This window comes from Peromyscus maniculatus, chromosome X (genome assembly GCF_049852395.1).
Source record: "Peromyscus maniculatus bairdii isolate BWxNUB_F1_BW_parent chromosome X, HU_Pman_BW_mat_3.1, whole genome shotgun sequence".
Taxonomy (NCBI): domain Eukaryota; kingdom Metazoa; phylum Chordata; class Mammalia; order Rodentia; family Cricetidae; genus Peromyscus; species Peromyscus maniculatus.
Genome location: NC_134875.1, coordinates 18,028,700 through 18,100,788, shown reverse-complemented (window position 1 = coordinate 18,100,788; position 72,089 = coordinate 18,028,700). Strand labels below are relative to the sequence as shown.

At 42.9% G+C, this 72,089-nt stretch overlaps 1 protein-coding gene and 1 pseudogene across 2 annotated transcripts; one reads left to right on the top strand and one right to left on the bottom strand.

The window, feature by feature from the left end:
* Positions 1-12,680: 12,680 nt before the first annotated feature.
* LOC121825806 (large ribosomal subunit protein uL14 pseudogene) lies at positions 12,681-13,097 on the bottom strand (annotated as a pseudogene).
* Positions 13,098-47,661: 34,564 nt separating this feature from the next.
* Positions 47,662-58,589, top strand: Zic3 (Zic family zinc finger 3). 2 transcript variants are annotated; one of them, XM_006991966.4, is made up of 3 exons: positions 47,662-49,272; positions 50,383-50,546; positions 58,365-58,589. In XM_006991966.4, the coding sequence occupies exons 1-3, from the start codon at positions 48,216-48,218 to the stop codon at positions 58,512-58,514; spliced, it is 1,371 nt and encodes a 456-aa protein (XP_006992028.1). In that variant the 5' UTR covers positions 47,662-48,215; the 3' UTR covers positions 58,515-58,589. The 2 variants fall into 2 exon arrangements, with proteins under 2 accessions (XP_006992028.1, XP_006992027.1); XM_006991965.4 differs by lacking the exon at positions 58,365-58,589 and adding an exon at positions 51,365-52,263.
* Positions 58,590-72,089: the final 13,500 nt, after the last annotated feature.

The following is a 72,089-nucleotide window of genomic DNA, read 5'->3' as shown; positions in this document are numbered from 1 at the left end:
ATTGTTGCTGGAAGAAGAAGGAAGTTGCTGTTCAAACAGTGAAGCAGGAATGAGGCTGCTCAACAGCCATGGGTTTGAAATGGGGCTTCATCAATAATTAGCCCGATGGGGGCTGGAGAAACGGCTCATGGGTTAGCGTTGTTCTTGCAGAGGACTCAGGGTTGATTCCCAGAACCCACACAGTGCCTCACAACCATTCATAACTCCAGTTCCAGGGGATCAGATACCCTCTCTGGCCTCCACAGGCGCTTGACAAGCACATGGTGCACAAATGTATATGGAGGCAAAATAGTCATACACATAAAATAAAATAAACCTAAAATTCATTTTCAATAGATATCTGTGTGAACCAGGTCAAGCTAACTTTTGTGAAATGTGAGTTATAACAGTACCCTCCTCCAAGAGCTGATACTTGCAGTAAAAAAACTTAGAAAAGTACCTCATATAAAAATTTAATTCTAGCACTCTCGGGAAGAGAGGCAGGCAGATCTCTGTGAGTTTGAGGCCAGCCTGGTCTACAGAGCAAGATCCAGCACAAGCACTAAAACTACACAGAGAAACTTTGTCTCAAAAAAAAATAAATAAAAATAAATAAATCTTCATTTACCTAGTAGATATAAGGCCTTGAATTCAATCCTCAGCACCAAAAGTAAATAAATGAACACTATTTTTTACCTCCCAAAATTTGACAGTAAGACCCTAATACAGAAGCCATCACTTGTGTGAGTCATAGAATACAGAGATCCCGAGCTGATACTCAGTGGGATCCTAGTTCCAACTGGCTAGCTTTCATCATGCTGGAAGATACTAGGCACACTACCAAAGAAGAAAAGTAATTATCAGCCTTATTCAGCTGTGAACCTTGTGAGCTACAGTAACATTTGGCCTTGTGAGATATGCCCACTGGCGCGATGGTGGAATGAACAAAATGGGAGTAACCAGCCACTATCTGATTGGTTTTAAGGCCTGATTCACAAGATGAAATGCTCACCTGACACCATTGTCAAACCAAGAAGCTGAGGCTAGATAGGTCATAAACCCTAAGTTAGAACCTATTATTTTCTGCTAAAGCATGCACCTTTGAAGCCTCATCAAAGAAGCTTCTATTTGCAGTTAATGATGATTAATACAGAGACCCACAACTGTGTCAGAGAGCACAGAATAAGAGACTGTGGAATGCCTCTCCCTACACTGGACATCAATATCACACTCCCTCCTTCCAAGCTTCAGAGATCATTGCAAAGGAGGGACTAGAAAGACTATAGAAGGCAGGCATGTGGACATGAGGTCCCACCCCTGGTTGAGAAGCTATTGGCAATTGAAAGGTTCTGGGAAATGGAGAGTCAGCTTCCTTTAAGAGAGTGACCCCTAATGAATAAACAAAGCTCCAGTGGAAGGCCACACACATTCAAAAATATTTGGGGAGCACAAACTGTACTTGTTGGGTTAAAAAATGGCACAGATTTGGTTGGGTAGGGAAGGGGTGTGGATCTTCGAGGAGTTGAGGGAAGGGTGAAAATGATCAAAACATGTTGTATGAAATTTTCAAAAACTAATATTTTTTAAAAAATTAAACAAAGGAGTAAATAAAACATAAATCTCTAGCAAATACTAGTTATTGTAATTATTACTAATAATAATGCTTCTTGGGTATATTTAAGCTTCACTAATTCTGAATAAGATGCTACTGAATAATAGCTGAAAATTGGACATCTATTAAAAGTCATCATGGTATTTCAATTATATTTATTTGGGGTTTAATATGCATTCAAGTACTATATGTATTTTAACTTAATTTCTAAGACAATCCTATGAAATACACACCTTCATTACCACCCCGTTTTAGAGAGGTGATAAGATTCCACAGTTCTCAAGTGACACTGTTGGAGTGTGATCCCAAGTCCTGTGGCACTCAAACCTGCATGTTGAACTCCACTGCTCTGCTGCTCTCACAGAATTAACTGTAGAGTATGTGAATGGAAATACACTTTCATCATCTCAAACCTGGTTGTTGTGACCCTTCCAATCACATACTCTCAAATAACAAATGGCCAGTAATTAGTTGTAATTAGCACATTATTCATGAGAAATAGTTGGAGGCAAATTGGTACCATGAGACGTAGAAACTAGGAAGAAATGTACTTGTTTTCCTCGAGAAAGCAAACATTTCTTCGTGTGTGTGTGTGTGTGTGTGTGTGTGTGTGTGTGTGTGTGTGTGTGTGTGTGTGTGTATGCATGTGCGCACATGCGAAGGCATGTGTTTATGCTGGGGAGGAAACACAGAGCTTCCTGTGTGTGAAACAGGGGTTCTATCACTGTGTCACACCCTAACCCCTTTTCTGTTTTAATTCCATGTAATTTGTCTTACTCACCTTCATTCCCATTTGAGGTAGGCTCAAGACACACAATATTAATGTTTTTTTGGTTTTTTATCTGATTTTATTTTCTTAATCAAAAAGAAGTATATTTGTGTTAAATTTAGAATATTTAACTTTCCATTGATCTCTCAAATACTTGCCAGATAGATACTAACAGTGCTCAGAACTGTGAAAGCTAACATCCAATACCATATTTTCTAAGAAATCTCTCAAGGCATCGGTGATTTTAATTTAAAAATAAAAAAGAATTTTAATTAGCATTGGAAATCTAAATGACAATGGGTTTCAAGAGCTAAATATCAGATCTTTTAAAAAACAGATTTTTTTTAAAAAATTTTGAAGGACTCAAACCTGACACCTCCAATAGAATACAGTGTATCCCAACTCCCAAATTATTAAATTCATTATTTCACCTTAGAATAGGAAAACTATTAAATGGAATTTCTAAATTATTACATATATAAATACATCATTTTTAACAGTCATGTTTGCTAGCAGAATTATGAAATAAAAACAAATTCTACATTCAAGGTACAAATGATACTGCTCTTTCACTGTTTTATTTAGGACTCCACTCTATTCTTCCCTGTTTTCTATCCCTATATTTAAAATCATGCTCAAAGCCAAGAGTCGATCACTTTTCTGCACTCAATAGTCATTTTACCAGTCCTGTATACAGTAGGTGTCCTGCAATGGGCCCAGGACTCCCAAGACTGGGGTACTGATGACATGATTTAGGAAAGCTTAGAAATTCCAAAGTGACTCTGAGTCATGCACCCAACACTGAAATATTAATGTTTTTATGAAAAGGAATTCTTATCTCGTGCTTAAGGTATGCTCACGAACGTATTTGCAAAATATTGTGAAGTCATTTCTACATCTTTCTCACCCACCTCCCCTCAAATGCAATCCCAAATGTCTGTGCCATTCCTTTGGAGAGAAAGAAATCAAAGGAGGCTCCATTTTTGATTCATGGTGTGATTACAACATTCTAGGTGCCAGTCTAACATTATGGAAGGGGTGTGTTTGAGTGTTGTGGGTTTTCTTTCTCATTTTCTAAAATTATGCTTTTGTGTGTGTGTGTGTGTGTGTGTGTGTGTGTGTGTGTGTGTGTGTGTGTGTATAAATCATGGCCCATTTGTAGCATGTTATCTGTGTTTTGTAGAATAGTTTTAAAAGTAGAAATTTGAAAATTGTTTCTGGAAACAACACAAATATAGAGTGGGCCTCTGTCCTGGGTTCTGCGTTTTTGAGGTCTTCCATCTGGCCTCCCTCTAACAGGGCAAGAAGAGACTCTGAATGTCTACCCAGAACCTGGGTCCACCCCACGCTGCTCCTAGACCAGACAAAATAGAGATGTTTGGGTTTGTTGTTTGTTTTTTCTCCATAGGAGTCCAAACCCTCTTCAAGGACCTGATTGTCATTCTCCTTTATTTCTTCTCAAAATAACCAATGATGCTGCTAGTGGAAGTCCACCTAGGGTTGACCTGTAATCTAAGTGGGGCAGTTTGTGCAGTTTTGATGAATTTTCCATTTGAGGGCTGAGTCATCTACCTGAATGTACATGAAGCCCACTGTGGTAAGGAATGAAACCAAGGATAGAGAAAGGATAGGCTATAGGTTCAGGACTCTTACCTTACAGCCTGGTTCCATCCCAGAATTCCAAAGAGTACAAAAACTGAAATTCCAATTTGGCTTCTCAATTATCATGGGTATACATTTATCAAGTTGGGAAGGTAGGACCTATTTTATTTACCAAAATGCTAGTTTTTCTAGTCAAAGCCTTTTCCTAGCCTCACAAAATTTATGTGTGTGCTTGCTGTGTTAGTCAGGGTTCTCTAAAGGAATAGAACTGACAGAATGAATACATATGCATTGTTGCTGGAGTATTCCTGTGTCCATCTGGCTCCTGTAGCCACTCAGACCCAACCAAGTAAACACACAGAAACTTATATTACTTATAAACTGTATGGCTGTGGCAGGCTTCTTGCTATCTTGTTCTTATATCTTAAATTAACCCATTTCTATTAATCTATAAATTGCCCCGTGGCTCGTAGCTTATCGGTATCTTACATCATGCTTCTCCTTGTGGCGGCTGGCAGCGTCTCCTTACTCCGCCTTCTTACACCGAGACTTCTCCTCTCTCCTTGTCCCACCTACACTATCCTTCCTGCCTGGCTACTGGCCAATCAGCATTTTATTTATCAATCAATCATAGTAACATATATTCACAGCATACAGGACATCCCACAGCAATGCATAGACTTATTAGAGTGGCTTACAGACTGTGGTCCAGACAATGCCTGTGTCTCCATGGAAGGGCTACAAGTCTAGTAGTTGTCCAGTCCACATGGCTCAATATCTCAGCTGGTCTGTAATCTGAATTGGAATCCTGAAGAAATGCTTCAGCAGCAGGATAGATGAACTCAGAGTGAGGGCAAGCAGGCAAAAAGCAAAATCTTCCTTCTTCCACATGCATTTTAGGCTGCTAGCAAAAGGTGATGCCCAAGTTTAGGGTGGTTCTTCCTATCTCAAATGATTCAATCAAGAAAAGAATCCCCAGACATGCCCAGCTGCTTGGGTTTTAGTTGATTCCAAATGTAGTCAAGTTGACAACCAAGATTAGCCACCACATTTGCCTCCCCTATAGCCACCTAACACGGTTGCTTCCTTGGGGGAGCAGTTCAAATCCTGCTCCCAGTTACTCCTTTCAAATACCAACCAGATTGGTTTTCTTCTCACTTTCTCTCATGGTACTTCTCCTCCCACCTCCTCTGGCCATGCCTGTCTGTGTGCAGCCAGTCTTCTTCAGGTGACTGTGACTGAAGAACGGGGTTCATCCATCTGCCTGCCTCTCAGTGTCCTGCCCAAACCCCATAGCTAGGAATCCTTGTTGAGAGCTTTCTATGAGAAAAGAGAAATGAGAGATGGTTATTTTCATTATTATTGTCATTGTTCTTCTTTAATGGAAATTTTCCAACACACGAAAACAGAGAACAGTATAATAAATTTTCAAAGGCACCTGTCCTGGCAGCAGCAATAATGAGCTCATAGCAATATTGGGTCAACCTGTGGGTCGTGACCCCTTTAGGATCGTATATCAGATATTTACATTAGGATTCATAACTGTACCAAAATTACAGTTATGAAGTAGCAACGAAATAATTTTATGAGTAGGGGTCACCATAACATGAGGAACTGTATTAAAGGATCGCAGCATTAGGAAGGTTGAGAACCACTGGTCTGTATCTTACTCTCCCAGACACAAGCCCCCAACGATCATATCATTTCGCCCCTAAGTACTGAAGTATGAAAGACAAGAGTTTGTGTATCGTGGAGCTGATACTATCACGCCCAGCTGAGCTACTGCTAGAAAGTGACAAGGCCTGAGAAGAATTAATTCTGGCAGCTGCAAAGGCTTGCGGGACAGGGGCTCATGCAAGCTGGTAGCCTCTGTGTGAGCAGGGAAGGCAGTCTCTCTCCTTCCCACTGTGATCCCCAGTGGCAAGGAGCTGGGGCAGCGTGGGGCCCATGGCTGTGGCTTCTTACTAAGCTGGTCATCTTTCTTTGCTCGCTTCAAACCCTGTACTTAGTGGTTTTAGACACCTTTGTGCACATCCATACTGACTTGTCTTAATTCTGTCAAAGCCTTCTCCCTCTCCCCTGGAGCTGTCTGGGAATTCTGGTTCATTGTTGCTGGCCGTTTTTTACTTCCTTTGTGCTTAACTTGTTGAAATACGAAAGGGGTTGGACAGTGTCAGACAATATGGCCCCCGTCACGCCGCATTTTACATTGAAATCATCTTTAAGGGCTTTGCTCCTTGACACAGATGGTCTCCATATCCTAGGAGATGGTCTTTTGGCACGAAAATGAAAAAGCTGTGCCCCCTGGGAATCAAGAAACTTGGCGAGTTTATTCTCGCTCAAGTCAAACGGACACATCATTGTCCTAGGGCCTGGCTTCTTAGTTTTACCTCCTCTAGCAAGCATTTTTGACTCTTCGTGTTAAATACGTGTCTGAATCTCATTCTTATTCTTAGTTAGTGGTGAGCCCTTATTCGTACTAAAGCCTCTCCCTTGTCCTAGGACCCAAAATGGTCTTTACCTTTAATGCCGCCCCCTTCAGACTCACCTTGCTGAATCCTCTCTCAGCTTCCCCAAGGCCTATCCTGGATGGGTGTGAGTACCCATCTTTTCACAGGCTGCTGCTGCAAGTTGCTGTACTCCTGCCCAGACTACTCTGAGGCTGCCACCTCTTAGAAGCCTCACTTCCTAATTCTTTTTTTTTTTTCTGGAAAGTAAGGCTGAGGCTCCGATCACCTTTTTCCTTGGGGCTTCTTCAGCAATTACTATGTCTCCGAGTAGGGAAAGTAACCAAATGTACCATCACTCCTCCAGTGTCTTTTTCTGACTTGTTTTATACTCCGATGGTTCTGGTTGGGCTTAAACAGCACCTCACTGTGTCCATTCCGTTTCCTTTTACTTAAGTCCCAGTAACTCTTGATTTTCTATCTTCCTTATGGATTTCTCCACCCACTGGGCCAGACTGACATCAGGTGTTTGATTTTCCTGGAAAACTCTTTTTCCACCTTATGGATGCATTCCATACTTCTCCTTCATGGCACATATTAAATCTACATCTAGTCTCTGATTGCAGACTTAAATGTGAAATGATTATTCTAGTCTTTCCCACTGCGATTCAAAGAGGAATACCAAACAGTGAACAAATATTTGAAACCTTGGTATCTCTCTGCATTGGTCTCTGTGTGTTCCTCCATGTCTGGCAACATAGCTCAGTACTAGAGTACTTAGCTGCACAAGGCTCAGGGTTTCTATCCCCACCAACATGAAAGAAACATGTTTGCCACAACCCTGTTAGAAAAGAACTATAGCCACCATGCCCATCAATAAAAGGATGGCTAAACAAATTGTAGCATATTTGTACAATGGAAAACTTCATGGCAATGATTAGGAGTGAACTAAAGCTACATGCCACACCAGAATGTATCTCAAAAACCTAACATTGGGCTGGGAAGATGGCTCAGTAAGGTGCATGCTGCATAAGCATAAGGGCCTTAGTTCAGATGCCAGACTTGGTACCATGTGCCTGTATAATTCCAGTGTAGGATGGAGAAAGTAGAGATGGGCGATTCCTGGAATGTGGATCTAGCCTTAGATTTTTATCAACTGGTTAAAGGATAATGAAATTGTGATGCATATATACACTGGAATTTTGTGCAGTTGTAAAGGAAAATGAAATTATGAAATCTATACATAAATGGGTGGAACTGGAAAAAGTCATACCAACTGAGGAGCCCAGACCCAGAAAGACAAATGTCACATGTTCTTTCTCATATGTGAGTCCTAACTTCAAGTCCTTAGAACTGTGTGATTAGCTTGGAGTACCTGTAGGAGCCAGGAAACTTGAGAGGGACCACTGCCCCAGGGAAGAGGTTTTAAAGTAGGGAGGCTAGCAGAACACTGGTGATACAAAGAGGGAAAGAGGTTAATCAGAGGCATAGGTGTAAGTAGGCACAGGATGGGAGACTAGGGAAGAGAAGGGAGGAGAGGAAGGATAATTAACACTAAAGACACTTGAAAAGCCACTAGGAAACCTACTATTTTAGAAGTTTCCACATACCAAAGAGCTTAAGCGTAATTATCCTATCCTCTATGGAGGGAAATATGTTGGCACCATATGTTATCAAATAAAAAGCCCAGTTTAAGTGTGAGATACCACCCTTTCAGTTGGTGGTGGTGATGCCTAAACCCCTTTAAAAAGGGAGTATTGTCACTTATCAAAGTTTACTTTCTACTGCTGTAATAAAACACTATGACCAAAAGCAACTAGGGGAGGAAAAGGTTATTTCAGCTTACGGCTTACAATCTACCATGAAATGAAGTCAGAGCAGGAAGTCAAGGCAGGAACTAATGCAGAAGCCATAGAGGAAAGCTGCTTACCGGCTTGTTTCCCATGGTTCACTTAGCGTGCTTTGTCATTTAGCCCAGGACCACTTACCCAGGTGCAGCACTGCCCACAATGAGCTGGGCCCTCCCATGCCAAACATTAATCAAGAAAATGCTCCCACAAACTTGCTTATGGGCCAGTCTTTATGGAGGCATTTTCTCAATTGATGCTCCCTCTTCGCCAATAATCCTAGCTCATATCAAGTTGATTAAAACAAAATTAACCAGTATACTACTGTTCCTTGTTGCCCACCAGAACTTGATGGTAAGATCCTATTGCGGAACACATTACCCACTCAACTCAGGACATAGAGAAATTAAGCTGATACTGAATTGGACATTTCTTTCATACTAACTAGATTTCATAGTGCTGGAAAATATTATACAGGCTCTTGAGGAAGAAAAGTTATCAAAAAGTATTACCCAGCTGTGAACCATTTGAGCTACAGTAATGAATAACCTGGCAAGATCTGCCCATTGGTGCAATAGTGGCATGAATGGGGTAACCAACTACTTCTGACTATGTTAAAGGTTCACTTCACAGGACAGAATCCATTCCTGGTACTGGAAACTTGGCCAAGAAAACTCCATGGCTGAGGAGATCATAGGACCTAGCGAAGAACATATTACTATTACATTGCTAAATCGACACAGGGTCTAACTGCTTTCTAACTGTTTGTCCATATACCCACAGATTAGTGCAGCTCTCAACTGTCATCAGAGATACTCCTTTCTGCAGTAGTTAGTGATTGATACTGGTACTCACAGCTGGTCAGAGTACAGAGAATGAGTAACTGTGGAGTGCTCAGACCTAAACTGGACATCTATGTCACATTCCCTCCCCCACAAGCTTCAGGGAACTTTGCAGAACATGGAACAAAGAGATTGTCAGAGCTAGAGGTTGGGAAAGACTGCTACAGAACACTATTAGGGACATGGCACCTGTGAATTCACAGTGGCTGTGGTTAGCTACACAAGGTCAAGACAATCAAAATTCTAGCACAGGTGGAGGGGGGCTCCTTAAGCTCTACCCCTAGCTGAGGAGCTTTGGCAGTTGAAGGCTGCAGGGTAGGGGCATCCCATTTTCTTTGGGGAAGTGGCCCTAGTAGGTTGCCTATGCTTCAGTGTATAACTCCATACCCATCTATGTATGGACAATACTGAATGACCCTGGTGGGTTATGAAAAGACATAAATTTGGAAGAAGACTATGGAATTGGGGTCTGAGAGGAGTTGGAGGGCTAGAAGTAAATATGATGAAAATACATATGTACACATATGAAATTCTCCAGTAACTGAATGTAAAATATTTCTAAAGTAAGAAGCTATTCTAGATTAAGAAATCCTGTCCTCCCGGTATTGTTTGGGGAGGGTTTCAATGCCCTAGTTCTGAGTAAAAATCTACCCTAACACTTAGTAGCTTCCAACTGCTATCACTGGATTCACTTGAGGCTTTTCACTAGAGTTCGGCTTCATCTGGGTGCGTCTTCTCCAGGCCTGGTGAGTGGTCCTCTGTGAGGCTGCACAGTGGGAGTTAGAGCAGGTAGCAGCACCAGGTATGGCTCAAATGTTGGCACAACTGGACTGTCTCTCTCAAGTAGTCTCAGATGTTTCCTCATCCCTGTAGACTCCACATGTCTCCTGCAGCATGTCCCACATGATGCCTCAAAGTTCCTAAGAGCAGTGAAACAAAAGCAGGTTGTTTGAAGGAAGAAAAAAAAGAGGCCCCAGTGAGAATGAATTCCTTCCTATCACAGCCCAGTCTGTTGCCTGGACCCAATAGAAGGTTTCCTTCCCCACCACCTCAGACACAGGTACTCTTCTATTCTTGTCCCCCTCACTCTAAACAGAGGTGCCCCTCTTTTGTAGTCCCTTCCATCCAAGCATAGATTCCCTTCTATTCCAGCCCCACACTCAAAACAGGGGTACCCCTCTATTGTAGTTCCCTAACACCCAACAGAGGTGCCTTTCTTTTTTATTATTATTACATTTTTTCTTTTTATTTTATATACCAACCACAGCTTCCCCTCCCTCCTCTCCTCCCACTCCCTCCACCCTTCCATACCCCCATCAACTCCTGAGAAAGGACGAGGCCTCCCATGAGAGCCAACAAAACATGGCATATCAAGTTGAGGCAGGACCAAGCTCTTCCCCACTGCATCAAGGCTGAGTGAGACATCCCACCACAGGGAATAGGTTCCAAAAAGCCAGCTCATTCACCAGGGACAGATCCCAGTCCCACTGCTAGGGGCCCCACAAACAGACCAAGCTACACAACTGTCACCCACATGAAGAAGACCTAGGTTGGTCCCATGCAGGCTCCTTATCTGTCAGTACGGCGTCCATGAGCTCCCACAAGCTTGGGTCAGCTATCTCTGTGGCTTTCCCTGTCATAATCTTGATGCCCCTTGCTCATAGAATCCCTCTTTCCTCTCTTTAGCTGGACTTCCAGAGCTCGACCTGGTGCTTGGCTGTGGATCTCTGCATCTGCTTCCATAGTTACCGGATGAAGGTTCTATGATGACAGTTAGGGTAGTCACCAATCTGATTACAGGAGAAGGCCAGTTTGGACACCCTCTCCACTATGGCTAGGAGTCTTAGCTGGGGTTGTCCTTGTGGATTCCTGGTATATTTCCTGGCACCAGATTTCTCCCTAACCCCATAATGCCCCCCTCTATCAAGATATCGCTTTCATTGCTTACCCTCAAAGGTGCCTTTCTAGTCTAGCCCCACCACCATGAACACAGGTGCTTTCTATTTTAGTTCCCCAGACCAAAACAGAGATGCCTTTCTTTTCCAGTCTCCCCCTGCAAATAGAGGTTCCCTTCTACTCTAGTCCCCCAGTTCCAAACAGAGGTTGTCTTCTTTTATAGTTCCCCCAACCAAAAACAGAGGCGTCCTTCTATTCTCGTGCACTGTGTCACTTAGCAGAGGCTTAGACACCACACACAGGCCACTCCACTCCAGGTACTCTCTCTTCTCCACACCTGGGCTCATTTATAAACCTCTCTTGCAAACCTTTCAATCCCATATGCATGTATGATATGACTATTTGGGTATGGGGCACTGCGCTGTTTTTTTTTTTTTTTTGGAAGCTTCTGAATGAATCACAATTATTTGGATCCTTGAAGAGTTAATAGTGCATCTAGCAATGAAGGTTAGAATCCATGTTATTTCCAGATATTAAACAAGTGAGTTCAGTGTGACATCAAGGCTAAGTGGTTGTCCGAGAGCCATTGACCTAACAGGCTGAATACTTGGGCAGAAAGAGGAAAGGCATAATTTTTGTAAGAATTTAAAGTTGTTACCACACTGTGGCTTTTTATTGTGATAGTTAATATTGTCAGCTTGACAGGATTTAGCATTACCATGAAAATAAACCTCTAAACATGTCTATGAGAAAAATTTTAGACTAGGTTAATTGAAGACCGAAGAGCCACCCAAATGTAGGTGTCACTATTCAATCATCTAGGAGTTAGGGCTGAATAAAAAAGAGAATGTGAGCTGATTAGCATTCATCTCTCTCAACTTCGGACTACAGATGAAATGTGACCCACTGTTTCATGCTCCTCCCTCATGACTTCCCCGCCATGATGGACCGTACTTTGGAACCGTGAAGCCTAAAATAAACCCTTCCTTCCTAAGGTTACTTTCTTGGGTATCTTGTCACAGCAACACAAAAAGTAACTAATAAAATTATTTAGATACATTCTTAGGGTTGTATTTACATTGTTATATATTTAGTGTTTAAATTTATGTATAAGACCTTTGCCCTGTAAGACCTGGAACCACTTGCTTTGTTCATAATAATCACCAATGGCATGTTCACTTATTTTTTGAGCAAAGGTTCTTTAATTAGATTTTGCAAATACACTGGAGAATCATGTGATGTTGCCTGCATCGGATGCAATGTTGTGGGATATTCACCAAAGGAGACTACTTGAACATGGGTTTAAGCCAACAGAAAATCTTTATTAGCTGGCTGAGGACTATACTGAGTGCTCCGGATCCCAGTGTAGCCCTGAGCCTTTCTTAGGATGAACTTTCAAGCACACACACAAACACACACACACACACACACACACACACACACACACACACACACACACACACACACAATGTTCTGGGTTAACACACTTCAGTTAACAAGAACAGTTAGCCAGAAGCAGAACTACAGAAGCCAAAAAGCAAGGTTAGTACATTTAGAGACTTTCCCAGAACTATGAACATTGATGGATTAGGTTTTTGCTTTTTTTGTTTTTTTGTTTTTGTTTTTTGTTTGGGGGGGGTGGCAGTTGGTGATGTCTATGTGCTGAGTTTTACAGCCTGAATGGCACTACCATTCAGTTGTGCTAAGGTCTGGGGCTCTATTACACAATTCTGCACACTACTTTGTAACTGGACCTGTGGCGGCAGAACCTCTCTCTCATCTTGCCTTTATTGATAACTGTGACCCCTGCATTGTCTTCAAAATAAAGACACACACTGTCCTTTCTTCAATATTCATTGTTGAATTGCCCCTGCAGGATGTACCTTTTTTTTTTCTTACCTCTTGCATGTCTTTCTTAACTGTGGCCATCACCGATCACCCACACCAGCACTGGAAAGTTTGTTCAGTTGTGCCTTGATTTCCTTTGCAGACACAAAATACAAAGTTTTGGCTCCTATATTATCAGCATGGTTGATCACAACTCCTACCAGAAGACCCAGGGAAATTCACTCAAGAAGATGCCCCAAGTCCTTGCTTAGACATCTTGAGCACTCAGAAAGTAAAGGCATTTCGTTTTTTGGATTTTTGATAGTACTGGGATTAAACTCAGGGCCTTGAGCATGTTAGGTAAGCACTCTACCACTGTGCTCCTTCACTTCCCAGTTCACTTTTCAGCTTAAACTATCCTGTGGTTGCTGAATGTCTAGGAAATGCTACTTTACTGTACATGACACATACAACACTTAAAAAAATACTCAGAAAAGCCACACCTGTATTCTCAGTACTCAAGGCAGAGACAGGAGGATTCCCATGAGGCAACACGAAAAAAAATTTTTACATAGCTTATTTTAATTGAGGTTTGAAATCCATGCCACAGCTTGCAAAGATATTCTTCTCAGTATGGCTGCTACTGAATGAATGAACTTCTACTCATGACAAACAGTTACAGGAGGAGCAGGGCATGTAACTAAGTGGTGGAACACTGGCCTAATATGAGGAAGTTGTTGGGTTCACACCCCGGAAACATACACATACACATACACACACACACACACACACACACACACACACACACACACACACACACACACCTCACACAACACACATACCTGCTAAATTCTTATATAAAAGATCTCACATAATAACACAGAGCTACGGGACTGGAGAGACGGCTCAGCTGTTAAGAGCAGTGACTGTTCTTCTAGAGGACCTGGGTTCAATGCTCAGCACCCACATGGCATCAGGATTTAGCTCCAGGATTTAACACCCTCACACAAACATACATGCAGGCAAAATACCAATGCACACACACAAAAAAATTATTTTTAAAAAATACCACAGAGCTAACTAGTCTTTTCCTGCCATCATCATCACAAAGTGTTACTGTTAACTACACCAGGTTTTCTCATGGGCCTAAGAAAGTGACTTCTGTCCTTGCAGTAAGAACTTAGTTGTTTAATCATGGCATGGGGGAATCAAACCTAGGGCCCCAAATGCTGAACCCATACTCTATCACTAAGTGCCAACCATAACTCCTAGGACTTCCCATTAAATAGAATCTTACTAAATCTGATATGCTGAAACTGTGGGCAGAACTGTTATTACCTCTCAGGTAAACGGGAGTTGGGATACATCTACCTTTTTTTTTTTTTTTCAAAGCCCTGAGTTTTCGTAATGGGCTATATGGCTTGCCTGACATCATTAAGTCCCTTTGTCTGGTTTTAATCTGTAGTTTGGACACTGGATAGTGTTAAGCTATTTTCTGTCTTTAAAATGACACAGCTTGGTTAATGGAAGGAAGAAGATGAACCCCTGAGGCTCCCTAACTAAAAGCATTACTTATAGGAGAAATCAGTCTTCTATTTGGGGTGGAGAAAATCAGCTGAAGAGGGGTGCTGAGTGGCCAGGAAATGGCAAGGAATCTGAAGAAAGGAAAATGGGGAAAGAATGAGTCAAAGCCATCTCCATGGTCTTCACCATTCTTCTTCACAATGGGATCCTTTCTTTTTTCCAAGCTCCTTCTTTCATGCACAGAGCCTGAGAGCCTAAAATTGCAGGCAGAAGAGTAGTGGTACCATTAACAGCTAAAGGGGAAAAAACTGCCCATGCCTGCCCCAGATCAGCCAAGTACTATGTCTGTCAGCATAAAACTTGAAAAATAAGGGCATGCATAGAGCAGAAAAAATAGCTTTACTTAGAAAGTATCGAAAAAGGGGGAGGGCAAATTACAATTTTAAACTTACTGTGAAAGTGTGTTTTATTCATTCCATTTTCCTGTCTTGATGCATCTACATGGATTTATGCTATACTGTTACTATTTCTGTTACAATTCTTGAATGAAATTCATAAAGAAGGATTCAATCCTAACTTCCTTGAATACTTTCATTGTTGTTTAATTCCACTGGATCTAGGATTCATTAATCACCTGTCATGTTTTGATATGTGGATCAGGAATTGATCAATAGCTGGCAAAATTTAATAAAAGGAACTCATTTCTGGAGAAATGAGTTCGTTGCCATGCCAACTATCGATCTTCTCAGATGGAGGCTCGGCAGCCAGTTGCAAAATGGGTCCTGTTAGGCAGGCCCTACGATCTGCCCATAGGAAATCACCAGGTCGCTTATTAAATGATTTGCCAAAAATGGCTTCAGGAGAGAACTGGGCTGTGCCGGCTTGTGCAAAGACTGTGTGTTGTGATCGTTCCATTGAACACCCGAGAATCTTGTCGCATAGCAGCACTAGTTCAGGAGCTTGTGCAGCCTGCTTTCCACTTGTGCATTCCTTAACATCTTAAAGCCACAGAGAAAGAATGAGCAGTTTAATCTATTACCACGTTATGTTTATGAAGTGTAAATTCAGAAAAAAAATCTGTTTACTCTGTGTCATTATGTACGCGCTTCCTAGGTGTGAGCAAGATTAATAGCAGCTTTATCAAAGAGAGATCTGGAGCTGCACTGAGTTGTATAACATAAAGGCCAAAGGAAGAAGCAGAGAGGTGGGGGGAGAGAATAGTAATCAAAGAACTCTTTGAGCTTTTGAAACTCAGAAAACTCCTTTAAAGTTAGGAAGTTATCAGAATATTTTAAAATGTCACAGATTCTAATTTGAGGAATTCCAGTTGCTTTTATTAGAACCGAGATAACTTTCAACACAGAAAATTCATTTTTCTCCATTGTTAGCAGGTGAATAAAGTGCTCTACTGATTGTTAAACAAATACTTATTTGAGCATTCACAATGTGGATAGAGGAACTCATAGATTCAGCTACATGCAGAATATGCTACTTTGAGCCATGCTGCCTCATGATAGAGAAGTGAAGTCATTCTGTTTCTAGTCAACAGTAAACTGCAATTCCTTTGGACATGATCCTTTGCTTCTCAATCTACTAGATTCAAGAAATAGGTCATGCTGGCTGTGGCAGCTTACACAGGCAGCAAGCAGACATCTGTGAGTTTGAGGCTAGGCTTGTCTGCATAATAAGTTCTAAGTCAGTGATACCATGTCTGAAAGAAAGAAAGAAAGAAAGAAAGAAAGAAAGAAAGAAAGAAAGAAAGAAAGAAAGAAAGAAAGAAAGAAAGAAAGAAAGAAAGAAAGAAAGAAAGAAAGAGGGAGGGAGGGAGGGAGGGAGGGAGGGAGGGAGGGAGGGAGGGAGGGAGGAAGGAAGGAAGGAAGGAAGGAAGGAAGGAAGGAAGGAAGGAAGGAAGAAAGAAAGAGGGAAAAAGGAATGAAGAAAGTAGGAAAGGAAAACAGAAGGAAAAGGAAGATGGAAGAAAAGAAACAGGTTGTAATGAGCACCACACTCAAAATAGAACCAGCCAGTCTATGCTGGGTCTGTGAGTTTTTCATTGTCGTTATTTGAACCAAGGTCTTGTTATGTAACACAGGCCAACCTCAAAGTCATGATCTTCTTGCTTCCCTCTACCAAATGCTTGGATTGCAAGCATGTGACACTTCATCCACCTTTGACTAATTTTTGTCAAAGGTGCCCAAACTATTCAACAGGGGAAGGACAATCTTATAAATAAATGGTGCACAAAAAAATTATGCACCCATTTGTAAGTGAGTGGTTGGTTCTGTACACAAATGTGAAATCAAAAGTATTATGGTTTTTCATTTGGTTGGTTTCATCTGGGGATTTTTTTTTTTTGAGACAGGGTTTCTCTATGTAGCCCTGGCTGTCCTAGAACTCACTTTGTAGACCAGGCTGGCCTTGAACTCAGAGATCCACCTGCCTCTGCCTCCTAAGTGCTGGGATTAAGGGTGTAGGTCGCCACTGTCTGGCTCAGTATTATGTTTTGATACATATATGCCTAGTGAAATGATTACTACAGTCCAGTGAATGAATATATTCATCACCACACAGTTACTTTTCCCTACTGCTAGGCATCAAAACTGGGTCTATCTCACATGGTTGGTAGGTACTCTACCACTGAAGCAGATAGTAGACCTCATTATGCAATCACTTTCTTTTCTTCATAGTAAGAATTCCTGAACTTCACTCAATCAGAAAGTTTTCAGTACAGAATATAATATTGTCAACTATAGGGGTATAATTATCAATTACATAGTTATATTACATTAATTATTAATAAAACAACAAAATGTTAAATTATATGATTTAAATGTAATGGTATAATTGAACTATATTTCTCATAATTTTATTATATCTCTAGACATATTCATTTTATATCACTCCAAATCTGTACCTTTTGATCTTTATTTCCCCATTCCTCTCCTCCCTCAGCTCTCTATTCTATTCTCTATTTATTTTATTTTATGTATATGGGTGTTTTGCTTACATGCTTGCATGTGCACCACGTGCATACCTGGTGCCCATGAATATCAGAAGAGGGTATCAGATCCCCTGGAAATGGAGTTAAGGATGGTTGTCAACTACCATGTCGGTGCTGAGAACTGAATCTGGCTGGGTTCTCCGGAAGAGCACCTAGGACTCTTAACTGCTGAGGCATCTCTCTAGCCCCTATTCCCTATTTCTTAATAATATAATATATAAACATACATTTAAATATATATATACATAAAACAAAGTTGGAAATGTTATACTCTTTTATAAATTACTTCTTCCATTTATTGTATGTGTGAATATATATTAGTGTGTGTGTGTGTGTGTATGTGTGTGTGTGTGTGTGTGTGTGTGTGTGTGTGTGTGCGCGCGCGCGCGCGCGCGCGCGTGCATGCTGTAGAGTGGACACACATGCCACAGCACACTTGTGGAAGTCAGAGGACAATTTTGTGGAGTTATGTGCCGAGCTGTCTTACCAGCCCTAACCTTGCTTTTGTTGTCGTTTTGTTTTGTTTGAGGTTCATTTATGTGTATGAGTGTTTGGCCTGCACGTATGTAAGCATGCTGTGTGTATGCCTGGTACCAAGAGAGACCAGGAGAAGATTCCCAGGAACTGGAGCGGAACCTGGGTCCTCTCGAGCAGTAAGTGCACTTAACTGCTGAGCCATCGCTCCAGCCTTGGTTTTTGAGATAAGATTGCTCACTCACGTTCCTAGAGCTCCAAGTAGGCTAGGCCGGCTGGCTAGCAAACCCCAGGGAGTTTGCCTGCTCTTGTCTCCTCAGTGACGGGGTTACAAGCACATGCCACCATGCCCATCTTTTTTTACATGGATCTGGGAATCAAGCTCAGGTCTTTCTGCTTACAAGCAAGCACTCTATCATTAAGTCATCTTCCCAACCCACTTTTTCCATTTGATAATACATTTTGAGCATTTAAATATCATTATCATTATAATACAACATTATACATTAACATGTGTGTGTGTGTGTGTGTAGGGAGGCATGCTAACATTCAAGATGTTAAGACAACCCCTCATCAAGGAAATTTCTCTTTGCAACAGAGACAACTACAGAAAACCACAACCAATCAAAATGCAGAGTTGTGGGGCTCAGTCCCAATGGATACATCTAGAAAACACTCTTGTACCTAAGACTCAGGGTACATTGTGGAAGCAGGGGCAGAAAGATCGTAACAGCCAGAGGATTGGGAACTTTGCTGTGAGACTATGTTTCCTAGTAATGTCAGAAGCTATATCCATAAATTCTTACCAAGAAAACCACAAGGCTTCAATCCTACACAAAGAACTATGGGCAACTAAGGAATGCCAAGAAAAGGAGAAAGTTTCTTCCCTAGTGAGTATCACCCCAGTTGGTTTTCCAATACCAAATGATCAGTCCTGAAATTATATGTACAAATAACATTATACAGACTGAGCAGGCTATATTTAGGAATGTGTGTGTGTGTGTGTGTGTGTATGGTGTGTATGGTGTGTGTGTGTATGGTGTGTGTATGTGTGTGTGTGTATGGTGTGTATGGTGTGTGTGTGTGTGTGTGTATGGGGTGTGTGTGTGTGTGTGTGTGTATGGGTGTGTGTGTGTGTGGTGTGTGTGTGTATGGGGTGTGTGTGTGTGTATGGGTGTGTGTGTGTGTATGGTGTGTGTGTGTATGGTGTGTGTGTGTATGGGTGTGTGTGTGTGTGTATGGGATGTGTGTGTATGGGTGTGTGTGTGTATGGTGTGTGTGTGTGTGTGTGTGTGTGTAGTAACAATGAGAAAAGAGGACATGGATTTGAAAGGGAGCAAAGAGGGGTGTATGGGAGGGTTTGGAGAGAGGAAATGAAAGAAGAAATGCTGTGGTTATATTATGATCTCAAAAAATAAAAATTAAAAAAGAAGTTGAGGCAGGAGGACCTGGACTTCCAGGTCAGCCTGGCTACATAGTAAGACTCTGTCTCTAAAATAAAACAAAACAAATAGAAATAGATGAATGCAGTTATTAAAATATTCTATCGAATCTTCAAATTTCTGATTTGATGATAATTTCATCAGTGTGATTCCAAAACCACAGGCAAAAAAAACGAAATAGGTAAATTGGTATTCACCAAAAGTAATAGCATGTGCATCAAATGACACTCTCAAGAAAGCAAAGCAGGCAATCTACCAAGCAGGAACAAATGTTTGCAAACTGTGTATCTGAGAATCTCAAAATATAAGAAAAGAAACTCAGCTGTACAATGGCATGTGCCTGGATCTCTACAATCTGAATTGAAGTTCAAGGCCATTCTGATTACATGGAGACCTTGTTCAAATGAAATGGAGAGGAAGAGAGGGAGGGATGAAGGAAGGAAGGGGAGAGGAAAAGAATTTCTTCCATTTAACAATGAAAAGAACCCCATTTAAGAATGGGCTAAGACTATTTCTCCAAGGATTTACAAATAGTCATTCAACACATGAAAAGATACTAAGCATCATTCCTCCTGTAGAAATGCAAATTACAAACGATGAGATGCCACTTCATACCCACTCAGCTGGCCATAATAAAAAAGAATAAGCAAGCAGTTGCAAGGCTGTGATAAAATTGTAACACTCCTGCGCTGCCAGGGAGAATGTTAAATGGTACAGCCTCTGGGGAAGGCATGCAGTTTCTCAGAAGATTCAACCTACAGTGATCAACTGGCCCATCATTTGCACTCCGGGCTAGAACCAAAAGAACCGAAAGCAGGGGCTCAGATACATAGCAACACTGTTCACAACAGCCACAAGGTGGAAACAGCACAGGGGTCTACCAATCAATGAATACAGAAAGGAAATTTTAATACACATGTATACACACAGCAAAAACATCACTTGGCTTTAAAAATAAAGAAAATTTGATAAACACAACAACATGAATGAAATTTCAATTGTGAAATTTCAATGTTAACAGAAATAAGCTGATTCTACTTACTGGAAACACCTAGAGTGATCAGAATTCTGCTTTGAGTAGAGACAAAGGGAAAATAGTTAGCAAGGGCTGAGGGGAGTGGTAAACAGAGGGTAGTAGTTAACAACAGAGCACAGGAAACAATGGAAACTTGGTGAAAATGGATGGTGGGATGCTTTGCAACCATGCAAAGCAATAAGAATGTATTTCGTGATGCTAAATTGTACACTTTAAAATGGTTATACTAGTAAATATTATGTTTTATGTCTTTTATGATAGTAAAAACTAAAACCTGAGAGATTTCTTGATTAAAAAGAAACTCATCCAAAAATCTGCTATCATGTCCTTTTCTAATTAATGCCCTCAGAAAAAAACATATTTCTCCACTTTCATTCTAGCATCCCATGGTGTTGTAATTGTCTGCATCCTTCTCTATGTTCCCCACTGCTATGAGCATGTTGACTACAGAACAGAGGCTCTCTTTTGTTATGATTACAGGCTTTGAATGCGGTTCCATCTTCAGAGCCCAACTCCAAATCTTCCACTTGACTAGCCAGGGGACCTTAAACAAGTGATTGAATATCTCTGTGACTGTTTTCTGCCAGAAACTAAGCTCCGTTTTAAATGAGGTGACAAAGATGGCATGGGGGTTGAAGAAATGGCTCAACAGCTAAGAGCATTTATTATTTCTCTTGTAGAGGACCCAGGTTTGATTCCCAGCACTGTATAGTGACTCACAACCATCTGTAACCCCAGTTCCAGGGGAGTCAACAGGCATGCAAGTGGTGCACATACACACATGCAGGAAAAACATTCATACATATTAAGAAAAATAAATACATTCTAAAAATACATAAATGAGATGATACATGTAATGTGCCAGGAAGCATAACTATTCAAAAACTAGTTGCAATAACAACAACAATTTTAATTATACATATTAAAAGATCCTAGTATAAAATAGCAAATTCAGTAAACATAATGACTTATAGTACAACTATTCGTACTATTTAAAGGGTTTTTTTTATTCATGCATTCAAACAGTCTGTGTCTGTTTGTGTGGTCCCTGAGGAATCCAGAAGAGGGTGACAGATCCACTGAAATGAAAGTTACAGATAGTTGAGGCCGCCTGTTTGTGAGTGCAAGGACTAGAACTCAAGAGCAGCAAACTTTCTTAACTGTTGAGCCACCTCTCCAGCCCTGTGTTAACTAGTACACTCAACAGCTAACACATAACTGCAAAGGTGCTAGTGAGTGTTAGAGGACTTGTATTTACCATCCACTAACTGCCAACTCTAATATGTTATTTTCTTAACTGTCTCCTCTACTACTTTGGAAGTTCACTGAAACAGTGCCTTATCTCAGCCAGTACATGGATCAGAGTAGAAACTCAATACATGCCAGATGAATGAACCCATGAATTAATGAGTTCTATTTTTTGAAAGCTGAACTATCTCCCAAAGGTCTATGTTTGGAGCACTTGCTTCTCACCTGGTGGTACTGTTTTGGGAGGCTATGGAAACTGGAGGTGGGCTCAACTGTCCAAAGGAAGGCACCATGGGCAGTTGGCTGAAGACTACAACTATCCTGTTTTACTATTACTTCATTGTGCTCTACCCATGATGTGACTAGCCCTGCCACATGCTCCTGTCACTATGAGTTCTGTCCTTGAGTTCTGAAACCTCTGAAACAGTGAACGAAATCAATTCATCCTCCTTTAACGTTCTTCCATTGGGTAGATTTGGTTGGGTTTGTTGTTGTTCTACAGTGATGTGATGCAAAATTAGTAGTATTGGGAACCCACATGGGAAGACCCCCAAAAGGAGAAACCTCAATCCTCTACACGTTCCCTACACTTCTGCTTAAGAGTTCTTGAGTTATTTTTAATAAGGAATGGTATTTCCTTTTCCATGTTCCAGGCTTAGTTGCCTTGGATTTGCCTGTTTATTTCTTTACCTCTCTCCTTTAGACTGCAAGCTCCTGGAGGGAAGACTATCTTTCATTCATCTTTGTATGCCCGCCATTTAAAGCAGTCCCTGACAGACAGTCCCAGGTGCTCAGTGCATGCTTAATGACTCCCGGAAGAATGTAGAATAGAAGTGGATTTTACTTTATGATAGGAGACTGCCATGAAGTCTGGGCCTGGTACTTTCCTAACAAAGGAAATTCAGTGAACAATCTTAAATAAATGATTGCATCTTGTTCCTTATTTATTGATTGATTTTGGAAACAGACTTTCACTGTGTAACTAGACTGCCATGGAACTTGAGCTCCCATCTCCCCATCTCAGCCTCCTAAAAACTTGGATTATAGGTACATGCCACAATTCTAGACCACTGAGTCATCATTTACATGGTCAGTGTTAGGCCTGAGGTTTTCTTGAGAACAGTGCAGCAGAATATTCCTTATTCCATATCTTTTAAATGTGTGTTAAATGGGGTGATTATTATGACCTTTGACATACAAACCAATTAGAATGTCCATTCTTTGAAACTATTACAGTGGGAAGTAGGAAAGATGAGAGAGTGAGAGGTACATATGAGGTTGATGGGTGATGTCACTCTGTATGCTGTGAAAATGTGTTGCTCTGATTGGTTGATGAATAAAGCTGTTTGGCCAATGGTGAGGCAGAATAACATTAGGCGGGACATTCTAACTGGAGAGATAGGAGAGAAGATATGAGAGCAGAGGAGATGCTGCTAGTCACTGCCAGAAGAATCAAGATGTAAAGATATCAGTAAGCCACAAGCCATGTGGCAAAGTATAGAATTATAGAAATGGGTTAATTTAAGATGTAAGAGCTAGCTAGCAAGAACCTGAGTCATTAGGCCACACAGTTCATAATTAATATAACCCCCTGTGTGTTCATTTGGGTCTGAGCAGCTGTAGGCCAGGGCCATGGGAGCCAGGTGGGACCAGGAAAACTTCAACTACATGAGGTAATAGTTAAACCATCAAGAATTAAAACAGCAGCTGGGCGGTGGTAGTGCACACCTTTAATTCCAGCACTCAGGAGGCTGAGTCAGGTGGATCTCTGTGAGTTTAAAGTCAGCCTGGTCTACAGAGCAAGTTCCAGAACAGGCTCCAAAGCTGCATAGAAAAACCCTGTCTTGAAAAAACAAAAAAAAAATTAAAACAGCAAAATGACAGATAAACAGGCCACACAGTATCACACACCTGAAACCCCAGCCATGAGGCAAGAGGAATTCTGAATGTTTAAGGCCAACCTGGGCTACATAGCAAACTCTGGGGCCAGCCAAGGCTGCATATTGAAACCTTGTCTCAAGAAAACCAAAAATTAGTCAATGAATTAAGAATTTCAAAAAATGAGAAATAAGAAGGAAGACAAAAAATAAGGAATATATGAGAAAAAACATTCATGGATATCTGTTCCATACAATCTGAAGGACAGAAATGAACAACATTGTTTTCTATTCAGAATGACAGTATTCTTATTATGAGACAGCCCACTTCCTTCACTCTACTCTTTCTACTATAAGCTCTTAGAAACTGATTGCGTTTTTGTTTACTTTGTAGTTTGTATTTTCTCATTGTTTTCAATTTGTGTTTTCAAGTTCATTGACTTGACTCTATTCTATACAGTTTCCCCTGTTTTCTGAGATCATCTGACTTCCTTTTAAAACACCATTTTAGCCCTGACATAGTGGCTGACGTCTTTAATCCCAGAACTCCACAGGCAGGTAAGTAGATCTCTGAGGTTGAGGGCAGCCTGGTCTACAGAGCAAGTTCCAGGACAGCCAGAGATACACAGAGAAACCCTGTCTTGAAACAGCAAAAACAGAAAGAAAAAAACAAAACAAATGAACAAAAATGTCACTTTAAGACCTGCTGAGATAGTTCAGTGGATAAAAGCACTTGTTGCCAAGCCTAGGGACCTGAGTTTGATCCTCCCTGGACCCACAAGGGAAAAGGAGAGAAAAAAATTTGAAGGTTGTTTTCTGACCTCCAGATGTTAATTGTCACCTTCATACATACACAGAGAGGGGAGGGGGAGAGACAGAGAGAGGGAGAAAGAGATTAAAGACATCATTTTAAGATTATCTGGAGCATATGCTTCTCCTTGAATAAGTTTTGCCATCTTAAAATACTCTTTGCTAATAAGTCACTATTCTGGAATGGGTTTCAGTGATGTCCTTCACCATCACCAATAAATGTACAAATGTTTAGGTTGGCCGGGGAATGGTTTCAGCCAGCAGTATTAACTATGGGTAACAATCTGTTGCATTTGTTTCCATGAGGCTGTCAACTGTCCCTGCAAACAGTGCTGTGTAGAATCAATCCCTCATGATCAGTGCTGCACCATCTGTACTTCACTCCTGCCCTAGAGAGACCTAGGATTTAGCTCCAGTAACGATTCCTGTTAGAACAAACTGTGGGCGATAAAGGAGCTCAGCTATGGCAAATAGTGCTTGGAATCCAGTCATCAATGGGACTTCCTGGCATTTGGAGACAGAGACAGAGACACAGAGAGAGACATACACACAGACACACAGACACAGACAGACAGATACACAGAGAATTTCTTGTAGCACAAGTTGACCTGGGATCCGGCCTTGCTTTCTTCCCAAACATGAATATCTGAAGATGGCCAGTTACTGAGGCTACTGCTTTGAACTGATCCTTCTGTTTTAAAATATTTGGAGGCAAAGGCAGGATTAAGAAACACAAAAGTGTCACGTCTCCATTTTCACAAAGAAGAGTTAAGTATTTCTAATTACAAAAGGCTGGGTAGGCTTCAATTTGTGAAAAATGTCAAAGAGAAGACAATGATGCTCAAAGCTTCTGTGGATTTACAAAGCAACTGTACATATGGCAAACCTTTATGTCTCATTATGTAGCCTAATCTCGTCTTTCTAATTCCCTTTGCATTTCTGAGGGAAAGCAGTTTGAAAACCCTCCACATATATCCAGGTGTGCCCATTCACACTCTTTCACAACTGCTTAAGCCTATTGTCACTCTGCTTGGAATTTCCATATTATATTAGATCTCATCTTCACTAGGCCATTTGGCATCTCAAACAATCTATTGCCCCAATAATAATACCTCCTTACATCATGAGTACTAGGCATATAGCAGGCTACATTACGAGGAAATAAGGAAGACATAATTCTTTTCTTTCTTTGAGGAGCTCACATGAAGAGAGCCAAATTGCTATATTCTGTTTTGTGTACAAATAGGGGCACACAGCACCTCCTTGAAGCTGCTAATTGATTCAATTTCAGATGCATCACCAGGCCAAGAGCAAGGAGTCAATCCAAATCACAACCTTTTCTCTCTTTCATTTTCCCTTTTCCCCCCTCATGTATCTACTTTGCACTATTTCTTGAAAGTGTGTAGTGGGGCTAGGACCTTGAGGTCTACTTACCTCAGTGGTAGGGTACTTGCTACCATTTCTTAAGTCCTGAGTTCAACTGCAAAGAACAAAAATAGACAGGATTGCATATAGGTAGACAAAAGCTTCCCTTGTGTTTTAGTTCCCAACTTAAAATTTGAAAGGACCTCTCTTACAGACACAGAGACTTGCTCAGTGTTATTATTTTTGTGTTTATGTTTGGCTTTTGTCTTTGAAACTGGGTCTCACTGTATAGTTCAGTATGGCCCAGAACTTGCTCTGTAGCCTAAAGGAGCCTCTAATTCAAGATCCTCTTGTCTCAGCTTTCCGAATGCTGAGATCACAAGCATACACTTCCAGGCCTGGTTCACAAACAGATTTTGAAGAAGAACTGTACCGGCATGGTAGGACACACAGGCAATCCCAGCACTTGGAAAGTAGAGTCAGAGAGATCACCAGTTCAAGCTAGCCTGAGCTACATGGCATGTTCCAGCCTAGCCAGACTACAATTTAGAAAAACTTAGGAGAAAGAAAAGGAGGATAGGGAAAATACTTTGAACATTGCTCTGGGTACTATGTTAAATGTTTCCTTTTTTTTTCTTTCTTTTTGTTTTGGTTTGTTTGTTTGGGGTTTGTTTGTTTGTTTTGTTTTTGTTTGTTTGGTCGGTTGCTTGGTTTTTCAAGACAGGGTTTCTCGTTGTAGCCCTGGCTGTCCTGGAACTCACTCTGTAGATCAGGCTGGCCTCGAAATCAGAGATCCACCTGCCTCTGCCTCTTGAGTGCCAGGATTAAAGGTGTGTACCACCAGGCCCTGTGTTCTATTGGATGTTTCTAGATATTTTCTTGTATTAACTCTTCACTCAACAGTGTCAATACTTAACAGACCAAGTACCAGGAAATGGAAGTAACTCATGATGACCACACAATCAGTAAGGTCCAGCTTTGAGATTTGTATGCATGCTCTTCTTTTCTCCTGAAGATGTCTAACTCATACATACATGTTACCTAGTTATGAATTGTCTTTTTTTTTTCTCATCCTGTCACTGAGGTAGGGCATCCCATATTAGGTTTTGAAATTGAAATGCATTTTTACTAAAGATATGAACTATAAATGGTATTTATGTGCTGCTGAAATGAAATAGAAAATAATCAGGGGATTAAGTTAGAGACAAAAAGCCATTTCAGAAATTACTGACCAGTGGGAAAGTCGCCACGGTATCCACACTTATCAAAAGGTGATTCATTTCTTCTAAAACAGACACATTGTCACAGGTATCAATTATAATACAGATCCAGAGAACAGGGGGCTGTAGACCAGCACTTACATAAGAACAGATCCTGGGAGCTTAAAGATATTTCTTGCCTCCCTGACCCAGACAGAAAAAGACTGTTAACAACAAAGTGTCATTTCTCCAAAATTATATTCACAGCAATTGAGACTACAACACAGAAAGCCAGGGACACTCAACCCACAGGGCCCAAACCGCATAATTCTACTTGCTAAGCAGAGAAAAGCCACACTATTTTTAGAGGCATTTACCCTAACTACCCTGTATCTTTTATCCAGCAACCCAAAGCAGCAGAGAAGCCAAGTGTAGTTATGTCCCTAAATCCAGTGACATACCTATGTAAATACTCAAATCATGGGCCAAACTCCCATCACATAATGCCAGAACAGTTTAGAATTCTCTTTGCTTTCTCTGCATATAAGCTCAGAAGTTTGGACACGCAGAGAAAAAGTAACACTCATTGAAAACCCAACTAAAAATATGCTGTGAGTCACATAAGAATCCCTTAAAATTAAAAAGCTGCTGATTCCAGAATGATGTATTTGAAGTGACTATTCTAGAGACTTGATAAACACTTACATGGTACAAACCAAAGGAGCACATTGAAATATTTTTCTTCATTGAGGAATATTTTATAAATTCATTTCTCGTATGTTGGGAAGTTATTCCTCATCATGAAAAGATTCCTTTGGTCAATACATCTGTTTCTGTGGATGGGCATATGGTGACCTTTGGGGCCTATTTCATATGTAACATATAAGTTGAGATACATATGATGGTGCCAGAGAGGTCAGTTGGCTAGGGTTTCCTACTGATAGCTATGGATGACCCTGGAAAAGCTGGCAAACATGTAATCTCCCAGATCTCCACCCCCTGATTTTCTACCAGTGAACTACCAGAGGAACCAAAAACACGGAATGCAGTAAGGCTAGCCAAGATTACATAAAAAACACCACAGGAGTTTAGAAGAATTACCCTGACTTGGAACACTCTCCAATACAGGTATAGTTAAGGTATACATGATTTAAGGTCAACTGGGAAAAAAAATCAAGTGATCATCACCAGGCCACTGCCCTGTTCAATTTTCTCTGTTACGATGTACTACCTTCTGATCTGAATTGTTGAAGTAATGAATTGTGGAATTTTATCACTTATTCTTCTCTTAGGAAATACTTTCTTTCCAGAAATAATGCAAAAAGACTCCTTTACCCACATGTTCCCATTCCACTCCAACTGTACCCCAAAAACCTCTCGGTGGTATTAGTCTGGATTCCCAGGAACAGAAGGCATCATCTGACTTGAATAGAGATGCTTACTCAACTTATCTAAGGTAGAGCTCTGGTGAAGGAAAGAAAAGCCCCTCGTGTTGCAGGGGGTCAGACATTTCCCCAACTCCCACCATACACCTATCAAAAAGTGAGTCCTCTCTGGCTGCCTTCTACTTCAGATTGCTTAGGTTGTCTTTTGACCCCTCCAGCACATGCAGGACTGCTGTTGACAATGCACTTCATGGAGGTGAGAATACACTGGACTGAAAATGAAGGAGTCGTTCTATTGGACTATATATACTCCCTAGTGTCTGGATCTTAGGCTGCTTTTTTGAGTCCTTATAATGAAAGGCTACTGGAAAATGGAAGGGTTGCCTTATTCTGGGAGATGAGAAGCTTTAATCTGATAAGTCTGGACCGACTGTGTTTCCAAGTGGAATGGAATTGTTTACATGATGTGAGGTAGTGTGGTGGCACACGCCTTTAATCCCATAAGATCTCTGTGTAGCTTTGGAGCCTTTCCTGGGTCTCACTGTGTAGCCCAGGCTGGCCTCAAACTCAGAGACACGCCTTTAATCCCATAAGATCTCTGTGTGTTCAGGGATACAGCCAGCATTGGAGACATATGCCTTTAAGACCTAGGGGGCTGTACATTCAGACAGTGACGAGGCAGTCATGTGTTTGGGTTTACAACCAATGAGAAGGCAGAACAACATACTTTAAAAATACGAACCGACAGGAAGTAGGTCTCTTTTCGCGAAGCTGGGACAGCAGGAGGAAGGGTGAGATTTTAGCTCTGAGCTCTGACTTCTTGGCTTTCTCTTTTACATTGTTTCTGTGTTTCTTATTTAATAAGACGGTTGGTTACATCTACAGTAGGGTGAGGTGCCACGCTTGTGAAACTATCAAAGCAGATTCATCCATTTCTCTCCAAGACTCCACAAACACAGTGGAGTGCAGGAACCACTCTCTTCTCTGCCTCCTTTACAAGAGGTTCCTTCATTAATCTTCATAGCTGCCACCAAGTGGCCACTGTTTTGTGCCTCTGAACTCTTGTTTCATTTAATTTATCTGAAAACTCTAAAGATAGGCATTATTATTCACCTTTCAAAAATGTGGAAGCTGAGGTGTTGATTTTCTAAATCATTTGTCCTAGGTCAGAAGTCAGTTAGTAGCAAGATGTATAGGACTTAAACCAAATTGGTTAGAGGCCAAAGGCCATGCACTGACCACAGGATTTTTGAGAAGATGAAAGAATGAATGAGTATAAGCATGAATGAAGTGTATGTGACAGAGACAGATAAGAGGGAAAAAAAGGGGAGAGATGTTGGAACTAGGGATGTAGTTCAGTGGTAGAGCAGAGGTGCCTAGAGAGGTATTTGTGATGGGGGTCAGACTGGATTCCCCATAATCTAAGGCAGCATAAATGACGAGAGTCTATTCAAACGTGGTAGGAACTGGTGTGGTTTGAGGTGAGGGCAGAATGGGTCACTGTCCTGCTTATCCTGTTTGACTACTAGTGTGGTTTCCTGCAGAGCCAATTGAGTCTTTGTAGCAAAGCCCCTCAGGCCATGCCCTGGCAGCACAAGGCAGACCTGTTGAGAGCTGTAATTATTCACTAGATTGCTCCTCAACACATTGCCCTGGAACCTCAAGGGAGAGACAACCTGCTTCATTTGTTTCTCCAAAAAAATAAAACAAGGGGTTGGGGATTTAGCTCAGTGGTAGAGCGCTTGCCTAGCAAGTGCAAGGTTCGGTCCTCAGCTCTGAAGAAAAAATAAATAAAAATAAAAAATAAAACAAAACTGTCCCAGATGAAGCTAGGAGCAGGCTGAGTGCAGGCTTTTCCTTGAAAGGACTAGGCCCCAGTGGTGCAGGTACACACACACACACACACACACACACACACCTTATTTTCCAACAAATCTCCCTGTGGAGAGACTTCCCGACTGACTGCCTCTTGTAGGAACAACTCTGTTTATACGACTGTGTCTTTGGGTTTTTTTTTTTGTTTGTTTGTTTTGTTTTGTGGGGATTTTTCCCCCCTCTGGCCTGGAGCAAGAGATGTAGTAGAAGGTGACCTTGAACACCTCATCTTCCAGTCTCTATTTCCCAAGTGTTGGAATTACAGACGCGAGCCATCATGCTGTGATGGACTCATGTTTTGTAAAGATGCTAGGTGTGAACCCAGCGACCGCCAAATGCTACCCAGGGTAGCCCTGTTGCTCTGGAATGCAGAACCATTTAGGAACTGCCAGGACCCAAAGGGGTAGATTTGAATTACAAGGTGCCCAGAGCCAGCGCTAACTCTCTCATGTACTGCCGGGCCCCTGAGGCCTCCTGGAGTGCCACAGGCGTGGCATTTCAAAGGCGGCCCCTGGGAGGACTGGGAATTTCCCAGGGAAGTTTTCCACCACAGACTACCAAACTCATACCCACCACCTTGGTCCAAGAAGGATCCCTCAAATTCTTCCTGAGGGCGTCAGATTCAGCTAATTTTAACAGCGTTGAAAATATTTTAGCCCCTGATACTGATGTTTTGCAAATGAGGAGGTAATCGATTCTCATCACTCCGGTCATAAACAGGAGGAAAGGCAGCTAGCTGTTGGCTAGCACAGCTACAGGCTAGGTAGCCTGAGCTACGTTTTGAGTTCCAGGCCAGACTAGGCTACAAAGTGAGACCCTGTTTAAAATAATGACAATAACAAGGAGGAGAAAACACAGAGAGGTGACCTTTTTTGAGTTGCTGCTGGACAGTGGCAGTCTAGATATTACTCTAGATCGCCTATCTCATGACAAATATTTGCTGAAGCCAGATTCGTTGCGCCCTGTGTTGTCCACTCAACGCCTCTTTAATTTTAGGGCTTCTATTCTAGCCTCGGGATAGGAAAACCAGCCAAGGAATAGAGACATCATACCGTGACCAAGTTCGGTGGGAAACAATTCTGAACCCTCAAACGCAAGTCACTTTAGGCCAGTGCCTCAGTTTCCCCATATGTAAATTATTATGGAGGGAGTTTCTTGAGGTGATTTACATTCAGCGCCTGACAATCGATGTTAAATAAATATCTGTATTCTTGTTTTCCGTGAGTTCTTTGCTTACCTGGATGTGGTGAGGAAAGCCAGGTGGGGACTGGACTGGAAGCAGATAATAATGAGGGACAACTAGTCGAACACGGACGTTTTCAAAAGTTACAAGCACAAAGGGCCAAGGGGTCAGTCCCTACATTGGACAAACAGAACTAAGTGAACGCAGGGCTTTTTGAGGGCCCGACTTTGAAGATCTAGATTGGGGGCGGGAAAGGGGCGTGCCAGGGGCCCTTCGGGGTCAGATAGTCTTCTGTGCACAGCGCTGTTTATCCCAAGCGTGCTAGTCCCGGATCCTCGACCCCCAGAGAGGGCAAGGGCCACGTTCCTCCCACTTGCCTTTTGGTCTTGGATGTGGCGGGCAGCTCCAAGGAGAAGAGAACGAACCACGAAGGCACAAGCGGCAAAGTAGCTGAATCAGGCGCGAGGTGCTCCAGGAGGGGCTTAGCGGAGCTCTGGAATCCTCACCTTTCGCCTTGCTCTGGCTGCCGGAGCAAAGAGACTGCACTAAAGTCGTGATTTCCCCGGGTGCGAAAGAAGCTATTTGTGTCTGGTGATCTTCGGCCATGCAGTTTCACAACTACTCAGCAGTCTCAGCCACACGCGAGAGGGCGAGTGGAGCCGGAGCACAGCATTTGCTGCTCTCCCTTAAATATCCAGCTGCTCTCTACCTGGGTTCAGCCTCTTGGAAGGTGTTTGGATCACCGAAATTTTTAATGATGATTCCCAAACATTTAACACCCTCGGTTTTTTTTGGTTTTTGTTTTTTAAGAGACAAGCTGATAACCAAGCAGCCCTTTTGTGCCTCCGGGATGGGGAGAGGGGCACGGACCACTCCTTTTAAGTTAAAGCTCTAAGAAGGCCAGGCAAAGGGGCAATTAAGCCCCTACACCTTGCCTTCCACCCCTGCTGCTGCGGAGAGGCCCCTCCTGACCTTCTAGGAATCACTAAGCTCAGGAATCAGAGGATTAAGAGGGGGCTTGGCCGGAGTCTACTCCAAGAGACACTGTCCTCCCGTCGAGGCTGTGTAAAACTTCCCTCGTAAGCAGGACTCTGGAGACTTCGGAGAAAATGTCTGTTTAGAAAACAGGCCCAAAGGAAGTTTTTAGAAGAAAGGTGTACTAGAGAGAAAGGCAGGAGTCCATTCGTTTGACCAGGAAACATAGGAGGAGCCTGTGTCTATGGCAACAGACCAAGTACTGTGCTAATGCACCAGAAGGACCTCTTGTTTCACAATAAGGAAACTAACCTGAAAGGGGGTCAACAGTGGCCCAACCTAGAAAGTCAGAGCACAGCTAAGACTAGGAGGTAGTACCTAGTTTCCCATTTAAATGATAAATGATAAAGCCTCATTTTTCAAAGATAGCATATACCCCATAACACTCACTTATTTCCCACAGCCACCAACTCCCAGTGAAGAGCTAGATCAAAAGAGCTATAGCCACCTCGTTTGTCCAGACAGCAGTAAATACTCTGAGTCTGCCGGACCTCCAGCCTTCATTGCCAAACTTTCCTCCAGAATTGGTCCGAGAGACACGGGCTCCCAGGCAGCGGTGGCACAGGCAGACTGCAAACCCGGGGAGTGTGACTGCCTCGCCAAAAGGCTGACGGCAGCCCTTCTGAATTCTAGATTTCCTCTGGGCTTTCTGGCTTGGTTCTGGAATCCTCCAAAGGACAGACAGACTACCAAACTGTACCAAGAGCTGGTGAACGGAGTGCACTCAAGCTTAGTCAGTCACTGGTAGTGGCTGCGGCTCAGCCGCTGAGTCCAGCGCTGATGTTTCTTTGTGTTGTGCGGACAGCCACAGGCTTCCCAGAACTACCTGTGACGTGTGTGTGTGTGTGTGTGTGTGTGTGTGTGTGTGTGTGTGTGTTGGCAACCCCCCTACTAAAGCTTTGGACTTCACTTGAACTGCTTTACTCCTGGGAAGAGAAACCACAATGCTCAAACCTGACCTGAGTGTCTTTGTTCTAAGAAGGATAATAATGAGTTTGCTACGGACAAGTAATTCTCATATCAAAAGAATCAAGTATTTTTAGGAATTCGTGTGTGTGTGTGTGTGTGTGTGTGTGTGTGTGTGTGTGTGTGTGTCTGTGTGTGTGTGTGTTGGGAGTGTTGTTATTTTACATATGTCACAAATTCACTGGCTCCTCCACTGCATCCAAGACTTCAGAAATTTCCTTATGTTCTGTCACTCACAAATAGTTACAGCAAAATCCCAGCTCCTGTCAATTTGCTAAACCGAGGCAGAAGAAATCCCTTCCTGCCTCTCTGCTACAGTGGTGCACAGGATCCTGGGCTTCCCTTTTGCTTGCTCTGGGGCCTCTGTCAGCTTACAGAGTTGACAAAAAGCTATAGCAACAAAACAAGAACAAAACCAGCAAAACATAGTTTGTCCCACAAAGCTGTGAAACCAGTTTCCTAGAATACTCCTTCAGGCTTCCGGAGAGATAGCAGCAAGTCTCAGCTGCAACAGGTGAGAACAACTTTCCTATTTCCTAGGAGTGGAGAAACCGGCCCCGCCCCCACCCTCCACCCCCATTCCCCACCTCCACCCCTGCTCTGCGCCAGGACCTCAGCTACCAATCAACCAGGCCTGCTCTTCACTGGTAGATGGTGGGGAGAACAGGAGCGGAGTTACCCTGGAACCAAGGAGTGCACATAAGGGTTGGGCTACAATTCCTGGTAGTCCACTTCCCAACTACCTTGTGGACTCAGACAGAGGAGGTTTCATGTAGCTCTCACGGAGACTATTTCTTGGGAGGTAATAGGAAAGAGAATCAACATCTCTTCCAATGACTGACATCCTGGGGATGAGCAGAAATTCAGGGGAGGAGGGCTGAGCACGCCTCTCTCTTTGCTTTCTGTTCCCGGAAGTACCAGAGTCCCAGGCAGTAAATAAATCCTTCTGGGAATGCATACACTGGTGTTGGGAGTGAAAATGAGGATGAAAATGTGGTTTGGGTGTCCAGAGGGTATTAATAATCTCAATAAGGGATGTGTGTTTGTGTGTATGAGACAGAACAAGTTCAAAAACTAATCCAGAGGCAGGATGGATGGATAATTTGCACTGGGTGATTTTCAAATGCAAAGTTTGGTCTATGCATAAACCTCACACAGCTTTTACCAGACCATTTCCTGAGACCATGAAGATTTGCACTCTCTTCGTTCAAGTTCTTTCCTTCTGAGTCAGAAAGCCCTTGTGAGGATCAAAAGCTTCCACAATTCCTCAGCAGGATTCTTTCCCCACCCCCAGGCCAACTAAACTGTGGCAAAGGAAGGAATCCATGGAATTCTAGGTCTAAGGGATGGCCTTCACCTATAGCCCAGTGCCCTAGAAAAAGCAGGAATAGACTCTTTCTCTCATAGGTTCTTCACTGCAATCTATTGCTGGCTTATTCTTGGCCACACAAAGCCAGCTGCAGCAGCCCTTTGGCTCTGTGGTCCACTCAGCTGATAAGAGTCACTGCTGGGGAATTGCTATCTAAGTGTAGTCCTATCTGTGGGACTCTGGCGAGGATGCTTGCTCAGTACACACTGCTAGGGGTCTAGGTCATTTTGTAGTCCCACAAGGGCTGAGATGACTTTAAGGAAGTATAGGAGTGTCCATCTAAACTCTGGGAACGATGGAGCAGGAAGAGAGGTACAGAGAGAAGAGACATGGTTGCTTGCTTGCAACCAAAGCCCTAACATATGCCCAGAAAAAGTGAGTGATACCCCTGGACGACCTTCTGGTGCATCCCACAGCTCTGGAAACATGCATCTTTAAACGTGCCTTAGGGGCCGGCCCCATGATTCCAGTGGTTGAGGTGCAACGCAAAGTTACTTGGGATCTTGCCTTCCAGGCACACTGGCCAAGAGGATGGCTATTGAGTCTAGCCCTCAAAAGCCCGCAATGGCCAGATGAAGGCGATCTCGAAGCTTTGCCAAGCCAGGTCCGCAGCACTGACCCTGGTTAACGTCTGGGTTACCACGCAAAGTGATTGCCACGTGAGAAAGTCTGTGAGGCGCATAATGCGCGGCACCTCGTTAGGGCCAGGCGGGCACTCGGGGAGCTAGGCCTGCACCATCCGCGGCCCCATCATTCATTTCCCTGGACGTGCTGGTAAAAATGCATCAAAACAGGCTGCGGATCGCGGTATAAAAGCACAGCGGGATGAGCTGCTTTCCAAAAAGGATCTCGGTGATTGGACCGAGCTCGGCGTGATTGACAAGAGCTTAGTTTGGTAAAGGGAAGACACGCAAGCTTTCACAGCGGGATCTCTTTTCTAAAATATATCACACTAGCCTTTGAAAAGCGCCGCACACTATAAGGAAATAGCGTTTCACGGCTCGCTTTATGGTGCGATGACATTTCTTTAAAACACAGAGAAGATCAAAAAAGAGAGAGAGAGAAATAAAATGTGTTGCAAACACAATGTTTTAATTAGTTTATTCTGCGCGTTGCTTTTATCTGACGTATACATTGCGGGTTCCCCCTTTTAATTAAACAGCCCCTCTTGAGCGGCGGCGGGCTAGGGAGGGAGGAGAGGCACTGTGCCCCTTCGTCCCCTTTGGGAAAAACGGAAGGGCTAGATGGCCTCAGAGCCCAGCTCACAGGCCCCTGAGCCCTCTGGACAGAGACAGGCCGACTGCGGCTTTAGGCTTCGAGAAGCTCTAGGACCGGAGCGCCCCACAGAGGCGGAAAAGAGGGAGGGGAAGAGGAGAAAAAGCGGAGGAGGTGCCCCACAGGGAACCAAATGGAAGGAAAGCTGTCCAAGTAGTTTGGGCTTGGCGCCAGCCTCCAACCCCTTTCCTCCTACCCCTTGCCATCAGCCTACTCTACTCTCCAGTCCCTCTCTTCTCTCTTGGGTGCGATGTCGCGGCAGAGATCGGGCTAAGCTCCGGGGGCTCCTAACTTCTCTCTAGTTTTTGCACTCGGATCTGCCACTACTTCACCCTCCCTGGATCCCAAAGTAGCTGATCATCTGATTCCTGTCCAACCGGAAGACGAGACCCGGCAAACACCAGCCCACCGAAAGCGCGGGAGCCCCAAGCGCTGTCCTAAGTGGTGCCCCCAGAAAGGCTCCGCAGAAGCTACTGGTGGGAGGAAGCACCGTGGACCTAACAAGGCCTGTCCTTACATGCACATACACTACTCTCTTTCCTTTCGTTGTTGTTTTGGAGTTTTGTTTGTTTTGCTTTTGAAGAGGGGGGTGGTGTTGGCTTGTTTTTGTTTCGGGCTGGTCCTTACTCTGTAGCTTAGGGTGTATTTGAACTAGATCGGGCTCCTCCACCGCACCAGTCGCCTCCTGTCTCAGCGTTCTTGAGTGCTATGATTACAGGTGTGAGCAATCACTCGGTTTTACAAGCAGGCTTCTGAAGACGCGCCTCAGATTTCAGTTTTACTAATAAAAATCCCGCCCCGCCTTCCGCCTTCCACACACAGATCCTGGCATCCTTGCTTCAGTCTCAGCCTGATGCCAAACCTCAAAGCGCTCTCAATAGAGCCTTCTCTCTATAATACGTGTGGCTCGGGCCTGGATATGCTTGTTCTGGGTGCTTGTAGGCTTAAAAGTAATGTATTGGCTTGTCAATTTTGTTGCTGATATCTAAAAACTCAAAATAGCCTAACAAGTCTGGTAAGACAGGGAGGAAGTTGGCTTCCTAAACAAATCCGAGGGCACAAGCTAGTAAATCAGTGACTTAACAATAAGCCCCCCTCTCCACCCCAAATGGAATGGGAATGGAAGGGACTGCCCAAGGCTTCCAGCATGGAGGTGAGGAGATTGCAATTGGGGGTGAGGACAGCTGTCTCATGGGTGGAGTGCTTCTCTTCATCTTTTCCTCAGAGACATTCCTTCAGATGTGTTTCTCCTCAGACATGCACTGAAAGCTCTGTGAGCTGCAAATGCCTCTGTGGCCTGTGACTACCAGTGAGGTCTGTAATGTGGCATCTCTTGGGAAAGGGAAAGGTTCACCAGTTTTTCCATCACATATTTTCTTAATATTTGAAGTTGTGTAAATGTCTGAAATTTCTGTTCCTTAAGATGGAGGACACTGTTTCTACTTGTGCATCCTTTCCATGGAACAGCACATTTAAGTAACAGTATTGTTGAATGGACCTTTTAAAACAACTGCAAAGATCACTTGGTCATAGCCCAATGTATTCATTTAATGTGTGACTTCTATGAATCAGAAAATTCCATGTTACAGACTATATGCATACTAAACTTCCTCGGTTGTGTTATCCTCAGGGGACTCTTCCTGTCACTAAGTTATTTGCGGTCTAACTAAATTACAATAGCAATGAATGGAAATGAAATGCTATGTGTGATGAGCAAAGTAGAGTCAAGGAACCTCCCAGAGCAGTTTGCTTCCCAAGTCATCTGTGTATTACATTCAAAATAATAACTTGAGTCCAGCAGAGCTGCAGAATGACAGTATAGTTTATATATGGGTCGATGGAGCTACAAAGCCTCTTCCACGGCTACCCTTGTGCGATGTGTGTAGTTCTGAAATTGAAGGACTTAAAAGAATAACAATAAGCCTCAAATTGCCACCAGGTTATCTTTAAAATTGTTTCAAAAGACCCAGAATGTAAGGAATACTAAATTCAATCCTTAATCTTAAAGACTATGTGCTGCAGAAATAGACAAAAGAAAAATATTAATGAAAGAAGTTTCTCTCCAAGTTTAAAAAAAAAAAAAGAACATGAACTCAAGCTGATTCTTTTTGATTCCTAAAATGCAGAGTCTTCCCATTTGAATGTTTGTCCCAACAAGCATGAAAACATATCTGGATTGAAAAGGGCATAGAAGAAAACGAAGCATCTTTGTTCTAACATTTACTCTCAAACCTGTAAGTGATCAACACAGCAATTAACACAAAAAAAATATTTGTTCTAAAACTTCAAACCCTAGCATTTGTTTTCAGGGTGCTAAACAGTTTTGCTGTATTATGTGCGTGACTAGTGACTGGGAGCATCATTTAATCTTACTCTCTCATGGTACTTCAGAATGTCTTAAATGTAGCATAAAAGTCATAAGTATTTTGATGAGCCAATTATTGCTTATATCAATAAAGGAAGTCTCTCTTTCTTTCTTTCTTTCTTTCTTTCTTTCTTTCTTTCTTTCTTTCTTTCTTTCTTCCTTCCTTCCTTCCTTCCTTCCTTCCTCCTTCCTTCCTTCCTTCCTTCCTTCCTTCCTTCCTTCCTTCCTTCCTTCCTTTCTTTCTTTCTTTCTTTCTTTCTTTTGGGGGTTGTTGTTGTTATCGTTGTTATTGTTTTGTTTGTTGAGACAGGGTTTCTCTGTGTAGCTTTTGGAGACTATCTTGGAACTTGCTCTGTAGACCAGGCTGGCCTCGAACTCAGAGATCCACCTGCCTCTGCCTTCCGAGTACTAGGATTACAGGCGTGGGCCACCATGCAAAAGGAAGTCTTTCTATGAGACTCAAGTGTCCCTATTACCCCTTGACTCCTCATATCTCAAAGAGATGTCCTTGGAACTGAAACGAAGCTGCAATACCTAGACAGCTCTGTTTCTTTCAATTGTCTAGAAACTGAGTGGCATAAAGTTGCCTTCCCCAAAACATAAGGTGTATGTATGTAGTTGCTAGGACAGAAAGTAAATGTCACTAGGGAGCAATTGCAAGTAACACCCCTGTCCCCTTCTCTTTTCTTCTAAGCCTGGAGTGGAGCTGCTGGGATGAAGAAAACAGCCTTGTTCTTCAGGTAGCTCCCTCCCCCACTATCTTCCAGTAGAAATTTTGTTGACACAGCTAAAGCATAATCCTTTCGAAATAACTGTGCCCAGCCCCAGCAGCAAATAATTCCTATCATAATTCCTTGATTTCATTCCCTTGTCATGAGAGCAAGGGAATATTTCTGAAGAGCAGAGAGAGTGAGACAGGAGGTGAAGCTTTTTCTCCATGCGAATATCTGGTGTTCCAACAGATAGGGACAAGAGTCTAGAGTGGGGAACTTCAGGTTTATGGGCAGAGTACCTCTACTTGGAGCAACTGAAACCTGGGTGATAATGCCAGGGCAGAGAAGACAGGCCCGAAACACCTGCAGGAGCAAAGAGACTCCAGATAGCTGCCTACGGTAGAATGATCTCACATTCCAATTAGCAAAGTGTTTGAAAAACAGTTCCCTGGCACCCCTCCCTAGACAGTGAGTAGGACAGTGGAGGGTGGGTCTAGGTGTCTCTTTATTTAAAAAAATTCTAAGGTTATTCCAGCCTGAAGCCAGGGCTTTCAACCTGGATCCAACCTATTGCTTTTAGAGCAGAAACACAGAATTCCTTCCCTTCTCAGGTTGGTGATGGGGAAAGAGGAGTGTGAAATCCAGAAAGTAACACTAGATATTCAATATTACTCCCTAATTGAGACCCATACAACTAACAGATAATGTGGGAGTTAGTGTTTAAGTGGGTCCATTAAGGCCATGGATACTCCTCCCCTCCTAGGGGGCAAATTACAAACTTCTGTGTATATGTGTCACACTGGTTGTAAGCTGTAGATAAGCCACCAAGAACTCAGTTCATTTCAGTAGGCAGTGGAGAGTCTCTTGGCTCCAAAAACCTTAGACGTTAAACCACTTCAGGAAGATGGAAGAGAGGAAAAATAGTTATCTTTTCTAAAGTAGAGAAGGGATATTTAAGTGATAAGATGAAGAAGGATTTTCCAGAACATTTTAAGGCCTTTAAGCTGCCCTTGGTCCTCAGAAGAACTTGACCTTTACCCCTGATCAACTAGTGCGTACTGAAGTGTAAGCATAGGGGTAGGGAAGACAGGACAGAAAGCTTGGACTCAGGCATTTCATTTTATCACTCATTTTGGAGGTTTCTGAGACTTTCTCACTGAAATCAGGCCTTTCTTTTCTTGAAGTCTTCCCCATAAATTTGAGATAAACAGGGAAAAAGTGTGACACAGAGAATGCAAAGGCCCAGGTGGGCATTGCACTCCGATGCTGAAAGACAGAGGGCAAGAATGCTTGAACACACACAGCCAGAGCAAATAGGGAAAGAGGTTCAGGTATACGTGGCATGCTGGCAAAAGGATCAAGGCAGTGCTCTACACTGAATCTCGAGGTCCCTCTATGTTTGCAGTGTATCTGGTGGGTAGGGACAAGGCACAGGTGGGCAAGTGAGAGTGATCAGACCTCCTGCCCATCTGAAAGCCTGATAACCCTTGTGCTTTTAGAAGAAAGAGAACACACTGAGCCATATTAGGAATTTCGTACCCTCTCTTTTTAGACCTTCAAGCTACTTTTTCTTCAAGTTGACTTTTCCACAATTATCACTTTGGGAAAGATCTTAGGTGCAGGAAGTTTTCTCCACCTACTTTCCCATGTCACACATGGGAGAAGCTACATTTAAGTAAGTTCCTTAATGTGACAGCTTATCCCATCCACACCATTCTCCTGAAAGCAGGATTTTCAAAGAAGATCCAGGATATATACCTAAAGAATGAATAAGATTTTAGTATATATATTTCCTACAGTGTATATAGGGAGAAAATAAAATTGGTCATTTTTCATTACACACACACACACACACACACACACACACACACACGTTCAATTTGGTGGCTCTACACAAGTTGAGTTGCTAGCGGGGTCAGGAGGAACTCTTTGTCAGGTTAGTCCACTCTTGAAAAGTTAAGTGTAATCTACCAAAGCCAAGTTAAAAGGACAAGTGTTAGGGGAGGAGGAGAGATGCACACACAATGAAAAATCCCTGATAGGGTCAGAGACAAAGAAAAAAAGGAGGGAGCAAGAGCAATCAACAGAAGAGAAACAAGATGGGGCAGTAGTTCGTAAACCAGATTGTTAGAAATGTCCTGGAATCGTTATAATAATCTATTGGAGTATTTACCTCGTTATTTTCAGAGTTGGTGTGTAGATCCCAGTGTCTAAAGTATGCAAACTTTCAGCCTACCAGTAAGCTATAGGCTAGCCCATCGCATCTTCACAGCCTGGAGACAGGCAGTGCAAGGAGACCTAAAAGTCTACTGGCTAAAGGCATTTGTCTAGGGCAGAAAGGTAGCGGGAGTGGTTCTATTAGTGGGGTATGTGTGTGAACTCCAAGCCCTAACCTATTAGGGCAGAGTTGAGTTAAGCAGGAGCAAGGCACTGACCTCTGTGTTCCTGAAGGCCCCTTGGGCCTAGGGGATTGAGGTCACTTCCCTCTGGCTTCCTGAAGGCAAGCTGTTCAGCAGCCTCAGCCTGGATTCACATGCCTTGGTTTGGGTGGTGGCCGTGGTTGCCCCTCAGGGTTCAGTCACGCAGAAAGGGTCAATAAACTATGTATCTCTAGCCAAAGAAGAGAGACAATAAAACCACCCTCAGGGTCAGAGGTCACCTAGTCACTGATTGAGATATTCACAACTCTTTTTCCTCATTTCTCTCACTCATTTCATCCCCTCTTTCCTCTCCACAGTTCCCCTTCCTTTGACTACTTTTCACCTTTTCCCAAAGCCAGAGTGATCCTCACAAGTAATTGAGGTGTTTAGCGGGGGGTTGGGGGTGGGGGTGGGGGGTGATTATATCTAATACAAAATGCATCTTGAAAATGAGGGGTGTGTGTAAAACCTAAGAGAATATCTACTTTTCTCTGAGACTAGAGTCATTCCCTAGCACAGGTCAGTAGACCTTTCCTGTAAAAGGCCCAATAGAAGATGTTTTAAGCCTCCAGGCCACCTGCAGTCTCTGTAGCATAATCCCCTCCCACTCCTCTTCCCTTTTCTACTTCTAACCCTTTAAAGGTGATTTAAGAACATTCTTGGCTCCTGGACCATCGAACACATCAGGCTATGGAGCCAGAGTCAGCTAGGCATCACAGGTCACAGTTTGCCATTGAAGTCCAAACCAGACATTTGTCTAATTCTCAACTCTGGTTTAGAGGTAGGGGAGAGAGAGAAAGGGTGTGTGTGTGTGCTTTGTTTTAATATCAAAGTGGCTACCTCCTGTCCCCTCACTAGGAAAGGACTAGATAAATGACAAAATATCACTCCTGGACTGTGTAAAGTCCCTCTGACATCTGTTCTCTCAACTTCTAGAGAAGAAAAGATAACCAAAGGAACAGCAACCTCTGCCCCATAGTGAGGAGGAAGTTGAAAGTATTGGAACAGGCCTAAATTGGGGGAAACAGGTGCTCTAGAACTAAGCACCAGGATGAGAGTCACTGCCAGAAACCCTACTGCGGTCCAGAAATCGGATTCCTGTCACTTAAGGAGCAAGATTTAGTCTCAAAATCGAGAAATGAATGAACAAATATGGCACAGTAGTCTAAGGCTTCTTTACTTGTCTGAGAACTGAGATAATCTACATTTCAGAATGAACTGAGCATTTAGGAGCTTAGAGATCACCTTGGTGTGCAGAGTAACTGCACATTAATGTGTGTTCTATAATGCTAGGCAAGCTTGACATCCGAAATCTTTTCTCCTTATCTCATCTCATTGAGTCTCTGGAGAACTTGTAAATGTACCATTGTGTGACTAAAATAGTTAATTTAAAACTGTACCATTGTGTATCTCTTCTGGTATTCTCTCTCTGCCTATCTCCTAGAAGGGCCACTCCTTTCCTGACAGGGTATTCTGGTCTCAAAAAGAGGCGGGGGGGGGGGGGTCCTTTTTCAATGTGACTTGTCCTTCCGGCATCCAAGCCACATGGCTACTAGAAAAAAACAACTGGGTACCTTTGGAGGCATAGAGGAACTCTTTGGTGACAGTACCTGAAGAGACAGAATCACCGTTTATCTGGACCCTTTCACAGGCTCGGCTGATGAGTGCTGCCCACCATTTACAGTGTCACTCAATTTTCTGTACACCAGGAGCTACCTTCTTAATCCCCAACTGGGTTGTGATAGCCTTAGTTTAACTCCCTGCCTTCTGTCTCCAAGTTTAGCCCCATTTACTTCAGCCTGTGTCTCCGAAGTTCAAGTGTATCTATCTGTCCTCACAGCCCTGATTGACAAGTGCAATGAAAATGTCTCATTCTTGTCTGGTTTGCATTTCATTACATTGGGCAACAGTATGCCTTGAAACTGCACAGGACAAAGACAAAACAAATTTGTTTTAAGGGGAAAAAAAGGTTGATTAACAATATCTATCTGTTAATTCTCTATTAATTTTTAAAGGTATTTAGGGCTTATAAAATATCTGCCAAATGGCCAGACCATAGTGAAAACTGATGGAGCCAGTAAAATCTGGAGCTGAAGAGAGTGTGTGTCCGCAGGTCCCAGAGTCGTTCAGCTCTGCCGCTGAAGCCAATTAAGAGCTTTATCTTAGCATAAAAATAAAGCCGGGTCAAAAATGCATTCTTTCCCCCTCTTTTCTTCCCCCTTCATTTTTTTATTGTCATTTGCAGTTTTTTTTTCCTTTCAGAAGATCTGGGACTCTGAAGAGAGGGTGGAGATTTATGTAAAGAAATTGTCGTTTACCAGGAAAAAAAAAAAAAACCCTGCGAATAATGGTGAGTTTGAAGGACATGTTTCAACGAGGAATACTTTGTACTCCACTGAGGAGAGGCAGGGGCACCAAAATTCAGCGTCTTGGAATAATTCTCTTCCTGGATTCAAAGATTCATTTATTGAAATAAATCAGGAAGCATTGGCAGAACGGAAATCCGCTTGCTGGGTTTAAAGGGTCTTTAAAATGTTGTGAGTGTTAGATTGCAAGTCTTTTCTAAATATAAAACAGAAGAAAAGACCGCAGTGTTTCCCTTGGACTTAAAGAAAATTGCTGGGTCTCTGACTTAGGATCATTTCGTGTCCGCTACAGAATTTTTAAAAATACTGCATGATAACACAATGTACGGCACATATTTTGTTTTTGAGGCGACTGGAAAGAAGGGCAAAATGCTGCGGACTGAGGCTCTGGATTCTATGGAGAAACCAGTTCTACCCAGTTACCCCTCACAAGGGTTTTCCTCCTCCTCCTCCTCCTCCTCCTCCTCCTCCTCCTCCTCCTCCTCCTCCTCCTCCTCCTCCTCCAAAGTAGATCCTACAAAGAATCAGACTCAAAAGCTTTGCTCGTTTGGCAATGATCAGCTTCTCTGATTTTATTTATTGCTTTAGATTTGGGTATAAAAAAATAAATCTTTTCCCCCTTTACTGTTTGAACTCAGTGTGAGGGAAAGGATCCTATTATATTTCCTATCCATGCAGACATGTGGATATTTAGACCAGACCACATACAACTGGGGGACACATAAAAGAGATTTATTGGTTAATTTAGGCTGCCTAATACACATGTAAACCCCAGTAAGCCAAAGTTGCTGAGGGAGCCTCGGTTATAGCGGAAAATAAGAACCACGACCCGGGTTCGAGTGGTCCTGCCTGACGCTAAGATTCTTTTCTGCACCTGGGGGAGGGGGAGGGGAGCACGAATGGGAACGCTTTCCACCTCTGGCCCGAGCTTCTGTGCAGGGAAAAATTTGCTCTTTCAAGTCACCACTCGGCTGGCTCTCAGACTGAGCTCCCCAAAGCGCTCTATCCACCCCACCCCCACCCCCACCTCGGCGCCCCGCAAGCCGTCCCAGAGTCTCCTTCAGAAATGCAAGTTGGGAGAAAAGCTGCAAGTCATAAGAAAAAGTTAACTTTTTTCTTGCCCACCAACACTGATTTGTTTTGTGAGGCGCAGGGAGCTTTATTTTGTCATGCAGTGACTAGCTACAGCTGGAGAGATACTGCTTTCCATGGCGATTAAGAGTCAAGGCTTCTCCTCCCCAAATATGGAAACTCCCACCCATACCAACCACAACAGAATTGGAAATGACCTGCCTGTGCCATGCTGCTCACAGAGTCCCCAGTCTCATCCTCTGGGGTGTATCTGGAACCTCTGAGACTCACTGAGCAACTGCACTCGTAAGGGGCCTGCCTGGTTGCCCCGGGAATAGATCTTCCGCCCCGGTTTTGGCCTAGCTGAATCGCCTCAGGTCTGCCCCTTAACTAGGACTCCCCCCTCCCCCTTTCCCACCTTCCCACTTCTCGGTTGATGATCTAATTGAATTATGCCTTTTTGTTCCAGGGACTGCAGAGCACGTGCTGGAGGCAATTAATTATCGGAATGTGGCCGCATCACAACGGACACTGGGTACCGGGTAGGTCAGCAGCGGCAACAACCCCTTGCCCTGCGTTCGAGACTCCTCCCCAAAAAGAGGCATGCTAGTCCCCAGCTGCCAACCCTCTTCTACAGTCCCTTGCCGGGTTGCTTGCCCAGATTTCCAATCGTACAAGACCCCCGCTTATCCGGGTATCTGCAGGGACTGCCGGGAAACACTTGCAGCCCTGGTGGCGGGACAGCCGCCTTCCCTCGATCTCCAAGCTTCCAGAATCGCTTTCTCCAGGATCCGCTCTTCAAGGGGATCCAAACTTTTTCCCAAGCAGTTACCCCTCCAGGGATGGTAGGGCTGAGAAGAGGTAGAGGAATGCTCAGGAGGAAATTAAGGAAAATAAAGGAAGAGAGGAAGGAAGGGAAGAAGTCTTTTTTTTTTGCAAGCCTGAATCCACGGAATTCATTTGCATGATTTAAGCATATTTGTTATTCTCAAAAACTCCCTACCCCCACTCCCCGCAAAGAAACTCTTTAGAGGAAGAGTGAAGCCATTTTTTTTTTTTTTTTTTTTTTTGGAGAGCTTATTTTCGGTAGATGCAATAATTTAAGTCAGTTGTGAATTCACCTTCCAATTTGGGGAGAGGGCTCTGGATGTGGAGGGAGATGGGGTGAATTTGATGTGAAGGGGTGACTACTATAAGATATGGTACCAGTAGCATTTTCTCCAGCAAACTAGAATAGACGGTGAAGTGGCTGGCCAGATCAGGCAGATAGGGGGGCAGAAAGCAAAAAACTGCAGTTATAAAGCGCTGCTTGAGGCGTCTCTCCTGGCGCCTCTGAACTTGATCAGATGTTGTTTCCTACAGAGAGATGGCGGCCAGGCTGTGAGGCTGCCTCAAGCAAGGCACAGACTTTGGGGGCTCTGCCCTGCTCGGGATGTGACAATCACAGCCTTCTCTCAGCCTTTTCTTCCCTCCTACTCTCCTCCATCCTCTGCTAGTGCTTTGCCGGACAAATCATGGGTGAATTTATAACCCTGTTTATGGTCATTTTGTTCAGAAAAAAACCTGGCACCCGGGGTAGAGTGGTGGGGTAAGAAGGCACTCCAACAATCCCCTGGAAAGTCATTCCTTAGGGAGTAATTGCTTCCCCGGGTCTCTAGGTGCTTCTCTGAGAAGCATAGTAGAGAGTAAAGTCCGGGATGTTAAGAGGGGAAACAATTCTACACCCCAGTTTTCCTTTCCACTTTTGCGTTTCAAAACGCTGAAGATTCAAAGCTTGTTGATTCAGTCACACAGAAACCAGTTATTGTCTGGTGTGTTTAATGTGTGTTTTGTGTACACAGGCTGCATATTTAGCACTTATGCATGTTTTCTGATGTGTCTAGGATGTTCGCTGTGCTTTATTTAGTGTTGATACCGTGTTGTGTGTGATTACTTTGGTATGTTATGCCTGTTTCATGAGGTGTGCTTATTTTCTGTGTTTCGTTTGAGTTTCCTGCGGTTTGCTTAGGTTGTGTTATATAGGATTGTTGTATTGTGCTTGTTGTATCTCAGGGAGCAGGGGCGGGGGGGTGATGTTGCTGAGTAGCAGCGAGTACAGCCGCTAATCACAGACCACAAGGTCACATCCTGACTCCGGAGTACCGGAGGATCGCTCTATGAGCAATCTTTCCTTCCAGTTTGAGCATCAGAAGACTGCTTCTAGTTTGGGGCACAGGCAGGGAGGAAGCTGACCCGGCCTGGTTCGGGGGATCTCCTAATGGGGTGTGGGGTGGAAGCCGCAGCAGGGTCAGGAACACTGATCTGCCCCCACTCATGCAGGAATTTGTTCCCGGCATCTTCGGAGGGGAAATGTTTTCAAGTTGGTCAGGCGACAGGGTCCCATGTGGGCACTGGAGTGTCTCCTGGACCGAAAAGGAACGGCAACGAGAAGAATCTTCTCCAGTCAAAGAGTTTCTTTAGCCTAAGCGGGTACAGAGCGCGGGAGCTGTGCTTGGGTCCGGCTTGGAGCCGGGCCAACCCTATGAGAGGCCCAGCTCTGTCCCGCCGCTTGCCAAAGCCTGGCCTCAGTTCGCCACAGCCCCGCAAGCCCGGCGGAACCCACACAGGGACGCTGAGCAGCCGCTGCCTCACCTGCCAGGCGCTCCGCAGCTACCCAATCAGCTGTGGTCGCCCGGCAGCGGCTGCCATGTTCTCCGCTTCGCGCTGCCAATCAGTGTGGCGATGGCCAATGGGCGGCAGGGCCGGAGGTCAGGTGATCGCAGGCCAGCTGGCTCCCCATTGGTGCGCGCTGCCCAGCCTCCCGCTCGGTTTATGTGCGAGGAGTGAGTGATTGACTTTATCAGTCCAAGGACATTACTCTGGAGGTGAGGAGGCTTGGACTCGGAGGCGAGCGGCGAGGTTCGAGCCTGCTTACTGCCGGCTGCCTTCCCGCTGGCCACGATCCACCTCCGCTACTTGGTGCAGTCGCGCCGGGAAGCCGGTACCCAAGGAGCCTTCTGGCCCCGTGGCTCTGCGCTCTTGAGTAGAGGAGGGGTGCCCGGGACAGGATTGACAAACCCCGCCCTCCACTTATTATTTTGCTTATTTTTCTTTGTGCGCTCCTGTTAGTTTGTTAAAGCAGATTTAGTCCTAGAGTCTTTTCTCCTCCCTTCTCCTCCCTCCTCCTCTCCCATCACCCTCCCCCCAATCCTTTTTCTTCCCCTCCTCCCTCCTGTCCCTCTGCAGGAGACTCTCGCAGCCAAGGAAAGTTGCAGCTCCGGGTAGCGCCTAGGGGGTCTCCAGGCAGTGTTCAACAGCCGCCATCCCTCTCTGACTACAGTCCTTCGGGGATCTCCTCCTTCGCCTGCACCCTCGCTCACTTCAGCCGGATCTTCTGTGTCCAGAGCGCCCCACCTATGACGATGCTCCTGGATGGAGGCCCGCAGTTCCCTGGGCTGGGAGTGGGCAGCTTCGGTGCGCCGCGCCACCACGAGATGCCCAACCGCGAGCCGGCGGGCATGGGATTGAATCCCTTCGGGGACTCAACCCACGCTGCTGCCGCCGCCGCTGCCGCTGCCGCCTTCAAGCTGAGCCCAGCCACCGCTCACGATCTGTCTTCGGGACAGAGCTCAGCTTTCACACCACAGGGCTCAGGCTATGCCAACGCCCTGGGCCACCATCACCACCACCATCACCACCATCACGCCAGCCAGGTGCCCACCTACGGCGGTGCTGCCTCTGCCGCCTTCAACTCCACGCGCGACTTTCTGTTCCGTCAGCGTGGTTCTGGGCTCAGCGAGGCAGCCTCCGGCGGCGGGCAACACGGGCTTTTCGCCGGCTCGGCGAGCAGTCTTCACGCTCCAGCTGGTATTCCTGAGCCTCCTGGCTACTTGCTCTTTCCTGGGCTTCATGAGCAGGGCGCTGGGCACCCGTCGCCCACAGGGCACGTGGACAACAACCAGGTCCACCTGGGGCTGCGTGGGGAGCTATTCGGCCGTGCAGACCCGTACCGCCCCGTGGCTAGCCCGCGCACGGACCCGTACGCGGCCAGTGCTCAGTTCCCCAACTATAGCCCCATGAACATGAACATGGGCGTGAACGTGGCGGCCCACCACGGGCCGGGCGCCTTCTTCCGTTATATGCGGCAGCCCATCAAGCAGGAGCTGTCCTGTAAGTGGATCGAGGAGGCTCAGCTGAGCCGGCCCAAGAAGAGCTGCGACCGGACCTTCAGCACCATGCACGAGTTGGTTACACATGTCACCATGGAGCATGTGGGGGGCCCGGAGCAGAACAACCACGTCTGCTATTGGGAGGAATGTCCCCGCGAGGGCAAGTCCTTCAAGGCGAAGTACAAACTGGTCAACCATATCCGAGTGCACACGGGCGAGAAGCCCTTCCCGTGTCCCTTCCCGGGCTGCGGGAAGATTTTTGCCCGCTCTGAGAACCTCAAGATCCACAAGAGAACCCACACAGGTAAGGGGAGCAGACAGGTGGGCGCGGGACTCCCCAGGGGCACCCTGCCACCGAGCGGACTTGAACAGAGGGAGAGAGAGGGGTGGAGGCCAAGCAGAGGGGCGGCGCCCCGCTGAGGCCATTCAGTAAAGAAGCGCTGTCACTGCTTCTCCACCCCTCACCCTCCGGGAACCTGCGGCGCTTTTGCCGAGTTCTAACTTCCCGAGCAGATTGCTGTGGTCTCAGGAACTAATTGGGACCTTCTCGCGCCGAGGAACCAACTGGCGCCACCTCTTTTTGTGTTCTTTTCTGGGTTACTAGGAAGAGACTCCGAAAGTGTTGGGAGTATATTGCTTACAAGCGACTTAGCTCTCTGAACACATTCGAGGAAGGCAACCATAGAAATGCTAATGAAAACTAACTTTGGTTACTTCCGTTCTTTTTTACACTTGATTGGCATATCTCCTAATTAAATGACTGATACTTTTGTCAAACTATTTTTATTTGGAGTTCCAGGTTCAGTTCACTCCTCTGGAGGAAAGCTAAAGTAGAAAAGGCACTACAGTTTCCGTAGCTCGCTCAGAACCTCTTGTAAAATTGTATGTAGCCCCTGGATTTATACAGTGTTGTTCTCTTTCCGAAAATTAGTAAAACTACCAAGCTTAGCAAAATCTCTATATTTGAAAGCGGTAAATTAAAAGGCACAAAGAAGGGGACGAATAGAACTGTCCCATCCCCGGCCCATTGTCCTCCCCAGCTTGGTTACATCACCGAGGTGGTGGCGTAATGTACCCGCACATTGGGAGCCCTGGTTATTTTGGAGTGGAACCACAACTTAGGGCAAACTTGGGAGAATCCCTGAGGTTTCTTGTCCTGGGAGAACAAAAGGATGATCAGGTTCTGGGCCGGCCCTACTCTGCCCGTGCCTCAGATTAGCACTCCCTAACCCAGCGAGTTCAATCAACGCTCTGGGTTTTTCTGCGCGGAAAACAGATGCCACATCTTTCCACAGTCTGTGCTTCCCTTCACCGAAAGACCGCCGGACGCTGAGTCTCCCGCTCTACCACTCAGAAGTTTCTGGGTCTAACTATATTCTCGCCCTCTCCCTTTTGTACTTCTGCCGTTTTGTAGGTGAGAAACCTTTCAAATGTGAATTCGAAGGCTGTGACAGACGGTTTGCCAACAGCAGCGACCGCAAGAAGCACATGCATGTGCACACCTCGGATAAGCCCTATATCTGCAAAGTATGTGACAAGTCCTACACGCACCCGAGCTCTCTGCGCAAACACATGAAGGTAATTACCTCTTTATTAGCGGTCGGCGGTTTGTAAACATTCTGCCCGACACCGGGAGGCAGAACGGAAGCTCCCGCGCTGCCAACCCTCTATCCTCCACGTTAAATCCGATTTGCTCCAGCACTGACACCTTGAACCCATTTTGAGGATGGGGGTGGAGGGGAGTCAGAAAGAGAGTGGAGTTGGGAGGGGGAGAGAGTGGAGGGAACAATCAGTTGTTTACTGGGAAGCTCTAACCGAGCTCGCCAGGGCTTGAGGCTTCAGTGGCCACCTCATCCTATCTCAGCCCACTGTGGGAACCCGAAGTGGACGCGCTGAACCCGGGGAGGATCATTCGTTTGCTCCTCGGCTTCCGATAAAACAATAGGGCCGAGGAGCGCAGTCTGATTCCAACACTTTTGTGTAGGAATCCACAGCACCCAGTCCCCACCCTTATCCCTGTGCCTCTCATTTCTATACCTGCTTTCCCAGGCCGAAATCTGGAAGTGAAATCTGGAGTGACTATTTCATAGGGCCCTCAGAATAACTGCTTGCCCACTCCATCCGCGGAGAAAGCATTTTTGAAGTGGCACGACTAAAATGGAATTCTCTATTATTTTTCTGGCCTGATTTTTAACGGAATGCTAGGGGTGTCTTAGGCATCAGTAATAATGGAAAAAAATTAAATCACGTTTCTCTTTTAAGCGGGGTCTTGCACTTACAGTATTCAAATCTGCTCTTATTTGTTGTAGTTGTTTGTGGTTTTTATTTATTTATTTTTTGCTTTCATATTGCCATTTGGAATTATATTCATTATAATATATACATGTTAATTTTAGGTTCATGAATCTCAAGGGTCAGATTCCTCCCCTGCTGCCAGTTCAGGCTATGAATCTTCCACTCCACCCGCCATAGCTTCTGCAAACAGTAAAGATACCACTAAAACCCCTTCTGCAGTTCAAACTAGCACCAGCCACAACCCTGGACTTCCTCCCAATTTTAACGAATGGTACGTCTGAGGACAACCAAAATGCATTTAAAAAAGAAAACAGACCAATCAGATGGAAATGGAGTTTTAAAGCAAGAGGCCATATACAGGTCTACATCTTGGTAATTGCAATTGTTCAGGAAGGTTTTGGGCAAATCCAAAAGTAGCCATGCCCTTTTCTCAGGATTAGAAAATACATTTTGGCATTTGAAGGATTTTTTTTACAAAATCTTTTCACTGATTGTCCTGCCCCTTCCTCTTGCTCTCTGTACACCCTGTTGTGAAACTCCTTCGAATCACGTTAACACTTGTCCTGTTTCTGAGGAAGTTATGGAAGGCTTGGTGGTGCTGATGTTAAACTGATGAAAATTCGTCTTCGCCTTAGTGGTGATTGTTTAAACTCTCACAGTCTTAAACCATGCCAAAGTCCTGTTATGTCTTGAACTTTTCTTCAAAGCATTACACTTGTGAATGTATCTTTGTCTAATGGGGTCGAAACTGTTGTTCAGTATTTTTTCAGGCTGAGGATATGATGTTACTCTACACAGATTGTGATGTTTAGTATACAGTTGCCTTTTGTAATAACTTTTTTTTTTGTAAATACATATCCGTTGATGCCATATTTATCGTTTGTAATTTAATTATTGCTGCAAGTGCCGGGAACTGAACAATATTTATGGATAAATGTTTTCTAACATTCTGTACAGCTTTTGATTATAACTGCTTTAGCATTAAACAATTATTGTTTTGAAAAAAGGAACACAATTTACAATTTTTGAACCACACTGACTTTTTTGTTTTGTAACAGCCTCCTACAAATAGGAGATGTGAGAAAACTGAATCTTATTTGTTGGTATTTATAACTCACTCAGATCCATTTTTTAATTGTTAAATTATTTTTCTATTGCAGTATAGATTCCTTACAATGTCAGTTTCCATCTGGGAAGGACCCTCCTTTCTTTATCTCTAGCTCAGATGGTTGTTTAACTGCGAGTTTAAATGTGTTTGTCCTGGATTTTCGGCATGCAAATCAAATAATACTGATCAATTCACTTAGTGGCCATGACATCTCAATCTTGTACTTCAAAGACTGAGAAGCTGGATTTAATCATCCCTGCCCTACATATATAAACATAAGGTAACCTAATTAGTTTTATGTCCCTTAGTTCTTTATTACCTTACATAAAAATGAAAATTATGGCAGGATGCATGTCTATTGAGATCACTCATATACCTATATGTTTGTATCTATGACTTATCTAATCTGCCTATCAAATCTATTTAGCTCTATATTTTCAAAAGATAGCACACCTGAAATAATGGCCATGAGCAAGGCCAGTTGAGCAGTGCTTCTCCTGATTTAAGTGCTTCTTCTTAAAAGAACCATAGTCTTTAAATTTTGGATGGCAAAGGCTGATTTGTTTGCTGTATATAGTTCCATTCATGATTATCACAATTATTCATAACATTTATATAGCGGTGTAATAACTGCAGCAGTTCCTAAATGATACTGTGGAAAGAAACATTAGCAAAATATGTTATTTTTAAAGTTCATTACTTGTAGACAAAGATGTTAAGAGCATTGTTTCCATTAAAATCAGTAACAATGAAAAACGGTTGTTTGTTTTGTGATAAAATGTTAACAATCCATTTAATCTTCAGTGAAGCAATTCATTTGAACAAACAGTTCTTTTTACAATAGGTCTATGGAAAAGAACTGATTACTATTTTGGGGGGCTGAAGTGGGTAGAGTTTGGAGACCTTTTTTAGGGTGCTGTTGGTTATTGAGAACCCAATCTCTTCATAAATAACAGAAAAGTGGAGATGAGGAATTGTGTAAAGTATTTAGAAATGTAATGAATAGGCTTAAGTACCTCTTTCTCTTTAAGGGGCAATGATCTCAGTTTTTGGTGGCAGTCAATTTGGTATTATATAATCATTTTCAATTATAGAATTTTGTTGATTGTTCTTTTTGAAGAAATAAATAAGTATTGGCACATCGTATTTATGTTATAACATTTTTGTATTTGGTGCCCAATATTTTTCCATGTTCAAATAAATCAATTTAAAATTGAAATGCTTAGAGAATTTCTGGTGATTTAAAACAAATTTTGATTCCCAGGATACATTAAAACAATGTTTTGTTATCTACTGATTTTTGTCAACAACTAATTATTGACAATTTTTAATTGCAAATTGCTTTGGAGGCAATACTTTGTTAGTGAAATGGTATCTTTTGCACTTCACTTTGCTAGTATCCATCTGAATGCCACGAACAGAAATTTGGATGATTATACGTGATGAGCAGGTAATGGTCAGTTTACCACACCCTACCCAAGCATTCTAGGCTTGACCTTGACATTGAGGGTTTTGAAGCAGATCCATATTTCAGGCTTTCTGCTTCATTCAAACCATTTTAAATGCTCAGCAATTTTTCAGAAAGCTTTTTATTCATAAGACTCTAAATTTGTGTCATCCTGAAATGGAAATGACTGGCCTTTCTTCTACATATTCAGCGAGCCTCGAATTTACTGTTTTCTCCATGAGTCCTTGCAGATCCCAATCCTAATGTAACTTTAAGTAGAAATAGGTTGAGTACACTGGTTAAAACCCTTGCTTACATTCATTAAACACAAGAAATATCTGATTAGGAGACACGAATAGTTCTGTGTTTTTAGTGGCTTGAAAATATTGTACCATAGATTTTTACAGAAGCACTGTGAGTGTCCTATGAGAAGAAGCTGACAAATAACAATGTTGATAACACAATAACTATAGAAAATGCTTCTCATGATTCCCTCTTGATTTGGATAAAACAAATTTCTCAAAATTATGTTTTATGCATTTTTTCTACAAAGAAAACTATTGATTTGATTTTTCTTAATCCTTTGATTTTCTTGCTCATACTGTGGCTTTGGGAATGCATATTCTTGAATTTTAAGTAAGCAATCTAAGAATAAGCACATATACACCCAAAGTCACAAATGCTAAAAGCTCAAAGTCCAAGCTAGGTATTTTGTAATCTACTCCTTTAAAATGAGTTAGTGGGTTAGCATAAAAGTCTCAATTGTTCGGTGCAGGGAAAGTGGAGGAGCTGTTTCCACGCATGACAGATGAACTCTGGCCTTCATCCAGTTTGGAAGGTTCAAAGATCAGCATCCAGGCAAAGGAAGGTAGTCTGAAAGGTGACCTAGTGTTCACAAAGCCTTCCAGCAAAGTTGGTCTACACTACAACACTACACCCTCTTCCTGTCCCCATTTCTGCTTGACTTCTCCTTGCCTTTTTTGCCCCTGCCTTCCACATCCCCTTTTCCTCCTAAGAAAACACAACCAAGGCAGAAGTCTAAAGAAATACTAACGTGTAAACATTTGAAAGGCTCTGCCACCATCTGAACGGAGTGTTCCGTACTGGTACCTATGCTTATTTTCTGCCACAAGCCCTGGAAGTCCAATGCTCCAGTTGGGCACTAGCTGAGAGGAAGGCTGGGAGGGTGACGCTAAGGGTTTCAAAAGTCCTTAGGGAGCCCAGGGGCCCTGTCCACACACAAAATTCTTCTAAATCTCCTCTTGAGGTTTGGGCAGGGAGGAGGGGACCTCATTTCCTAGGGTCAATTCTCTCGCGGTTTCTGCCCGCTGACCCTTTGACCTCCACCAACAGGGCCCTTGGCGGCCATAAGCTTGGGGATCGCCTTGGGCTCCACGGACGCTTCGCGCCCCATCGCCTCTCGGCCTCATTAGGCTGGCGGGGCTGTAAAGCAGAAATCAGCCTCTGCCTAATCCCGACCTGGGGTCAATACGAGCCCAAACAATGGCGAGCTCCGAAGACTACAGCATCGCGCTACCAGCAAACTTTGTGTTCAATTCCTTTTCCACTGGCGGTGGCAGTGGGGGTGGGGGTAAGGATGTTGGTACCCGAAGGGCGCTTACAACATCCTCATCAGTCCGCAAACGCCCTCTTGTTCGGCCCTCCAAGCTCATTTACGGTGCCCGGGATGGAGGCGGTGAGGCTCCAGCCTGCTCTGAGTATGAGGCTGACCCAAAAGGGGGCCTCCGCACTGGGGACACACTTTGAAGTGGGTTTTTAGCGCGCACGTGTGAGAGCTCGGCCGGGGCCTTAGCGGGGATTCGCAGGGAGGAAAGAGGAGGCTCGGATCTGGGCCTCAACCCCTCCCCTGCTCCCCGTGGCTTCGGCCTTTTCAAGCCCAGACCGGGGACCATAGGGCTCCCCCAACCCCCACCACCGCGGGCGCGACGCGCAGGCGCGTAGCCTTGCAGCCGTCGAGTAGGATTTTGCAGCCAGGGGGTGGGTCGGGGATGGGGGGAGGTTGAAAGCAGCCTCGCGGGGAGGGCGGCCTCGGCTAACCCGGGGGTGGGGGGGGGGAGGGCGGGAGGAAAGGAGAGGGATGTGGGAAGAAGGGTGGCTTGGGGGCGGCTCTTGAGTCAGGAACATGGCGGCCGGATGCGAACCCCCGTGGAGCGCCGCACAACGCAGACTACGGGCTGCCGCACTGTGGTGTCGTTGAAATTCCCTGGTTATTCCTCAGCGCTGGCGCCTCGCGGGACAATGTAGGTCGTGGCAGTTGAACGCAGTTTAAAAACAAACAGACAAAAACGGAAGCCAAGAAGTTCTTCCTGGGCACGCTGGTGGGATATTGATGTGCCCTTCTGGGGGGTTCGGGTTCTCAGGATTTGGGGCACAAAACCCACCAGAAGCTCCTGGTACAAAAACATTCCTCTCTCCTCCCCCTCCCTAACGAGGGTGTGTGTGGTGTGTGTGTGTGTGTGTGTGTGTGTGTGTGTGTGTGTGTGTGTGTGTGTGTGTGTGTTTTCCACTTAGCCGTGTCCCTGTTGAGATGCCACAGCACCTTCAAGTCCTTCAAAATGAACAACAGTAGATAGTGTGTTGTCTTCTCAGGACAATGGTCAAGCCGATTAGGATGGGGACTAGGGCTTGTCAACTCGCTTGTACCTTTGAGAGTTCGAAAGCTACCCTTTCCCCAGGCCTCGTTTTCTGCATAACCCATTTAAAAGATCCTACTAAAATCCAGCACTGTTAACGCTTTTGTGTGTGTACCCACAGCGGGTAGTCTTAGGTTAAAGGGGAAAGGGGCCTGAAATAACCAAAACTTCCATTCACATTTTGCTTAACTGCCTTCATGCCGAACTGTGAAACTCTCTGGGGTCTCGAGCTCCTGTTTGCTACACAGGAAAATAAAAACGCTACGGATTCATATTTATATGTGTCCTTAGTAAGGAAAATGACATTCTAAAAGTGTACTTTATCGACTCCCCTCTCTAGGCAAATAAGCTGCAGGAACTCTTCTAGGTGTTCCTAGAGACTGGCGTCCAAGCAAAAGGAGAGGGTTGTACACTATCAAGCACTCCAGCTACTGAAGATGTGGAGCAGTTCCTGAGGGCCACCTTGGGAAGGGCCCCAGGTGGGTGGGCAGGTCATTAGCAAGTCTGGCACTGATCTGGGGGAAATCTGCAAAACACTGCCTTTATCTGCAGAGAACAATTGATGGGGTTGTCTTTCCTCCTTTTCAATGCACAAAGACAGCGGCTTTGGAGCAAGAATTTGGACTATGCATTTAAGTTGTGGTGTTTTGCATTGAAAACCTCTGGGCAATTAAAATTAGCATGCTCCGTAGTATTTTCTGTGCTTTTATTATGTGTGATTTCTGCATGTCAATGGAGCTGGAGCCTCTTCAGCAGTTTGAAAACTTGTTTTTGAAATTGCCACCAAACTGATTTTTTTCCTCTTTCCTGTGGGTGAAGTTTCCTTCCCAGGCTTAGACATTAGTAGATTATTCCACTGTGGGCATGTGGGGTGGCTTTGAGAGATCAAATGAAGTAAACCGGGCTTGCTTTATACTTTATTTTTCCGTGCTGTCGTCTGAACCCTGAAATGTGAGCTTTTTCCTGGTTAAATATCTTACCAAATCTGCAAAATAATAAGTTCTTTAAATAGGAAACGAGTTAGCCACGGGTTAGACAGTTAGAGGTTAGTCTTTTCAGGTACTACAGAACCTGGAATTTCTTTAGTTGACTTTAAAATCAAGCTAAAATGCTTTGGTGAATGGTTTCCTTGGGACACCTGAGATGTCCTTGGGTCACTTCCATAGATAAACTGGTATATATATATATATATATATATATATATATATATATATATATATATATATATATATGTGTGTGTGTGTGTGTGTGTGTGTGTGTGTGATATATGAGTTATGTGAATGGAATTTCTGGAAAACAGGACAAGTTATATTTGTTGATTCCAAGGGTCCTCTTTTTTTTCTATCATAGCTTCAAATGTACAGCTTGAAAACCCTCAAGTTTGCAGGAAACAATGGAAGGGAGGACTGTTCATACTACTTGGACTAATGGTAACTTAACTAGGGAGCACAACCTCTTTGAAAACTAGAGTGACTTGTTTCAAAACACCTGTTAAAACTAAAGAAGAGGATTCTTTGAAAAAGCATCCGATGGATGAAGCAATTTTGCATATCTCTAATGTGATACCACTTCAACCTGTTTTCTAATCTGATAAAGAGACAGAGAGCCGCAGAAGCTCTATAGCAGCTACAAAACACCTTTCAACAAGTGGCAAGTTTGTAATATTTGCTATCTAATAGGCTATATACATTGTCTAAATGGTTTTTTGAAAATGCAGTCTATGTAGAGACCATTTGGGAATAAGATGCTAAAAATAAGACAGTCCTTCTGGTTTTACTATAAACTCGCCTTTTAAAACAATATGTCCACGTAACATTTTATTTTATTTTTTTTGTAAAAAAAATGTGGCCTGTTTTGACCGATCTGCAGTTCACTTTTTGTTTTCTTGCCAGTGTTGTCCTGCTTGGTATCTGGGACAGACTCTAATTCCTGACGAAGAATTTGATACTGACGTTGGTATGCAGCAGCCAGCCCCCCATAACACTACCTATCCTAAATGTAGGGTTAATGCCAAACCTACTGTGCAAGAAATGATTTACTGATGATGTTTCAAAGAAAACCACATCAATTTGGATGTCTGTTACCCTGAAGTGATCATTTTAAGAGTGGTAGCCTCTTCCCTAGATCTTAAAAAAAGACTATTTTCTTCTTTTGGTGTATTGCGTTCTGTGTTGAGCAATCATTTGTGAAATGAAAAAAGCAAAAGGAGCTCCCCCTCCAATTTAGGATTTTTAAATGGGAAGATGGTGGTGAAGTTCAGAAGTCACTAGGCACTATCTCGTGCACTGTTGCAAATCTCCTTCAAATGTATGAGCCAAAGTTTAACTAGAAACGGTATTTGTTTTGCTAATTTCATAATGTTTGTGATCAAAAGCAATATCCAGGATCCTTATAATTGTTGTTTAACTTAATAAAACCATTTAAATTATTTTTGTGATTATTGTTTTATTACAGTAACAACTGTGACCCCTAAATAACTTTGATTAACCTGTTGAATAGGGGCAATTTATATTCTATTCACATTTCCATGTGATAACTGGCTTTTCACTAACCAGTCAACTTGAGAAGCATGGAACTGTTTTGAGCTCTCAGTTCCCTCTACCCCAGGGCTCAAGGCCAGTTGCTGGGGGTGGAAGGAGGTCAGAGAGGAATTCAGAAGCAATGATTAATGGTGGTTATAGAAGAAAGAGAGACAGGCGTTCAGAGGAATGAAGAACATCTACATAACACTGTTTGAGTAAGGAAGTGAAGGAGTTGTAGCTGAAGGTAACCACAGAAGGTCAAAGGTATCTGTGGCAATCCTGAGGTGTAGTGGTATTTGCTCCTCCCATGACCTTGGGCTATAGGGCCTGAAGGGGGCGGTACTTCCTGCCGTTGTGTTGTAGGGGGTAGTGGGGATGGGAACCGAACCCGGGTACTCTGGAACTTCAGTCAGTGAGCTTAACCGCTGAGCCATTTTCCCTCCCTAAGGGATTCCTTCTTCAAGCCCTATAGCCCAAGGTCATGGGCGGAGCAAATACCACTACACAAAGGAGCCATTTTCTAATAGTACAAGTGTATTTTCCTAAAGACTTCATCCTTATCTTTGGGACAATCTGGCAATTATTGATTAGGACAGTTACAGAATCATGGGTCATAAGTGTTGTAAAAAACAGGTTTATTATTAATTAGTTGTAAATTATTGTTAACTAATTGTTAGAAGGATGAAGACACTTGAACGGTTTTCCAAACACCACATACTTGATTCATTATTTTTCAATTTGCCATCTGTAATCTAATTTATTCTAACGTAATCTGTTTATATTTGTTATGATTATGCTTTGGTGAAATACCTAAAATTACGACATGAGTATCCTGCTATTGGGATCTCACTGATACTATTGTAAATTTTGAGTAGTAGCTCATCTCTCTCTGATTTCTGTTCTGTTGCGTATTATATCAGGAGTAGAAGAAATAGTGTAGGGAGTAATAGCACATACCTTTAATCCCAGCATACTGGAGGCAGGTGGAGTTCTGAATTCAAGGCCAGCCTGGTCTACAGAATGAGTTCCAGGACAGCCAGAGCTGTTACACAGAGAGACTCTGTCTCAAAAAAACAATAAATAAATAAAGAGTAGAAGAAAGAGGTGAGGTTACGGCTCAGTTGGTAGGGTTCTTGCAGGAAACTTTATTTAATCCCAAACACCACATGAACCAGGCATGGTAGTGCATGCTTGTAGTTCTAGCACTGAAGGTGTAGAAACCGGAGAATCAAACCTTCATATTTACAAGGTTGTTCTCAACTACATAAAGAGAGTTGGAGGCCAACCTGGAAGAAACAAAACCTCTTTTTTGAAGAAGGAGAGAAAGAAAGAAAGAAACCAGTCAAGGAAGTTTAATTTTTGTTTTTTATCCTTTATATTACAAAGTTCACATAATAAAGTTTATAATAATGTTGGTTAGAATTTTGTTGGGTGCTTGTTTTTTTTTTTTTTTTTTTTTGGTTTTTCGAGACAGGGTTTCTCTGTGTAGCTTTGTGCCTTTCCTGGAACTCACTTTGGAGACCAGGCTGGCCTCGAACTCACAGAGATCCGCCTGGCTCTGCCTCCCAAGTGCTGGGATTAAAGGCGTGCGCCACCACCGCCCGGCTTCGGTGCTTGTTTTTAAGAACAAAAACTATGTTTTGAAATAAGCAATGAAGAATTATAATGGTGTTGTTGAAAAAAAGAAAAAACTTTTGAAGCCACACGGTGGTGGCACACACCTTTAATCCCAGCACTTGAGTTTGAGGCCAACCTGATCTACACAGCAAATTCCAGGACAGCCAGGGCTACACAGAGAAACCCAGTCTTGAAAAACTCTTGGAAAAGTAAACTACAAGGTTGTGTATGAGCCAGCTATACTGTAATAATAATATATCCCAGCGTTGTTCTAAGGACTAAACAAACAAAAAGTGTCCATAAAGACCTTGTCTCTCAGCAAATGTTAGCTCCTTTCTTATCCATTTGCAGGTTGTTACTATTTTGTTTCTTTGAGACAGTTTTCTGTTTTTAATAATATGAACTATTTTATTAAAAATGAATCAGAGTTTATAGTGGTGAACAAATCAATACATATTTTAGATAATAGATGGAGACTGGGGACATCTAAGAAATGACAAACTTCATAAATGTAATCACTAGATCAAGCATGTAGGTTTATGAACATAGCCATGAATATTTAAACACAAAGTTTATGTTATTAGATGCCTATTTGTTCATTGTGTTCCAATGAATACACTTATTCTTTGATTAAGAACTAGAGTTGAGTACTTCAAACTTGTAAACAGAATACTTAAATTGGATCAAATTTTTACTCTCATCCACAACTTGATGCTGACATTAAAATTCAATAGTAGTCTACACTCACATGTAAAAAAAGATTAGATCTTATGTCTTAAATTATTCAGTTTTCCCCTGCTAAATTTATGTTAGTATTATGCGAGTGTGACTATAGGGTAATGAAACTTATTTTTCTGTGGAGCTTGGAAGCTATCTTTGAAAGCAATTCTCAAGGAGATGTCCTGAAATGTTTTGACCAATGTCAGTGTTGTTAGAATAACTTTATGGACTCCTGAGGTGACTGTTGTTTCATATGAGATGAAAAAAATCTAAACAGAATAAATAGTAGCCTCCGGTCTTATTACTTTATAGTCATTCTTCTGGTTTCATTATGTTATAATGCATTCATTTATGGGGTGGAGGTGGAGTGGGGGTGGGGCATCTCCAGCTCCATAGGAAAAACGGAGTCTTGATTCAGGTATGACAGGGTGACCCATGTCTGTAATCCTAGCACTCAGGAGTCTAAGGCAGAAAAACCACAAATTTGAGAGGCAACCTTGACTGCCCTGCCTGAAAACAAAGCAAATCAAAACAAGAAAGCCTTAACTTTAAAAAGTATAGAAATGCAGTATGATTACTATTTTTTCAGTTAGGTCTTTTCATGCCATGAAACCAAACACCACCACCAATACATAGCTTTCTACAGATGAACTATCAAACTGGGAAGTGTTTTTTCCCCTTCCATGTGTTTTGAAGACTTGGAGATCTCAGAAGGGCTGAACTGCATGTTTTAAAGAGAGTCTCTTGTATACTGTGCTGGCCTCAAACTGCTAAGACCAAAAGCCTGTGCCACCACACCTGGCCGTGTCTTTCTTCATTATGTCTTTTATCACTTTTCTTCATCCCTTTCCTCCTGACTCATATTTACCCCATCTATTCAACAGGGGCATCAGCCATATAGAACATATTTTGAGTCATGGTTAGTTGTTATTGAGTATCAGCAAGGCGTTAAATGCCTAATTTCAAAATAATATGTCTTTATTTTCTTCATTGCTGTAGTGTCTCCAATGGCTGGGTAGGAGAGAAGATCTGGCCTAATCCTAATGATCAGGTCAGTCAGCACTGTGTTTCCCCATTAGAAGAGAAAGGCAGAAGAACACGCCCTAAAAGCCTGAAAATGTTTTAACTCCTGTTTTTTTTTTGTTGTTGTTGTACTTTTCTTAGGAAAAAATAGTTAAATCCTTTCTTACAAGTCAGGTCTTCAGAAACTTCACTGGTACAATGGTGAAATATTGTTGGTAACAGTTACTTCTATAAATATTTGAGGCAAAAATAATTGATGGTTATTTGCAGCAAAACATAAATAAGTGCATTATGACACCCTGATATCAACCCGAGCATAAAATTCGTTTGCAAACTGCCACCGGTGTTATTCGCTGCGAACTCACACGCAAAGGCTACTCACTCTTGTCTTGCACACTCATATCTCTGTAGGGGATTACCGAGAGAGAATGTAATTTGCTGGCCAAAAGATATCGTTTCTTTGGAGATCTCACTATCTTTTACAAAAACTGTTTTGCCACAGTGAGACCTGACATGCAATTGGCTTTGGTGATAGCCCCAACCAGAAGGTATTAGTTAACTTTTGACCAATGCTATACGAAATGAAAACACTCAGTTGAGCAACATTAGTGATTTCGATGGACTCATCAGTTGTCAGTATCAAGCTGCCTGCCATCATGTTTCACTTTGCTAACAAGCTGATATCCCACATCTGATGCCAACAATGCAGGTCCTTCAAACAAATGACATGTTTGATAAAGCAATCTTTTCAAAACCATTATGCACTTGAACATTTGTCTTTTATTCTGGCACAGCATCTGTTCATCCGATCTATCAGACATCCATTCCTTGATCATTTCTGAGCCCCCATGATTTTTGAGCTTGATTTGCTGTTATCTCAGGGAGAGGAAATGAAATCTCTTCCATTGAATTTTAAGATGTTCAACACTGAAAGATGATCTTTATGCCCAAGGCACTACATTTAATATTATAGAAACACTCTCATAAGACTTTCTGATAAAACAATGATATAAAAGAAGTTTACCAAGTGAGCTCCAGGAAAGGCGCAAAGCTACACAGAGAAACCCTGTCTCGAAAAACCAAAAAAAAAAAAAAAAAAAAAAAAAAAAAAAAAAAAAAAGAAGTTTAGTATATGGGGGGGAACGACACAAAAGAAATGCTAAATTAGGGAAAATGTTAAAGACACCATTTTTGTTGTCTTTGCTATGGATTCTTGAAGCTGCATTGCTTTCACAGTGATGTAAAGCTTCAGACATGAAGCTTTGGTCTCTGAACTGGTGAAATGAAAAATTACGTGGTCCATCTTGTAAATATGGATGTAATTCATTCTTTAGTGTGTCATGTTTTAACTGTATAATTTCCTTATATGAATAAAATCAAGGAAGTCTTAATCTCTGATTTGCATATATCTGGGTTGCATGTATGTAATTCCCTATAATTGCATATTGACTAATTGCATACATAATATTGCTGTCAGAACGTCAAATTTAAACTCCAATGCTGCCATTAAAAGTGTAATCATGCCGGGCGGTGGTGGCACATGCCTTTAATCCCAGCACTAGGGAGGCAGAGCCAGGAAGATCTCTGTGAGTTCGAGGCCAACCTGGTCTACAAAGCGAGATCCAGAACAGGCACCAAAACAACACAGAGAAACCCTGTCTCAATAAATCAAAACAAAAAAAAAAGTGTAATCATTTTGCATTAGGAAATAGTTGGAAGGTATTATTTCAGTATCAGAATTGGGGACAAGAACCAACTTCTATCTTTTTTTAATTAATTAATTTTTTTTCATTTCTTTTACATCCCAATAGCAGTTTCCCCTCCCTCATTTCCTTCTATCTCCCCCTCCTTTTTACCTCCCCCCCCCCCCCCCGTTCAGAAAGGGCCATGCCTCCCATGGGCATCAACAAAGCTTGGCTCACCAAGTAGAGGCAGGACCAAGCTCCTCCCCCTGCATCAAGGCTAGGTGAGGCAACCCAGCATGGGGAGTAGGTTCCCAAAAGCCAGCTCAAATGCCAGGGACAGGTCCTGATCCCACAGCTAGGAGACCTACAAACAGACCAAACTACATAACTGTCACCCACATGCAGAGGGCCTAGGTTGGTCCCATGCAGGCTCCCTAGCTGTCGATCCAGAGTCCATGAGCTCCCTCCCACAAGTTCAGGTCAGCTGTTTCTGTGGGTTCCTCTGTCATGACATTCACACACACACACACACACACACACACACACGCACACGCACACGCACACAGTCCATCTTCCCTCTCTTCAACAGGACTCCCAGAACTCGGCCCAGTGCTTGGCTGTGGGTCTCTGAATCTACTTCCATCTGGATGACAACTTCTATCTTTTAAAAAGAAAATAGAGTCTGGAAACATCTTTGAATTAGAAAGTAAATCATTTTCTTTTGAATAAATATTAAATCACAAAATAAATGACCATTGAAAATGCCAAATCTTGATATATACTAGGTATTTTATTAAATCTATTCTGAAAATGTAATTGTACACTTGATTTTATTATTACTATTATTATTTTTATTGGTTTTTGAGACAGCGCTTCTCTGTGCAGCCCTGGCTGTTCTGGAACTCTTTCTGTAGACCAGGCTGGCCTCGAACTCAGAGATGGGCCTGCCTCTACCTCCCAAGTGCTGGGATTAAAGGTGTGCGCCACCACCGCCCAGCTCATTTGTAGTATTTTGTAAAGGGTATCTGTAGATGCACACATGAACATTGGTTTAGGTTTGAAGAATAGTCTGTTGTTCAAAACTGAGTTGTAGTTGAATCGGGAAAGGGGATTTAAGTTAAGGCAGATGGCAAACTTACTTCCTTAGTGCTGGAGAAATCAAACTGCTGTGGTACGTGTATGTTGAGTGATTCAAATGCCTACATCTGACCTTTGTGTTTGCCTTACAGCACTGCCCAGACTTGGTCTGGAAATCCTGGGGGCATGTCTTCCTCCTACCTTAGTGGACTGAGTGCTAAAACTACAGGAGCATGCCACTGTCTCCAGCTATGGCCGACTTAAAAATGATCTAGAATGCAAAAAGTGAGGTGCTTCACTGATTCTCAGTTTTAGCTTTGGCCTCAAGCTTATTGTAGTGTGTAAGCCTCATTCTTGTGTGTGCCCTGGGCTTTTCTTCTTGTAAAAGGTTATATTCAAGACACAATCTAAGGACCATCTCAGGAACTGCTTTAAGCTTTGAAAAAAGTTCTCAAGGAAGTCTTCCAGAACATTTCCAGTACGTCCATTTAGACAGTTAAAACCCACAAGATAGTTGTAGCTAATCAATGCCAAAATGTCAGTCATATCAGAAAATATTAATCATGAAATTATCGTGTGTATTTAAACTGGATTAATTCATTAGATTAACTAGATGTTGTAATGTTGTATTGAGAGACAACTGTGTTCATATGGACAAAATGGACTAAGAGACAGGGAAATGATATAGATAGATGTTAAAGAAAATTTAAAGTTTGTACTGTTATGTGACTGTCTTGGCACACTGCCCTCCAATAAATAAGTTCAATGAGTTAATGACAGAAATGTTTGTTTCCATGGCATATATTGTGTACCTTAGTTGCAATTATTTTTTATTAGATATTTCCACAGAATTATGACTCTGGGTTAGCCTTATTTGTGAGTTCTTGTCACCTATATCAAATTTTCTCAGATAGAACTTAAATAAATGAAATTAAATTGCTCAGTGACAAGGCCTAAGATTCTTGCATTTATATAATTGTCCCAGGTGAATCTATTACATATGTACATTTTAAAACTACCATTTCATAGGGAATGGTATAGCAACCATCAAAACTCATGAATCCATTTATTGCCAACATGTATACTTATTCATCATCGATGCTTAAAGACTCAATACATCTGGGTTTGGAGATGTAGCTCAGTGGTAGAGTGTTTGTTTGGCATATCTGGGTTCCATCCTCAGTAATTGAAAAATATTCAGTATATCCAAATGACATAGCCAGTCAAGAAAACCCTGAATTTTTGTTTGAGGTGGATTTTTTCTATCGTGTATAACTGTTTCAATTCTCTTAATTTTGCAAATAAGATTGGATAACCAGTTGGAGACACATAGATATAGATTTAGGAACAAATTGGTAACTACAAACAGGAAGTAGATTCTAGATCCCTCAGCAGCTGTTTGTTTGATTTAACATTCAACTTAGAAGCAAAGCCCAAGCCTATTTGTATTTCTGATCATTTCCTATTCCTTAAGCCCAACATCTCCTCTCAGGTTTCTGTAGATTCCTGTATCAATGATCATAATATATTAAAATGGTTATATTATAAATACTGTGCTGTCAGAAGATTTCTAACAGTTCAGAAAAGAATACCATTGCTTTCCTATAAAGAGAAAGAACAGTAATTCTTTCACTTTCTCTGTAGTTCTGTTAAATAGACGTTCCAAAAGTGTTAGCTGGAAGGAAAAACTAATTCTAAAAATAATGTTAACATTATGGGTCCTAAATGTTTATTTTCCCATTATATTAAAGAGGTAACCTGTTTGAACCCAGCAAAAAGAAACCCTTAGCTCATGCACATATGCTGAGCAATAAAGTATATTCCACCAAATCGTTTCAATACAGCCAGTTCTGTCTAATAAGCAGTTAGGTTCCAAAATTTCCTTCTACAGTTTTAGCTTATTTTAAACCCACCATGTATTTCTCCACAAAAACAGCGATAGTTGGGTTTTCTGGATTAATTCTTCAGAAAATTTGTTTTTTTCTTTTTTTTAATGTTGACTTGTGGTGTAATCAGATGATGATATCATAATAATTGCAATGTTGGATTAATCAACTGTACATGTCACAGGCACATACTCTTCAGCTCTCTCAAAGGGGTAATGTTGGATCTCTTTCCAGATTTCCTTGGATTAGGTGGGGCCAATGAGAATTTTAAATTAGAGGGTGTGTGTGTGGGGGGGGGGGTAAAGGGAGGTTTGTCTGTGAAGCTCAGTGCTATTTATTAGTGCTAGAACATGTGTGCTTAGCATACATAAGGTCCTGAGTTTAATTGCCAGCATCAAAACAGAATGAAATCAGGGTGGAAATGGGAGGAAAAAAGAGAAAGTGGAGACCAACAGGGGTGAGGTGAGGAGATGCTGAATATATAGTATATACTTGTGTAGAAAAATCATAAATGCGATTATCCCAAGTTCTGCCAATTCAGTTAAAGTAGACTGTGCTTGGTACTGGGTTTCTGGTGTAGCCTTTAAGTGCAGGTGGAGATAAAGAAGGGATTGCCATGTATTCTGACTGGTCTGTAACTCTGAGCTTTTGTGGCTGGCACTGTGTTCACTGGTAGAGTATGCAGGTGAGAGGCTCAGGGGTTCCAGCACAGAAAACCAAGAGCCTGAGTATTTGTAAGGCAGTGTCTTCTTTTTGGACACCCATACCCTATCCCCTTTGTCTATTTTGCGTGTGAACTCCCCGCTCCCACACAAACACCCTTCCCTGTCCTAGGGAATAAAGCTCTCTCTTATCTTAGTTTAAAGCTTGGGTTTCCAAAGCACATGCAAAATAAACCAGTAAACAGACCAAACCTGTCCAACTTAGAGTCTAATAAAAGAGCAAGGAAAAGCATTTTAGCAGCAACCAATTATTTCTCGACTCCTCACTGTAAAGAAACAATATCCTTGGCTTCCATTTTGTTTTGTTTTAGCATTAAGTAATTAATCATTTTCACTCCCCCAAAGAAAAAACATGTTCTTGACTTTGTGTATGCATTTTTGCCTCCTGCTCTCAAAACAGGCAGGTTTCCTCTAAATGGGTTAGTTCCCATCAAGCCTCTTCTATCTTGAGGAGAAAGTACGATAATGCTTACACAAATACTGTTTGCAAAAAAGAACTGTACAAAATCAGAAAGCCCTATTTTAGTCTGTGGCTTCTGGCTTTTTTAGCTCCTGAAAAAAGTTGCCATTTCCGGAGAACTCTTTGAGTATATTATTTACTTAAATGGCAAGTTTGGTAAACCCAGCACATCTAATAGAAACGGCTTGACTGGTAACATGTTTAGTTTTAGTTTAGCATGTTTCTGAGTTTTAATCTAATTCTATAAATTTTCCCATTGTCCCATATTTAATATTGATTTTTAAGACATCCATTGTTGGTTTTCTTTAACTAAACATTTCACAACAAGTTTTTAACTTGTTTTTATTCTCTTTGTTGGTGATATTGAGACAGCCTGTTGCAGAGTACCAGTTGGGTTGGAGCTTATTATGGAGCCCAGACTGGCTTCAAACTCATCATACTCTGCCTCTGCCTCCTGTGTGCAGGGAAGTCTTGATCCTTGGATTCTGGAGACTATGAGGAAGGTAGGTGATTGCTAATACTGTAAAGGGACCCCTGTAGTGGAGCTGCCTCCCAGTAGCTTTCATTGGTTGTTTGTGAACTTCCCTAGATTTTTAAAGACTCTTCTTATTGTTCCATAAAATTCAATTTCCTTTTTGTCTTTTTAGTTCCTTCTCTGCTGTTTTCAGAATGGTGCTTAAAAGTAAGATGAAAGACCTGATACTTTCTATCACAAAAAAAGTTTCAATGACAGGTTTCACTAATTAATGTGTAACAACGGAGAGATTAGCTTTTCAGTTAGCTTTGTGTTGAAGCTATACTGTATTTTCAAAGGCTGTAACTCAGAACATATTGGAGTACAACATGTTTGAAATACAAATCTTCACACATGGCTTTGATTATAATATGCACACCAAATACAGGCACAGTACAGTAGGGCTTCCAGAATGCATTAAGACAGGAAAACTTCTTGCAATGTAAACATTTTGGGTCTTAATCCTTCTACTGCTGAAATTGGAAAGACTGTCTTGAGAGTTGGAGGGGCAGGGTGGAGAGTCAGACCTATAATGATTATAAATGAAGACGCTTCCTTGGATTTCTGAGTATCAAAGAAGTGAATAGAGCACATGCTCTTTTAAATGCTTGCATTTCCTCCCCTTGGTGGAAAAGCACATATTCAATCCTGGATTAATAAAGTCCTGCTGCTTTCTTGTGGTTTCCATACCCCCACAATGTGTTTAATGTCTCATTGGAATATTATCTCAAGGGACCAAATATCTGAAGCTATTGAGAAACATTTGATGTGAGTCTTTGTTACTGGGCGGGGAGTCACAGGATAGAATTTGTATGAGTATTATCTAACCATACTTCTGTAGATATAAAAATAAAAATAATCAATAGAATTCTAGAGCAATCCAGCCGGAGGAGAGTGAAGAGTAAGTAAATAAGAGACAACAAAAACCAGGTTTCAAACAAATTAATTTAGGTGTGTAGACAGTTTTAAATTAGTGATGAGGTCTTAAGAAAAATGCCTTTAATCCTAGCACTTGGGAGGCAGAGATAGGTGAATCTCCATGAGATTAAGGTCAGTCTAGTAGTCTACATAGCGTAGCAAGTTTCAGCCCATCTGGGGCTACACAGTGAGACCTCAAAAAATGCAATTACTTTTCTTTACATTTGAACTTCTAGGTTAAATATTTCTGACATCTCTGGTTCCTGGTGCTGAGGCTGTGGCTCAGTGCTACAGTGAGTGCTTAGTTGGTGCACTGGGTCTTGATTCATTCCTTAGACTCCCACAGAGTGATCCATGCTTCATGCTTTGTCGTATCTACTTTCAGCTTCATTTTTTTTCCAGTACAGGGGGGAATGAGACCCAAGGCCTTGCACATGATAAGAAAGCACTCGACCACTAAGGTACACCTATGCCCTTAAATTTCAATATTTTTGTCAGAGGCTTTATTTGATCTGAAGCCTGAACCAGGAAGAAACATGCTTTACTCTGTTTCAGTCCTGAAGATGTAATATTGTGATTCTGCTACAAGCAGGAACAATCCTCTGTCTAACTTTTAGAAAACAAAACAGAACAGAACACTCAGCAGATAAGTCCTGTGTAAGGTGGCCCTAGCTTAACATCACAAGGAGAGAAAAGAGGCAAACTTTGAAGAAATGAGAAAGAGAGCAAGGGATGTCAAGCCAGAGTGAGGTCATTTAGTATAAGGTCACCCTTTTCTGCACTTTGGCTCTGGAAGCTGATTTAGGAGCATACTGCTTGCATTCTTTCTCGGGGTTTCCTTCCTGCATCTTCATCTCATTGTGTCAAACTCCAAGCACTGTTTCTCAGCGATCATTCATTATTGTCTTTGCTCGCTCCCAGGCTCTCCCCTTCAGGTTACCTCTACTCCTGCTTTCCATCCCAAGGTTAGATGACTCTTTCTAACACGCAACACTGTTCGTGTCACTTTTGTGCTCAACAGCCTCCAGAAACTCTCCGTTGCTTACTGAATTATGTATGCCTTTCAGAGCTTGCTGTGTAAGGTCTTTCTCACATAGGCCCCACCATAGTTTTAGCATATACCTTTCCACATATCCAATGCTCCAGTCAAAAACCCTTCGGAAGTGGTCTGAAATTACAGTCCCTTGGGGGTCATTGTGTTGTTTTGGGATAAGCTAGTCTTGTGGCCTCAGAGAAGCCATTTATCTTTCTGAATCTCAGTCTCCTCATCCATGTAAAGGAGATAATGCTGACACCTACTGGGATGTTGTGAGGATGGAACAAATGATAGAAACTTCACATTGTCGGGAGCAGCAGGGTATTTTAGATTATTTCTATCAATCACTCATTGGTGACTTGTTGGGTGACAAGCACAGCAGGAGCTAGTTCTGGAGGGCCCGAGAGAAGCTCATCAAAGTTCATGGCAGTCACACAAAGGGAGTTTCCAGGCTGTCCCTGTCTGAGCACTGTAGAGAACATCTGTTGTGTGTCACTGGAAGGAGATGTCTGCTGGTCAAGGATGGTGGGCCAAAGCTTCTAGGAGGAGGGACTTGAAGAGGGCAGTTTTTGTAGTTTGTTTCGTTCTGGTTTTAGTTACAAATTCTCATATAGTCCTGAACTCACTTCATAGCAGGGCATGACCTTGAACTTACCATCCTGACTCAACTTCCTAATGCTGGCATCTCTTGCAGGACTATAGCATTATGCCCAGATGAACTGGATAGGATTTAGACAGGCTCTGGAAGGGACATATTCAGAGAAGCAGATCCTGCTTGAGGTAGAGGAGGTGGGTATCTGCCTCAATGAGTTTCTTTTGGAATAAAATTCCTTGATCTTTGTTCAGAAGCAAACAGCCCTAGTCAATGTGTTTAGTGATGTCAAAATGGGTTTAGGCCGAGTAGTGGTGGTGCATGCCTTTGATCCCAGCACTTGGGAGGTAGAGGCAGGATGATCTCTGTGAGTTCAAGGCCAGCCTGGTCTACAAAGCAAGTTCCAGGACAGCTAAGACTTACACAGAGAAACCCTGTCTTGAAAAATTAAAAAACAAAAACAAGAACAGAAAACCGGTTTACACACAGAACCTCCTTTTGCTATGGATGGCAGAAGTTTGGATCTGGGAGATGATGGTGCCTTTTGGTGCATGGATTTTCTCCCAATAGCCATCTTGTTGAGAAGAAAAAGAGGTGAGCCTTAAGGTGGAAGCAAGACTGACAAGGAACTGAGCTGGGTCTGGCTTGGTGCTGGCTAGACTCCATGAGAGGTCGTCTCGCTTGGTATCATAGAAGATTAAATAAGTCAGCTTTTGGGAAACAGACTGTGGACTCTTGGGATCTGATTTTGTGTTTGTCTCAATGTTATCTGGAGACTCAAAGGGGGATTTCCCTCAGAAGGAAGTGGAGAATCACAGTGTAAATCTTTCAGATGGGAATGCAGG

Coding starts and splice junctions, on each gene's coding strand:
- Zic3 (XM_006991965.4), top strand. CDS start 48,216: ATGACGATGCTCCTGGATGGAGGCCCGCAGTTCCCTGGGCTGGGAGTG. Junction 49,273..50,382: donor CCACAAGAGAACCCACACAG/GTAAGGGGAGCA, acceptor GCCGTTTTGTAG/GTGAGAAACCTTTCAAATGT. Junction 50,547..51,364: donor CTCTGCGCAAACACATGAAG/GTAATTACCTCT, acceptor TGTTAATTTTAG/GTTCATGAATCTCAAGGGTC.